Below are 67,500 nucleotides of genomic sequence, written 5' to 3'. Positions count from 1 at the left end.
TTTCTTTTTTCTTTTTTCTTTTTTTTTAACCTTAAGCATAAATCTGTGTTTGCTAATTTTCCGTTTTGTTTTTTTCTGCTGAGTATACCGGCTGGTCAATTTGAGCAGCTCTTTAAATGCTGATGCTCTTGTTTAAAAAAAATAAATAAATAAAAAAAATAAAATAAAAAATAAAAATAAAAAAGAGAGAAAAGATGCAGCAGTTTTAGCATTAAAAAAAAATCCAAAAAAAAAAAAAAAAATCAGTAAACGCATACATGATTTTTTGGGGGTGCCGACACCAGTAAGTATATACAAATGAATATACGAGGTGCACATCAGACGCCGGGGGGTCTACAATGGAGGCACTTTTAAATCAAAGGGACAGCATCCCCCAGATAGCTTTTCTCTTCTTTTTCTTTGTGTCATCCGTGCTAGATAGGTGTCTCAGTCTGTACTGCCTTTGTAATTGTAAACGATGTAGGACATCACAATTCTGAACGAGAATCAAAGACAACAACAGCAACAACAACAAAATGTTGATGTTACCCAACATCGCTGCTAGCTGATCAAATGTTGAACCGAAATGAAAAAAGGAAAAAAAAAGAAAAATTGATTTGTTTGTTCAAAATGTCATTTGAGAATGTACCAGTTCGACATGATTTGTATAACATGAAAGAAATGGGCGTTTCAAATCTTTTTTTTTTTTTCCTTCTTTTTCTGATCATCATACTTAAACTTACTCTGTCTTTATATTCAACAGGTGACGCAATTCGCTGACCTGATAAATCAGACTGCTGGTGACTTTGAGGTTGTTGTTTTTTTTGTTTGTTTGTTTTGTTTTGTTTTGCTGTTTTATTTTACCTTATTTTATTATTTTAGTTTATTTTAATTTTATTTATTCATTTATTCTCATTTATTTATTTATTTTAATTTTTTTTTCTCAAGGCCTGACAAAGCGCGTTGGGTTACGCTGCTGTTCAGGCGTCTGCTTGGCAGATGTGGTGTAGCGTATATGGATTTGTCCGGGGGGGGGGGGGGGGGGGCAGGTGTCATTAGCAACTATAATTCAAATCACATGCAGCTAAAGAATAAAAAAAATATATAAAAAGCACAAAAAAATCACATTCTGCTGAAAATAAAACAAAGGCAATAAATCATACGAGCACGAAAACCAACAATAAATCACATGCAGCTAATAAAAAGAAAGATGATAAATTACATGCAGCTGGAAAAAAAGACAATAAATCATATGCAACTAACAAATAAAAAAAAGGAAGAAAGAATAGAAAGAAAGACTAAATCAAAAAAGGCTAAAAACAAACAAACAAAAACAAAACAAAAACAAAAAACAAAAAAACAAAAAACAAAAAAAAAGCCCAAAAAAAAGAACGGGCGCAATAGCCGAATGGTTAAAGCGTTGGACTTTCAATCTGAGGGTCCCGGTTTTGAATCTCGGTGGCACCGGGTGGGTCAAGGGTGGAGATTTTTCCGATCTCCCAGGTCAACATATGTGCAGACCTGTCAGTGCCTGAACCCCCTTCGTGTGTCCATACGCACGCAGAAGATCATATACGCACGTTAAAGATCCTGTAATCCATGTCAGCGTTCGGTGGGTTAGGAAAACAAGAACATATACCCAGCATGCATACCCCCGAAAACGGAGAAAACGAAAGTTACACATGGCGGGGTAAACTAACAAACGGCCATACACGTAAAATGTTAAATGTTACATGTTTGTCTGATAGTGTATGTGTGCATGCCTGAAATCTGATTGAATGACACAGGAAACAAATCAGTGATGAGCGCCCAATGGCAGCCGTCAGTCGGCTCTACCCAGGTAGGCAGCCTGTTGTGCAAATGACCCCATGTTTGTAAAGCACTTAGAGCTTGGTCTCCGACCGAGGATAGGTGCTATACAAGTATCCATATCAATCAGTCAATCAATGTGGTTAAGAGTTAGTGCAGGAATAAAAACACCAACAAAAAGACAAAAACAAAAAATACTATCTATCCAAAACTCTTCCTCATTTTACTTTATGTTGTACTCAGATGAAATGGAAGTGCTGAAAACTGAAGTACGAAATTATCTACCATAATATAAACAACATTTATAGAATAGTTTTTCCCTTACATTTAAGGAAAAAACAATATCCATAAGAAAATCAACATGAACAATACACTGAAATAATACCACAGTTAGATACAACAAAGATTTCATTTACAAGCCGATCTACTGCCCTAAAATGAAATGAAATCGTTGTTAATTGATTTCTTTCCTCTACAAATGTGTGCTTGAATACAGCACACTTTTATTCTTAGAATTCATATACCTCGGTGCATTATTTCACAAAGAAAAATTAATATCATTTTTTTTTATACCATCAGTTCCTGTCGGATAGATGAATCACAGACAATAATTATACAGATTACAGACATCATCTATGGATCATTGTATCGACATAGGCGTCTGTTCTTTTTTCTTTCTTTTTTTTTTGTCGTTTTTTTCTCAGTGTTTTTCAGGATGGGTTATGGTTTAGGGTGCATGCTGCACTTGTCATGACCACTGAGGCGCAAAGAACTTTCAACTAAGCCAGTCAGAGACTGAATGAACCCACAAAGAAATGCCTGTGATGGGGTCGACACCCACCCATGACCACCTCCTATGTCAGTCCAGTCTGTGTGCTTTGTCACAGAGGCAGACTGATGTTTTAAGTACCACGCCAGCTACTTCACATCCAGGCCCCGCCGGTTAATCCTGGATCTTGAGCTGTGCCTTGAGATCCCGGACATCTGAATTCTGATGTGTCGTCGTCACGTTCAGAACATTCGGGTCATGAAAAAAAAACTAGGCTTCAAACATCTTCAATTTGCAAAATTTTGATACAAACCGCGACTGGACAAAGAGTAGCTAATACTGGTGTGCCAAACATCACAGATGAATGGAGTCTCCCGTCGGACCGACGGACAAGTAGTCAGGCAGGCTTATCTATCGGTGTGTGTCCTCATGTGGGAGAAGAGGCCGATTGTGGATGCGCACTGAGCACTTCCCACAGGTGTTGCAAGGGAAAACGTCTCCAGATGTTAAGCCCTGCTTCCTTTGCTCACGCTTCTCCTTAATGGCCAGCGTTCTCTTGTTTTCAAACGTCTTTATGCCACTAGTGCACAGCATCCTCCAGCGAGAGCGGTCAAGGGCATCAGTTTCCCAGGAAGCGATTTCTATGTCACAGGCTTTGAGGTTTGTCTTCAAGATGTCCTTGAAGCGCTTGCAGGGTCTTCCAAGTTCGCGGTGGCCTTCCTTCAGCTGGCCATACAGGAGCATTTTCGGGATCACAGATAGGTACATTCTAAAAGCACAGACTTTACAAAAGGTTTAATCACCACTTTATGGTACAATAATAATGCTGGTGCGTTATCGTAATTTTTTGTAATGTTATTGTAAAAGCAACAACAAAAACCAACAAAAAACATGAGAGAGGGTTTAAATCATGCTGGCCACATATATATGATCGGCCACTGCATGGTCGCCCTCTCCAAAACTCTTGTCCTCATTTTACCTGAAACTGTCACCGGATGAAAAGGAAGAGCTGCGGGCAAACTACAGAAAGAAGTTAACTATCCAAATCAAACAACACTGGCAAATTTTTTTTTTTTTCTCTCTCTCATTTATGAAATTATCTGTCCCAGAACTCCTTTCCCCATTTTACTTCGAGATGAAAAGGGAAGTGCTGACAAAGTGAAGTATGAAATGGTGTGTCCAATAATAAAATTCATTTGCGGATGGCTGTTTTAGCCACACATGCGTCACAAACAGATTAAGAATTGCATTTGAAAAAAAAAAATTAAAAATCAACATTTCAGCCAAATCTTTACAGTTAATCATTGGTTTATAAAATGACAGCTGCAGCTTTTTCATTATCAACTATATATCTCACCTCTGAATTACTTCATTACTGCATGAGCACTTTCAAGCAATTGATTAACAAGCAATTGATTATGTAGCCAAACTCATAAGTGCACACACAGCACTATGAAGGGAGAAAAAAAAAAGACTAAACAGCAAACTAACATTCAATAGCAAAAAAAAATAAAAATAAAAATAAAATAAAATTTATCAGAGAAGGAACTAACATTCTGAACAGCATATTACTCAACAAGATATGAATAAAAAAAAAAATATTCGTAATACAAGTATCCAGATATTGATACCAAAACTTTTTTGGTGCTTTTTAATCTTTGCTCTGTAATTCCATGTTGTTAATCTTTGCTCCCTAATTCCACACTGATATCAAAATTATTTTGGTTGTTGTTAATCTTTGCTCCCTAATTCCACACTGATATCAAAACTGTTTTGGTTGTTGTTAATCTTTGCTCTCTAATTCCACATTGATACCAATACTGATTTGGTTGTTGTTAATCTTTGCTCTCTAATTCCACATTGATACCAAAATTGTTTCGGTTGTTGTTAATCTTTGCTCTCTAATTCCACATTGATACCAAAATTGTTTTGGTTGTTGTTAATCTTTGCTCTCTAATTCTACATTGATATCAACACTGTTTTGGTTGTTGTTAATCTTTGCTCTAATTCCACATTGATACCAAAATTGTTTTGGTTGTTGTTAATCTTTGCTCTCTAATTCTACATTGATATCAACACTGTTTTGGTTGTTGTTAATCTTTGCTCTCTGATTCCACATTGATACCAAAATTGTTTTGGTTGTTGTTAATCTTTGCTCTCTAATTCCACACTGATATCAAAACTGTTTTGGTTGTTGTTAATCTTTGCTCTCTAATTCCACATTGATACCAATACTGATTTGGTTGTTGTTAATCTTTGCTCTCTAATTCTACATTGATACCAAAATTGTTTCGGTTGTTGTTAATCTTTGCTCTCTAATTCCACATTGATACCAAAATTGTTTTGGTTGTTGTTAATCTTTGCTCTCTAATTCTACATTGATATCAACACTGTTTTGGTTGTTGTTAATCTTTGCTCTCTGATTCCACATTGATACCAAAATTGTTTGGTTGTTGTTAATCTTTGCTCTCTAATTCCACATTGATACCAAAATTGTTTTGGTTGTTGTTAATCTTTGCTCTCTAATTCCACATTGATACCAAAATTGTTTCAGTTGTTGTTAATCTTTGCTCTCTAATTCCACATTGATACCAAAATTGTTTTGGTTGTTGTTAATCTTTGCTCTCTAATTCTACATTGATATCAACACTGTTTTGGTTGTTGTTAATCTTTGCTCTCTGATTCCACATTGATACCAAAATTGTTTTGGTTGTTGTTAATCTTTGCTCTCTAATTCCACATTGATACCAATACTGATTTGGTTGTTGTTAATCTTTGCTCTCTAATTCCACATTGATACCAAAATTGTTTCGGTTGTTGTTAATCTTTGCTCTCTAATTCCACATTGATACCAAAATTGTTTTGGTTGTTGTTAATCTTTGCTCTCTAATTCTACATTGATATCAACACTGTTTTGGTTGTTGTTAATCTTTGCTCTCTGATTCCACATTGATACCAAAATTGTTTTGGTTGTTGTTAATCTTTGCTCTCTAATTCCACATTGATACCAATACTGATTTGGTTGTTGTTAATCTTTGCTCTCTAATTCCACATTGATACCAAAATTGTTTCGGTTGTTGTTAATCTTTGCTCTCTAATTCCACATTGATATCAAAACTGTTTTGGTTGTTGTTAATCTTTGCTCTCTAATTCCACATTGATACCAAAATTGTTTCGGTTGTTGTTAATCTTTGCTCTCTAATTCCACATTGATACCAAAATTGTTTCGGTTGTTGTTAATCTTTGCTCTCTAATTCTATATTGATATCAAACTTGTTTTGGTTGTTGTTAATCTTTGCTCTCTAATTCTACACTGATACCAAAATTGTTTTGGTTGTTAATCTTTGCTCTCTAATTCTACACTGATACCAAAATTGTTTTGGTTGTTGTTAATCTTTGCTCTGTATACTTCAGTTCCACTTTTTTTACCCCCTTCAAATTTTAAAAACTGGGGTATTTTGTTGAGTTCTGCATCTGCCTCAGACATCTTTGTGAACATAACATTAAAAGAAAGTATTTGTTTCAGTTTCAAGGAGGTATCAAAAAGCACACACTGATCAGCATATGCTGCACTGCATCTGCCTTATCATTATTATTCTTTCTTCTTTTTTTTTTCTTTTTTTTTTCTTTACAAAGGGTAGAGCAAACACCTGACTGACATCATAGACCACATGCACTGGTTTGGTCTTCAGAGCCTACAAAATGCTGCTGGTAAAATAAATGAATAAATAAATAGGTAAATAAATAAACAACTAAATCAAACATAAAACAGGCCAAATAAATGAATAAGTCAAAGAAAAGGTTAGAATAAAAACATAATCATACATAAAAACACACACACACACATACACACACACACGCACGCACGCACACACACATACACACACAGAGACACACACACACGCACACACACACACATAGAGAACACACAAACACACAGACCACACACACACACGCACAAAACACAACACACGCACACACACATACGCACACAGACACATAGAGAACACACAAACACACAGACCACACACACACACACAACACACACACACACGTGCTCACACACACACACACACACACACACACACACACACACACACACACACACACACACACACACACACACACACACACACACACACACAATACACTCTCATCCAGAAACCAACATCCAGTCGCTACCGACGACGTACGTTTACGTTCTCATATATTATTATTATTATCATACATTTTCCATAAACGTCAACACAATATTCACACCATCATTCATTTCTGTCTCTCTTTATAAGCAGCAGAACCACACCCATCCCTCCACTCGACACCCCCTCGCCCCCTACCTCCCCTCCACACACACACACCCCCCTCCCCTCCCGTCCTCGCAAACCACACCACCACCAACACCACCCACCACCACCACCATCTGTGCACCAGACAACCTGTATTAGTTGCCGTTACGCAATCAGCCTTGAGACTTGATAATAATAATGATAATAATATTAAGCCCTGTGGGTTGGCTATCACAAACACACTTTGTCATTCTTACCTGTGATAACAGACATCGACACGTAATAAAATATGACTCTCGGTCTCCCCCCCCCCCCCCCCGTCCCACACACATACACCCTCCCCCATCTCAGTCAACACGTAATGAAATATGACTTTCGGTCCCCCCCCCCTCCCACACACATACACCCTCCCCCATCTCAGTCTGTCTGTCTCTGTTTGTCTCTGTCTCTGTCTCTCTCTATATATATATCCCTCTCTCTCTTTCTGTCTCTCTGTCCTGCTATCCAATGTGCAACATAATTTCATATCAACACATGTTCTTTGCTTACTATTCCACAAAAACAGCAATGTGCTCCTTACACAAGAGAACCACACACACAAAAATGACCAATACAGACCAGGTTCCAAGACTGAACACACACACATGTGTGTGTGTGTGTGTGTGTGTGTGTGTGTACATACATACTTGTGTTTGTGTGTGAAATCATACACATATACATACATACATGTGTGTGTGCGCGTGTATCTGTGCGTGCGTGCGTGCTTGTGTGTGTGATATAACGACAGGTGACAGCCTGTGCTCCATAATGATGTTTGCTGGTTCTCCACCGTGGTGATCCTCCCAGCCCTGTGGTGTGTAGAATATCACTGTTCACCATCTCTCTTCTTTTCTGTCTGTCCGTCTCTCTGGGGGATTTTTTCTGTCAGCCCCCCCCCCCCCCCCTCTCTGTGGTTCTCTCAGACAGACAGACAGAGAGAAACAGACAGATATATATATATAGAGAGAGAGAGAGAAACAGAGAAAATTGTATTTATCCACACAGCTCTCTCTCTCTCTCTCTGTGGCTCTCTCAGACAGACAGAGACAGGGATATATATATGTAAATATATATATATATATATATATATATATATATACACATACATACAAAAAGACACAGAGAGAGAAACAGAAAGAGAGAGAGATAATTGTATTTATCCACACAGCTCTCTCTCTCGTTTGTAACACGCACACTTGCGCGCGCACACACACACAAAGTATTTCACAGAGAGTAACTATTCTGCAGATGATTTTTGGGGACGTTATTTCTAACGAGGTTCTTTTAGTAGAACTTTCAAAGGTATTAGTTCCGATAGCGCTATTTCTACATTCCTTTAATGTACTTCATGATCATGTTAACCGTTCTAGTTATTATCATTATTTGATTGTTACCGTTAACTCACTCAGTACGGCCAGTCCTCTCTTCTCCTCTACACAGACCCGTCGGATGTCCAGTGGGTGTCTGAATGACCCAACCCTTAGCTTCCGTCGTCAGAATTGTGGTATTCTTTGTCAACATTCACCTCTTCAGTATAAGAGCCTTCCGCTTGTAATATTTTGATGGTGGTAATTGGGGTGAAACGCTGTTAACGTCGTCTCTTTCGCCGTTTGTATGGAGAGAGTTAAAGCTAATTTCATGTTCGTTGTGCATTTCTTAGTAGTTTTCTACATTTTCTGTATTATCCTGACTTCTTTCTACTCTCCTCACCACACCACACTTAAAAAAAAAAAAATCGTCTAATATCACTAATAGTGAAAAGACGCTAAACTAAAGAACACACACACACACGCACACACACACACGGAACATATACCCACACTTATTTCGAATCAAACATTTTATTTGCGGAAGGGTACACAAATGTCCAGAAAAAAAAAACAAAAAAAAAAAAAAAAAAAACACCAAGACTTACATAGTTCGTTTTCTGTTCATGTCCTCTGAAATTGTTTGAAAACAAAATAAAGAACATGATTAATTATACCTCTGTCGGACCTCGCTTGTGTTAACATTTTTTACCTATTGCATGGACGGTCTGGGTGGTGGTGTAATTCAACCCCGAAACGTCAGTGTCATACATGTTTAATTACCGACATGCATTGTACTCTCCCCCCCCGCCACCACCACCCTTCATATTAACCTATGCAGCACATGTTATATTCATATCAGCTGCTGCAGCAAACTTAATTCCTAGAAAACACAATTTCTGATGACGCACGTACATGTTTGGCAGAGCAGGCAAGCTCATATTATTACTGGAAAACTGTTTCATCTTGTTGAAAAGATATGGAAGATGCGGTTCTTAACGGATTTTTCTTTCTTTTCTTTTTCTTTTCTTTTTTTTTTTTTTTTTTTTTTTTTTAACCTTAAGCATAAATCTGTCTTTGCTAATTTTACCTGCTCACACAACTCTGATCAACCACATAAACTGCAGAAAGCGTTTTATTTAATTATCTATTTCATCTATCTACTGGTAATGGTGGGGGGAGGGGGGAGAGGGAGGGATGGCCGGAGGGGGGGGGGACAGGTGAGGGGGCCGGGGGCGTCGTTATTGTCCTTGTCCGTTTTGTTTTTTTCTTCTGAGTATACCGGCTGGTCAATTTGAGCAGTTCTTTAAATGCTGATACTCTTGTTTAAAAAATAATAAAAATAAAATAAAAAATAAAAATAAAAAAGAGAGAAAAGATGCAGCAGTTTTAGCATTAAAAAAAAAAATCCAAAAAAAAATCAGTAAACGCATACATTTTTTTGGGGTGCCGACACCAGTAAGTATATACAAATGAATATACGAGGTGCACATCAGACGCCGGGGGTCTACAATGGAGGCACTTTTAAATCAAAGGGACAGCATCCCCCAGATAGCTTTTCTCTTCTTTTTCTTTGTGTCATCCGTGCTAGATAGGTGTCTCAGTCTGTACTGCCTTTGTAATTGTAAACGATTTAGGACATCACAATTCCGAACGAGAATCAAAGACAACAACAACAACAACAAAATGTTGATGTTACCCAACATCGCTGCTAGCTGATCAAATGTTGAACCGAAATGAAAAAAGAAAAAAAAAGAAAAATTGATTTGTTTGTTCAAAATGTCATTTGAGAATGTACCAGTTCGACATGATTTGTATAACATGAAAGAAATGGGCATTTCAAATCTTTTTTTTTTTCCTTCTTTTTCTGATCATCATACTTAAACTTACTCTGTCTTTATATTCAACAGGTGACGCAATTCGCTGACCTGATAAATCAGACTGCTGGTGACTTTGAGGTTGTTGTTTTTTTTGTTTGTTTGTTTGTTTTGTTTTGTTTTGCTGTTTTATTTTACCTTATTTTATTATTTTAGTTTATTTTTATTTTATTTATTCATTTATTCTCATTTATTTATTTATTTTAATTTTTTTTCTCAAGGCCTGACAAAGCGCGTTGGGTTACGCTGCTGTTCAGGCGTCTGCTTGGCAGATGTGGTGTAGCGTATATGGATTTGTCCGGGGGGAGGGGGGGGGGGGCAGGTGTCATTAGCAACTATAATTCAAATCACATGCAGCTAAAGAATTAAAAAAATATATAAAAAGCACAAAAAAATCACATTCTGCTGAAAATAAAACAAAGGCAATAAATCATACGAGCACGAAAACCAACAATAAATCACATGCAGCTAATAAAAAGAAAGATGATAAATTACATGCAGCTGGAAAAAAAGACAATAAATCATATGCAACTAACAAATAAAAAAAAGGAAGAAAGAAATAGAAAGAAAGACTAAATCAAAAAGGGCTAAAAACAAACAAACAAAACAAAACAAAAACAAAAAAACAAAAAACAAAAAAAAAGCCCCCCAAAAAAAAGAACGGGCGCAATAGCCGAATGGTTAAAGCGTTGGACTTTCAATCTGAGGGTCCCGGTTTTGAATCTCGGTGGCGCCGGGTGGGTCAAGGGTGGAGATTTTTCCGATCTCCCAGGTCAACATATGTGCAGACCTGTCAGTGCCTGAACCCCCTTCGTGTGTCCATACGCACGCAGAAGATCATATACGCACGTTAAAGATCCTGTAATCCATGTCAGCGTTCGGTGGGTTAGGAAAACAAGAACATATACCCAGCATGCATACCCCCGAAAACGGAGAAAACGAAAGTTACACATGGCGGGGTAAACTAACAAACGGCCATACACGTAAAATGTTAAATGTTACATGTTTGTCTGATAGTGTATGTGTGCATGCCTGAAATCTGATTGAATGACACAGGAAACAAATCAGTGATGAGCGCCCAATGGCAGCCGTCAGTCGGCTCTACCCAGGTAGGCAGCCTGTTGTGCAAATGACCCCATGTTTGTAAAGCACTTAGAGCTTGGTCTCCGACCGAGGATAGGTGCTATACAAGTATCCATATCAATCAGTCAATCAATGTGGTTAAGAGTTAGTGCAGGAATAAAAACACCAACAAAAAGACAAAAACAAAAAAATACTATCTATCCAAAACTCTTCCTCATTTTACTTTATGTTGTACTCAGATGAAATGGAAGTGCTGAAAACTGAAGTACGAAATTATCTACCATATATAAACAACATTTATAGAATAGTTTTCCCCTTACATTTAAGAAAAAACAACAAAAAAAAAACAATATCCATAAGAAAATCAACATGAACAATACACTGAAATAATACCACAGTTAGATACAACAAAGATTTCATTTACAAGCCGATCTACTGCCCTAAAGTGAAATGAAATCGTTGTTAATTGATTTCCTTCCTCTACAAATGTGTGCTTGAATACAGCACACTTTTATTCTTAGAATTCATATACCTCGGTGCATTATTTCACAAAGAAAAATTAATATCATTTTTTTTATTTTTTACCATCAGTTCCTGTCGGATAGATGAATCACAGACAATATAGAGATTACAGACATTATCATCTATGGATCATTGTATCGACATGGGCGTCTGTTCTTTTTTTCTTCTTTCTTTCTTTTTTCTTTTTTGTCGTTTCTCAGTGTTTTTCAGGATGGGTTATGGTTTAAGGTGCATGCTGCACTTGTCATGACCACTGAGGCGCAAAGAACTTTCAACTAAGCCAGTCAGAGACTGAATGAACCCACAAAGAAATGCCTGTGATGGGGTCGACACCCACCCATGACCACCTCCTATGTCAGTCCAGTCTGTGTGCTTTGTCACAGAGGCAGACTGATGTTTTAAGTACCACGCCAGCTACTTCACATCCAGGCCCCGCCGGTTAATCCTGGATCTTGAGCTGTGCCTTGAGATCCCGGACATCTGAATTCTGATGTGTCGTCGTCACGTTCAGAACATTCGGGTCATGAAAAAAAAACTAGGCTTCAAACATCTTCAATTTGCAAAATTTTGATACAAACCGCGACTGGACAAAGAGTAGCTAATACTGGTGTGCCAAACATCACAGATGAATGGAGTCTCCCGTCGGACCGACGGACAAGTAGTCAGGCAGGCTTATCTATCGGTGTGTGTCCTCATGTGGGAGAAGAGGCCGATTGTGGATGCGCACTGAGCACTTCCCACAGGTGTTGCAAGGGAAAACGTCTCCAGATGTTAAGCCCTGCTTCCTTTGCTCACGCTTCTCCTTAATGGCCAGCGTTCTCTTGTTTTCAAACGTCTTTATGCCACTAGTGCACAGCATCCTCCAGCGAGAGCGGTCAAGGGCATCAGTTTCCCAGGAAGCGATTTCTATGTCACAGGCTTTGAGGTTTGTCTTCAAGATGTCCTTGAAGCGCTTGCAGGGTCTTCCAAGTTCGCGGTGGCCTTCCTTCAGCTGGCCATACAGGAGCATTTTCGGGATCACAGATAGGTACATTCTAAAAGCACAGACTTTACAAAAGGTTTAATCACCACTTTATGGTACAATAATAATGCTGGTGCGTTATCGTAATTTTTTGTAATGTTATTGTAAAAGCAACAACAAAAACCAACAAAAAACATGAGAGAGGGTTTAAATCATGCTGGCCACATATATATGATCGGCCACTGCATGGTCGCCCTCTCCAAAACTCTTGTCCTCATTTTACCTGAAACTGTCACCGGATGAAAAGGAAGAGCTGCGGGCAAACTACAGAAAGAAGTTAACTATCCAAATCAAACAACACTGGCAAATTTTTTTTTTTTTTCTCTCTCTCATTTATGAAATTATCTGTCCCAGAACTCCTTTCCCCATTTTACTTCGAGATGAAAAGGGAAGTGCTGACAAAGTGAAGTACGAAATGGTGTGTCCAATAATAAAATTCATTTGCGGATGGCTGTTTTAGCCACACATGCGTCACAAACAGATTAAGAATTGCATTTGAAAAAAAAAATTAAAAATCAACATTTCAGCCAAATCTTTACAGTTAATCATTGGTTTATAAAATGACAGCTGCAGCTTTTTCATTATCAACTATATATCTCACCTCTGAATTACTTCATTACTGCATGAGCACTTTCAAGCAATTGATTAACAAGCAATTGATTATGTAGCCAAACTCATAAGTGCACACACAGCACTATGAAGGGAGAAAAAAAAAAAGACTAAACAGCAAACTAACATTCAATAGCAAAAAAAAAAAAAAATAAAATAAAATAAAATTTATCAGAGAAGGAACTAACATTCTGAACAGCATATTACTCAACAAGATATGAATAAAAAAAAAAATATTCGTAATACAAGTATCCAGATATTGATACCAAAACTTTTTTGGTGCTTTTTAATCTTTGCTCTGTAATTCCATGTTGTTAATCTTTGCTCCCTAATTCCACACTGATATCAAAATTATTTTGGTTGTTGTTAATCTTTGCTCCCTAATTCCACACTGATATCAAAACTGTTTTGGTTGTTGTTAATCTTTGCTCTCTAATTCCACATTGATACCAATACTGATTTGGTTGTTGTTAATCTTTGCTCTCTAATTCCACATTGATACCAAAATTGTTTCGGTTGTTGTTAATCTTTGCTCTCTAATTCCACATTGATACCAAAATTGTTTTGGTTGTTGTTAATCTTTGCTCTCTAATTCTACATTGATATCAACACTGTTTTGGTTGTTGTTAATCTTTGCTCTAATTCCACATTGATACCAAAATTGTTTTGGTTGTTGTTAATCTTTGCTCTCTAATTCTACATTGATATCAACACTGTTTTGGTTGTTGTTAATCTTTGCTCTCTGATTCCACATTGATACCAAAATTGTTTTGGTTGTTGTTAATCTTTGCTCTCTAATTCCACACTGATATCAAAACTGTTTTGGTTGTTGTTAATCTTTGCTCTCTAATTCCACATTGATACCAATACTGATTTGGTTGTTGTTAATCTTTGCTCTCTAATTCTACATTGATACCAAAATTGTTTCGGTTGTTGTTAATCTTTGCTCTCTAATTCCACATTGATACCAAAATTGTTTTGGTTGTTGTTAATCTTTGCTCTCTAATTCTACATTGATATCAACACTGTTTTGGTTGTTGTTAATCTTTGCTCTCTGATTCCACATTGATACCAAAATTGTTTTGGTTGTTGTTAATCTTTGCTCTCTAATTCCACATTGATACCAAAATTGTTTTGGTTGTTGTTAATCTTTGCTCTCTAATTCCACATTGATACCAAAATTGTTTCAGTTGTTGTTAATCTTTGCTCTCTAATTCCACATTGATACCAAAATTGTTTTGGTTGTTGTTAATCTTTGCTCTCTAATTCTACATTGATATCAACACTGTTTTGGTTGTTGTTAATCTTTGCTCTCTGATTCCACATTGATACCAAAATTGTTTTGGTTGTTGTTAATCTTTGCTCTCTAATTCCACATTGATACCAATACTGATTTGGTTGTTGTTAATCTTTGCTCTCTAATTCCACATTGATACCAAAATTGTTTCGGTTGTTGTTAATCTTTGCTCTCTAATTCCACATTGATACCAAAATTGTTTTGGTTGTTGTTAATCTTTGCTCTCTAATTCTACATTGATATCAACACTGTTTTGGTTGTTGTTAATCTTTGCTCTCTGATTCCACATTGATACCAAAATTGTTTTGGTTGTTGTTAATCTTTGCTCTCTAATTCCACATTGATACCAATACTGATTTGGTTGTTGTTAATCTTTGCTCTCTAATTCCACATTGATACCAAAATTGTTTCGGTTGTTGTTAATCTTTGCTCTCTAATTCCACATTGATATCAAAACTGTTTCGGTTGTTGTTAATCTTTGCTCTCTAATTCCACATTGATACCAAAATTGTTTCGGTTGTTGTTAATCTTTGCTCTCTAATTCCACATTGATACCAAAATTGTTTCGGTTGTTGTTAATCTTTGCTCTCTAATTCTATATTGATATCAAACTTGTTTTGGTTGTTGTTAATCTTTGCTCTCTAATTCTACACTGATACCAAAATTGTTTTGGTTGTTAATCTTTGCTCTCTAATTCTACACTGATACCAAAATTGTTTTGGTTGTTGTTAATCTTTGCTCTGTATACTTCAGTTCCACTTTTTTTACCCCCTTCAAATTTTAAAAACTGGGGTATTTTGTTGAGTTCTGCATCTGCCTCAGACATCTTTGTGAACATAACATTAAAAGAAAGTATTTGTTTCAGTTTCAAGGAGGTATCAAAAAGCACACACTGATCAGCATATGCTGCACTGCATCTGCCTTATCATTATTATTCTTTCTTCTTTTTTTTTTCTTTTTTTTTTCTTTACAAAGGGTAGAGCAAACACCTGACTGACATCATAGACCACATGCACTGGTTTGGTCTTCAGAGCCTACAAAATGCTGCTGGTAAAATAAATGAATAAATAAATAGGTAAATAAATAAACAACTAAATCAAACATAAAACAGGCCAAATAAATGAATAAGTCAAAGAAAAGGTTAGAATAAAAACATAATCATACATAAAAAGGTACATAAAGAAACAAAACAAAACAAAAAAAACAAACAAAAAAACAAAAAAAAAAAAAACACGGAAAAATAAATATAAAATGGGCCACATTCCTCAAACATGCACAAACCCACACCAACAAGTGGAGATACATAAAACTTATGCATCATGTTGTGATCTCACAGATGCTCAGGCCCCACCCGCATACATATATATCATATATATGTAAACACACACACGCTCAAACACACACACTCACACACACACACACACATCTTCATTTACAATTACATACACAGTTATGTAATGTGCACCTCATGCACATGTCAAGTATCAGACATAACCGTAATGTTTGAAACATTTCCAGATTAGCTGATAAAATACATTTTCCCAATTTTTTTTTTCTCTCTCTAAAACGTTGCTTTAGAATCTGACAGTAGAGCTTTGAAATGAATCAATGCTTCAGTCACCCATGTTGTACTTCAACTTCACAAAGAACAACAATGATGAATACAAGCAAAACACTGGCCTGTAAATCACCATCCAATAAAGGAGGAATTTTTTTTTGTTTAATGTCCCGTCACACATATCGGTGATTGAAGACATTTTGTTCAAGTATCTATGAATACATCTGAGCATTATCGGTTAGAAGCAGTGGGAGATGTGGATGAATGGAGGGTTGGGAGAAACTGGGCAAATGAGGGTAAAAATGTGGGTGAAATTTGGAAGAAAATTTAAAAAAAAACAACAACAACAAAACAACTCTAAATACAGTTACAGGAAATTACTTAAAGTACTTCGTAAAAGAGAAGTCGTTAAACTGACAAGCGAAACAACTGATAATGAATGCAAAAAGTCAAAAACATCAACATTCTCAGTCACTTGTGAAGACACACTTTCGTGTACAAAAGGCTTCATCAAACTACAGTGAAAAATTATATGCTCAATTGTCAGGTTACTAAAGCATATGCTTTTGATATTAGAACAATACTTGGTCCGTAATGAATTTGATAATAGTCTGAGAGCTAAACTCAGAATTGGTCTGTAAATCACCATCCAATAAACAAAATAAAAATAAAAAACAATAATTACAGGCATTTGACGTAAGCATTATAAGACCATTACTGACATCATGTAGCATCATTAGATGATATCAATGTACAATGGAATATGTCTAATGCTAACGTCCATATTCTAAATTTATTTCTGTTTAATAATTACGATGTAATAATTAATTGCAATGTTTTTAAAAGCGAATATGTGAAATGCTTTTATTTGAGAACATATGTTTATTACTCTTGTTTAATCAAGTTATCCGCGTGTGTGGGGTGGGGGTGGGTGTGCGGGTGTGTGCTGATTATCTGGTTGTGGTTTTCCGCAATTCATCTTTATTCTTATCTTATCTGTCTATTATAATCAATGTACTGTATAGTAGGCTATGTTTATAATTATATTCAAATAATGTTTCTTAATTCTTTCTGTTTTTACATTAAGAATACTAGTTATTACCTGCAGTGTGTGGATATATGTATGAAACGATGTATGTGATATTTTTTACATTTGTATCTTCGTAATATTTGTTGGGGCTGTTGTTGGCTTTTACAGTTATGGTCCTCATGTTGTTTACTTGTCTATGTTGTGATAATGCACCTGACCAAATTTCTCCAGTTGGAGATAATAAAGTTATTCTTATCTTATCTTACCTTATACAACTTAATTTTGCTGACAAATATTCGCCAGTGTGTGTTGTGCAAGGATGCTGCAGGGTCTGTGGTACAAATTGTAAACACTTACTTGTGTGCCAGCAACAAACAAAAGCAAAACTGAAATGCAAGACGTTCTGCTGTGTTGTTTTTTTTGTGTGTGTGTTGAACATGACAAAAATCAGAGCTGAAAATAATCAAGTCTGAAAGCATAACTAAAGCAAAGCGAAAATATAATCATATATCATTTTAACTGGTACTTCAAATTCACAGCAAACGAAGAGAGTGGGTAAATATTCAACAAAAGATTCTATGCATAAAAATAAAATAGTAAATGAAAGATTCTGCTTACGACTGATTTTCATATCCATGCCCACTGTGTACTTCCTTGGCATTCCATGACGAAACAACAACAACAACATATACATATATAAATATATTTATATAAATACTCTGCAAATAAAAATATATATACATATATATATTCATACAAAAGTACTCCACAATATATTCATGCCTAGCCAACAGTTAAAAAAAAGAAAAGAAAAAAAAGTCAGGGTAGCGTTTCTCGAGAATTATGTAATAGTAATTATGTAGGGAGAAAAACAAAGGGAAACAACCACATAAACCCAGCAACTATGGCAATACTTTACACTAGAAAAAGGAAAAAAGAACAACAACAACAACAACAACAAAAAAAAAGATTAGTTTCTTCAAAATAAACTAAGCGATCCAATACCATATGCAGACATAATATGAAAACGGGAAACAAACAATTCTACTTATAAATGATTTTATATCAATGTACACTGTATACTTCCTTGGCATTCCATAAAAAAGAAAAAAGAAAAAAAAGAAAAGAAAAAAAAAAGAATAAATAAAAGTCACATGAGCAGTACAATGAAATATATACATTGAAATGATGAAACAGTAAAATATTGATTAGAATCAATGAACTACACGAATCAGCACACTCCTGATCATAAAATATCAATTATATATATAAAAAAAAATATATATATATATATATATATATATATATATAGTACCATGAAATATATTCATGCCTAACCAGCAGTAACAAAAAAAAAAAAGTCATGATAGAAATTCTCAAAAAATTATATAATAATAATAATGTACAAAGAAAAACACAAGGAACTGTGTGGCAACACTTGATAAAGTAGATGGGGAAAAAAGAAGACTAGTTTCTTTAAAATAAACGGAGCAATCCAACCAATCATATTCAGACGCAATAAGAAACTAGGAAATGAGTCTACATACAACTGATTTTATATCCATATAAACTGTGTAATTTCTTGGCATTCCATGACAAAAACACACACACACAAAAAAAAACACCCCAAACAGAACAATGAAATATATACCGGAAAATATTGTTTAAATAACGTACATGAATCAGCACACTCCTACAGATAACATCAATTATATAAATACAAAAAACAAAAACAAAAAAAACCACACAATTATATAAAGAATTATTCAATTTTTTTTTAAAGCACAGTGCAATATATTCATGCCTAGCTAACAGTTTTTGTTTTTTTTAAAAGTTATGACAGCATTTCTCAAGAATCATACAATAATAATAACATAGGAAGAAAAACATAAGGCAACAACCACAGAAAGCAGGCAATTATGGAAACACTTTATGATAAAAAGGAGACCAGTATCTTCAAAATAAATCCAATCTTATTCAGACATAATATGAAAATAGAATTTAAAAGATACTACTTTTGACTGATTTCATATGCATGTACACTGTGTACTCCCATGGCTTTCCATGACAAAAAACAACTACTACAACAACAAAAAACATGCACATTCACATGAACAGAACAATGAAATATATACCAGTAAAATTCTGATTAAATGTATATAACATACATTATATCAACATATATATATATATATATATATATATGTGTGTGTGTGTGTGTGTGTGTGTGTGTGTGTGTGTGTGAGTACTCTGCAACATATTTATGCCTAGCCGACATTTCAAAAAAAGGTCAGGACAGCATTTCTCAAGAATCATATAACAATAATAATAATACTAACGTAGAAAGAAAAAAAACATTTGGAAACAACCACAGAAATCAAGCAACTATGGCAATATTTTATGAGAAAAATTAAAAAAGAGAAGACCACTTTCCTCGAAATACTCTGAACAACCCAATCGTATTCAGACAGACACAGAAGGGAAGATGAATAAAAACAAGAGGAAGCCAAAATTAATTACAAAATAAACACAAACACAGTAGAACAAAAAGGAAATATCATCAAAACCCTAACACTGTGGCAATATTATATCCAAAATAATCAATACTTGAAAACAAGGGCAGTTTTATTGCATCTAAACATAAGAAGAGGGAAAACAGGAAAAAAAAAGAAAAAAAAAAAAAAAAAGCAATCAGCAAATTTAAACTGATTAATTTGAAATCAAAGGCAAGATTCAACATCAAATTCCTGTCAACACCAAAAAGCAGTAAGCAAAACAAGATCCAGACACAAACGTCTAGACACAAAATCGATTTTCAAGAAATAAAACAAAACTATATCCAATCATATACATGCATAAAAATTAAATACCATTCCTTTCAAGGGAAAAACAAATCAAAAACAAAATAAAAAAACCCCACTGTTTGCTATGATTTAACCTGTCTCCATTTAGCAATGCTTCAAGAATAGTTTAGGAAATTGTTTACAGATCAAAATCAACTATTTACAGAAAATATACAGGAATGGCTTTCACATCTGTGTATTGTAAAAGAAAAAGAAAATTTTCACTAACATTTTCATTTCAATACAACATACATAAAAATGGTCTATATTTAAGAGGTTTATAAAGTACAAGGCCAGTTTTTAAGTTCAGTCTATAAAATTGCTAAGTATGCATTTGCTACCCATATATAGGTGTTAAAAATTGCGGGAAGTACCTCTTCATTCATTCCACAAATTAAAAAAAATTAAAGAATATAATATAAACTGGGGTGACTAATTATGGTCTTCAAGTTGTTTTTCTTTACACAATGATCATGAATATCTACACTACACACACTGAAACACAAAAATATATAATTATCTCACTAGTCAAAGCACACACTTCAAGAACCCAGTTTTTGTTTGATGAACTGAATGACATCAGTATGTATCAAATGTGCATAAACCATCACACATGAAAAGGAATGACTTATGTTGCAGTGCAGAAAATAAAAATGGATATACTTTTAATCTGCTGTAAACATATACAACGAATCCCATGTTCAACAAAATGCCAAGACCCAAACCATAACAACTTAAGGATGCTAGACAATAGGTCATTAAACTCAACTCAACGTAATATGGCTGAATACAAACTGAAATCCTATAGCGAATCACAAGTTGCTCAAGTTTACATGTATATACTTCAGGCTTGAGAGGAAACACAAAATCTCATACATGACTGAATATAAACTGTAGTGAATCATTAGTAGCTGAAGTTTACATGTGTATATTTGAGACACGAGAGAAAACACAAAATCTCATGATTTACAAAAAAAAATTGAAAAAAGAAAAAAGAAAAAAAGGGATGCACAAATAAAACGTTCATGACAAGAACAATTTACCCTACTGCTAAGCCTGTCACACTCGATTACCATTCTATGTTATCATGTTCAGTACTGTTGTTTAACAACAGGGAAACCTGTGTCTCCGGATACTTAACACATATATATTTGTGTTTATTGAAGAACGCTGACACATCTGTCATTTCTGTGGTTGTAGCTGTAGGTATGTCACCCAGACGCTTAATTTGGGCAAACAGTTTACATTCATGATCACTGATAAGGACATCAGCTTTTACCTTTTTTACCACACAAATGGAATTATACATAAAGCACTCAATTAAAATTTGAACATGCAAGAACTTTTCTCCACTTGAACTGATATGAAACAGACAAAAGCCATATGCAAATTGTATTGGATTATTGCTATGTATTATGTACAATGTGAACAGTTCATAATGATAAATCTTTTTGTTGACCTTAGAACATGTCTTCATTGTACTTAAAAATGTTTCCTACTCTAAATATCTAGCCTAATAATATGTACAGCATCAGTATAAATAATATATTGTGAAAAATGACACACAAGTTCCTTCTCATCTCAACACATACATCTTTGGACTTTCTGTTCTGAATTGATTGTTTCCCTTTCTGTACACCACATATTTTTTTTCTTCTCTAAATACATAACATTTACTGTCTATCATTTTTTACATTAAGATGTAATGTATCATCTCAATATATATATCTATATATCTATATATATAACACCACCTACATGTAAAAAAAAACAACAACAAAAAACCTTGATCAGTTCAATCTTACATATTTTACAAATGAAAACAATTAATGAAAGTCATCTCATAAATAGTATGAACTTGTACCAATACACACAGGAAACCATTTGTATGTCTGACTATAATCATGAAAATCCCAAGCAGTCTTAAAGAGAATGAAACTTTAAAGAGGAAGGTTATTTGTTTCCCATAAAACATGACAGTAAACAGAAATGATAATAAAAACACATATCACTAAAAAAAACAACAACTGAACTATAAAACTATACAGACATCTGTACGCTTTTCAATGTATTCAATGATCGTTTCAATCATTGGACCAATAATGAATAACTGCATAATCTCTAAATGTATGTACCCAGTGAGAATCTCACAATACACATTTTCCAACACAATCATGATTCATATACAGATATTTCAATGCCGAAACGTGATGAAACTGGAGTAATAAAAGTAAGTGCAACATCCATAATTTTGTATGTACAGTCATTCTATCAAAATATACACAATGTCTGTAATTTGTGCCAACAGTAATTTCTTCCAAGTAAAGGCAACATTAGTAATTTTGAATCTATAGTAATTCCTTCCAAAGAAAGTGCAACATCCTTATGTTTGTATCTACAGAAATTCATTCCAGGTGAAGTCAACATCTGTAATTTTGTACCTACAGAAAATGCTTCCAAATAAACACAACATCTGTAAGTTTGTGTCTAAAGTAATTCTTCCAAACTTGTGAAGATTTTATATCAAAGAGATGACTATACACTATTCATACTCTGAGGGACACGCAATATTTCTGTCTGACAAACTTTGGCAGAGGATGTCTTCATACTGACACATATTAGAAAAACATCTAGCTCATAACTGTACATCTTGGAAACTTACAGATTAAGACATGCATGTATAGAAATATATAATATGCGTTACAATCTGTCTCTGATGCATCACAATCTGTCTCTGATTATGTACATTTATGGTCGGTGAATGGAATGCACACTACTACTGGATACACTGATTGTGTCAAATTCCATTTTCTGTCAATGTAGTGTATATGGACCCTTCCAGAGATGATTCGTCAGCACAGAGGTACCGTAAAGTTCGGTCTATAAACCGCGACTTTTTCTCCCAGCTTCAGCCTCTGTGGCTAATACGATGATGCGGCTTATTCGAGGATTTTAACGATCCCGGGAGTGTCACGTTCTTGTCTATTCTAAGCTTCCCTTCAAGTTCAACTCACCAAAATCAAGATTTCTGTCCATGAGTTTTTGGATGAGTTTCAGGTTAGTGTGCTAACTCAAATTAAGCTCTTCCAGCTAAAGACACACCTGTGCCACACACAAACACTCACACATACTTATGCATGTGTGCATACGCACTCTTGCAAACACAGGTATGTACACAAGCACACACACACACACACACACACACACACACAGAGTCACATTCGCCCCCTTCCCCATTATATCTTCCTCCCCCCCCCCCCCCCCTTCAACACATTTCACCCAAATGTCACTCGGATTGGAAAGACATAAAATTGACTTCTTCTACAACTACGACTACTACCAACACACATATACATCATACTTAATGTCACACAATGATGCTAAAATAACCAATATTTCTTTGTGAACATAAATAAAACGGAGCTTATGATACAGGATTCTGTTTCTTAACAGTGAAAAACAAAGCAAAAAAAAAAAAAAAAAAAAAAAAAAAAACACACACCACAAAACAGAACTTATCCCATCGCAATACACCATCTGTCCTGGTCTTTCATTATCAAAGAAATACTTTCACAACATGTCTTGTTCAAACATTATCATGAATGCATTTTAAAACATAAAGCATGTTACATTCTGCAAAACAGTGCACATTATAAAACAGTTGTGAAAAAAAAACTTGTTCAAATGAAGAAAACTTTTTTTTGTTCCCAAACAGCAAACAAACAAAAATTGTCTCTTTCTTTGCAAAGACAATGAGAAAAAGATCCATGTCTTTTCCAAACAAGAAAGATGGCAAAAATGTATTTCACACAAATGTTGAGAGAGACTTTGAAGAGTATGGTTTGTTTTCACACAATATGACAAAACTCTCTTTTCCAAACATGAAACTACAAAACTACTGTGTTCAAGAAAACACTTTAAGTATTGGGTAAAATGGCTTTCCTTCAAAAACAAACATGTACATTGAATATGATAATGCATATTTAACATGAACAATCCCCTCCTTAGCCAAACACTGTCCCATACCATATATACTGATATAACATCAAGATAGGACAAATATAAGTTTTTACACAAACTATTTTAATCAGTTTTATACAAGCAGAATGCAGAATGTTATAAATTAAACATAAAATGAAAAAGATCAGTACAATGTATCAAATATGAAATGCATGAAAAACACTCATAACATACCAGTATATTAAACACAACGACCCACATTACTAAAAAAAAAAAAAAATCTACAGCACATTTTCCTCAACATTTTCATTAGCACAAAGTGAAATCAACATCACACAATATCACAATAATTACAGCCTTTGAATCATCAATGTATTTGATGCAGAAATACATTCAAGCTGAATTTCAGAATATTCTTTTCTTTACAGATCAAGCTCTGATGCCAGTGTCAAAATATCTGTAAGCACCTCACAAAATCTAAAAAAAATCTGAATAAGCAATTAGTGATGCTAACATAAAAAAGGCATCTTTCTATCTTTGTTTAAAGATAAAAATGTAAATAATCTACACACAAATACAGAGAGAAAGAGAGAGACAGAGAGAATGTGTGTGTGGGGGGGGGTGGGGGGGGGGGGAGGGTGAGGGGGGGTGTGGGGGAGGGGAGGAGGTGTCTGTGAGCAATCAGCATGAGAACACCTGTGCATGAAAAAGAAAATAAATATGAACTCCTCAAGATCGGCAAAAATATACATCCAATACAATCATATATCCACCAAAGGAATCAGATTACACTTCCCTTTCAAGTTGTCACGGTGACCCCCCCCCAAAAAAAAGCATTCGGAAAATACACTGACGAAGTCTGAGACATATACTACAAATAATCATTTTATCAACAGAGTAAATCAACAAAACAAGTAATGTGATTCTATGCATCAAAACGAAGGTAGACAAATTAACAAACATGCTTACTAACCTAGAACTCAGACTTACATCTACCAGACACAAACATGATCATTCATGAAATTAGCGTTACAGGTTATCCTTCTTAGTGGGTTATACCCAAACTCAAACCAAGACATTTGATAAGAAATTATCTGAATGTCTATTTCCAAAAGTAAACAGAAATAGACTGAATGTCCATGTCCAAACATAAACATCTCAAAGCAAAGAAAAAAAACAACAACAACAACTGAATGTCTATTCCTTCAAGAAAACCTTTGAAAGCAAAACAGAAATGGACTGAATGTCCATGTCCAAGTGTAAACATCTCAAAGCAAAAAAAACACAAAAAAACAACTGAATGTCTATTCCTTCAAGAAAACCTTTGAAAACAAAACAGAAATGGACTGAATGTCCATGTCCAAGCATAAACATCTCAAAGCAAAAAAAACAACAACAACAACAACTGAATGTCTATTCCTTCAAGAAAACCTTTGAAAACAAAACAGAAATGGACCGAATGTCCATGTCCAAGCGTAAACATCTCAAAGCAAAAAACAAAACAAAAACACAACAACAACAACTACTGAATGTCTATTCCCATCAGTAAACCTTTAAAAGCAAAACAGAAATGAATGGACTGCTTGTATCGAAAAGTGAACATTTGAAAGCGAAAAACGAATGAGTGTCCATGTCATATAGTAAACCATTAAAAGCAACAACAACACCAACAAAAAACACACATGGAATAAAACAATCAGTCACAAATAAAATTAAAAAAAAAAATAAAATAAAACAACAACAAAAAACACACATATATTCATGGTACAAACTGGAGAAGAAAAAAAAATCAGTAATGTACTACAATAAGAATTTTTTAAAAGCTGAACCAAAGTACAACTGCACTTTCACATGTGAACTGTGGCGTCAAAGTTATTCAGTGGCTTCCTTCTGATGGCTGTGGCTGAGGAAAGGCAGCAAGGTCTTTCGCTCTCTCCTCTCCTTGTTCTTTTCTGTAGGGAAGGATCAGCCACACAAGTGTGAGCCTGCATCCAGCACCATAAGGCAAGGGTCTTGCCTGGAACCTGCAAGGGGAAACGTCAACAGGGAAAAAGGAAAAGAGATCGTGAGCCTGCATCCAGCACCACAAGGCAAGGGTCTTGCCTGGAACCCGCAAGGGGAAACGTCAACAGGGGAAAAGGAAAAGAGATCGTGAGCCTGCATCCAGCACCACACAAGGCAAGGGTCTTGCCTGGAACCCGCAAGGGGAAACGTCAACAGGGAAAAAGGAAAAGAGATCGTCAAATTAACACACGATACTGCAGCCTGGAGGCAGACACAAAGAGAACAGCGGTCACCTGGGGACAACGGCTGGAGCGACTGCACGACACAGGACTGGGATGGCTGGAGGGTGGCTGTCGGTGGCCTATGTCCCAGGCAGGGGAAAAAAGCGTGGATGTTGTGGTGAGGTGAGGTGAGGTGAGGTGAGGTGAGGTGCTTTCTTCTGGTCTTTTCTCACCTGAGGGACCCGGCTTGTCTACGGGAAGCCTTGTGGGCTCACTGAGGCAGAAACAAAATGAAGAGAAATACACATAATTAACCACAGAACAAAACAGAAATGAATTAAACTATCAAATGGCTTCAATTCTTAAAATACAAGACGAAGCTTTCGTGGCTCCCGTTCATGGAGCAGAGAAGGAAAGAGAAAAAAGAAGGAAGGAGGAAAGAAAGAGGAGCAGGAGGAGGAGGTGGCCCGAATCCATGAATTTCGCTTCCATAGCTGAAGCAATATCCAGTCCAAAAATGTTGTTTTTAAATGAATACAACCACTAGAATTTTAATTTACCTCCTGCCAGGTTACAATCAGAAGCCAGTGAAGAAAAAAAAGACCATGCAAACCTGCACCATATGGAGTGATGGCCTAGAGGTAACGCGTCCGCATAGGAAGCGAGAGAGTCTGAGCGCGCTGGTTCGAATCACGGCTCAGCTGCCGATATTTTCTCCCCCTCCACAAGACCTTGAGTGGTGGTCTGGGTGCTAGTCATTCGGATGAGACGATAAACTGAGGTCCCGTGTGCAGCATGCACTTAGCACACGTAAAAGAACCCATGGCAACAAATGGGTTGTTCCTGGCAAAATTCTAAAGGAAAATCCACTTCGATAGGAAAAACATATAAAACTACACGCAGGCAAAAAATACAAAAAAATGGGTGGCGCTGTAGTATAGCGACATGCTCTCCCTGGGGAGAGCAGCCCAAATTTCACACAGAGAAATCTGTTGTGATAAAAAGAAATACAAATACAAATACAAAATATAAATACAAATATGTGAATGGATTATCAGAAAGACATACCAAACTTCGATCATAAAAAGTCTGTCTACTCTTCCATCTAAAGACCAAACTGCAGATGACAGAATTAATAATCATTTACCACACGTCTGTTGTGAAAAATGTGACAGCCGCTAAACTGGTCAAACTGCTCACTATGCTGGGAATCGGAATTCTCATTCTTCTGCATCTTCTAACATTCATCCATATACAGGTGTGAATGGGTTGGGTTTTTTTTTTTATATGGATGTCCATTTTTACCTCACCATTTTCCGTATTCCGTTTTTGGGAGTTTGCATGTTTTGTATGTTCTTGTTTCCATAACCCACAAAACATTGACTTGAATTACAGAATCCTTAGCATGTGCATTTGATCTTCTGCCTAAATATCAGTATACACTTATACAGTATACAGAGGAGGCACAGGAGTGATGGCCTAGAGGTAATGTGCCCGCCTAGGAAGCGAGAGAATCTGAGTGCACTGGTTCGAATCACGGCTCAGCCGCCGATATTTTCTCTCCCCCCCCCTCCCCACTAGACCCTGAGTGGTGGTCTGGACGCTAGTCATTCGGATGAGACAATAAACCGAGGTCCCGTGTGCAGCATGCACTCAGCGCATGTAAAAGAACCCACGGCAATAAAAGGGTTGTTCCTGGCAAAATTCTGTAGAAAAATCCACTTCGATAGGAAAAACAAATAAAACTGCACGCAGGAAAAAATACAACCAAAAAAAGGGGTGGCGCTGTAGTGTAGCGACATGCTCTCCCTGGGGAGAGCAGCCCGAATTTCACACAGAAATCTGTTGTGATAAAAAAAGAAATACAAATATACAAATACAAATATACTCTCAGGTCACCACAACTGTTGATCTGGATCATGACAAATGTCTCCACCCTTGACCCACCAGGTGCTGCAACCACAATTTGAACCCAGGGATGGCCGCAATAGCCGAGTGGTTAAAGCGTTGGACTTTCAATCTGAGGGTCCCGGGTTCGAATCACGGTGATGGCGCCTGGTGGGTAAAGGGTGGAGATTTTTCCGATCTCCCAGGTCAACATATGTGCAGACCTGCTAGCGCCTGAACCCCCTTCGTGTGTATACGCAAGCAGAAGATCAAATACGCACGTTAAAGATCCTGTAATCCAAGTCAGCGTTCGGTGGGTTACGGAAACAAGAACATACCCAGCATGCATTCCCCCAAAAGCGGAGTATGGCTGCCTACATGGCGGGGTAAAAACGGTCATACACGTAAAAGCCCACTCGCGCATATACGAGTGAGCGTGGGAGTTGCAGCCCAAGAACACAGAAGAAGAAGAAGAAGAAGAACCCAGGACCTCGAGATCAACAGCAGTCCTTTAATTACTCAGCTGTTGTGCCTGTCAAGGGAATCTATATAAATGGGGGAAAAAAAAAAAAAATCTCAACACCAAAAAGTATCAGTATCAGTATCAGTAGCTCAAGGAGGTGTCACTGCATTCGGACAAATCCATATACGCTACACCACATCTGCCAAGCAGATGCCTGACCAGCAGCGTAACCCAACGCACTTAGTCAGGCCTTGAGAAGAAAATTTTTTTTTAAAAATAATAAAAAAATTTTAAAAAAAATTTTTTTTTTAAATTTAAAAAAAACAAAAACAAAAAAACAAAACAAAGCAAAACAAACAAAAATAAATAAATAAATAAATAAATGAATAAAATCAAAAGAAATAAGTAAATAAATAAATAAATAAATAATAGATAAATACATTTTTAAAAAAAGAACTACTACTACTGATAATAATACTTATAAGGCGCAAAAACTTGATGCAGTCAACTGTAAGCGTACAAAAAACAAAAAAACAAAACAAAACAAAAAAAAAAAACAGATTCTCTTAAAGCCAGGAGTACTCTGTAACAAAAAGATACCCCCCCCCACCCCCCACCCAACCTCACACACACACACACACACACCCTTTGTGTCCCTCTCTGTGTCTCTACGCACAACCAAGCTCAGTTATGCCATCATCATTTAGCATTGTGTAGTGTAGACACTATCTGTGGTGTGGACTGGATTACACAAGGCACACTACAGCTTTTCTATCATCCTCGGAAATATGTATACATAACTTTTTTCTTTTTCTTTTATTTTCTTTTGTTTTGTCTTCACTTGCATCTCACTCTCTCTCCCTTTCTCCCCCCTACCCCCCCCCCTTTCTCCCCCTACCCCTCCCTCTCTCTCTCTCTCTCCCTTTCTCCCCCTACCCCTCTCTCTCTCTCTCTGTCACACACACAACAAAAAACAAAAACAAAAAAGAACAACAAATAACACACACACAATCACACGCACACACACACACACACAAAACAACACAACCCCCCCACCCCTACCCCACAAAACACACACACACACACACACACACACACCATACAACACAACACACACAACACAACACACAAGTACATACCCCCCCCCCCCCCCCCAACCACCCCCTCCCACCACCCTCCCCTGCCTCCTCCACCCCACCCTCAAAACACGCACACACATGTACATGCCAAAAATAACCACAACCACACCCACCTGCACACGCATCAATGTCTGCACGCGATCCAGGACCTGTGTGGCAACGTCACAGGCAAACTCGGCATCAGACCGCTTGTACACATCGTCAGGAACACGGGGGTACACCATCACGTCTGGGTAGCACATGCGCGCGTAAGGTCCGACACGATCCTCCAGCTCTCGCACCAGTTCCAGGAGTTTGGGGTCACGACCTTTCGCTGCGCTCTTGGCCAGGTCAGGCAGGTCACGGGAATCGACCTCAAAGCTGTCTGCATCTCGCAGGAACAGGACCGCCTTCAGGGCCTTCTCCACTGCCTGCCCGCACACACACCGACACATTGGCATGTAAACTGCAGTACAAATCACTGTATAAACTTCAATACTATACAATATACTATACAACATTGCAATATCAATTACAATACAATACAAAACACAAGATACTATACAATACAAAATACAGAAATACAGAATGCAGTGCATCACAATACATATTGATAATAATAATAATAATAATAATAATGGTACATAATTGTGCATAGACGTAATTGTGCATAGACAAATCCAAGCGCTTTCACACCAGTCATTCACACGCATGCAGAACTCTAAAACTGTAGAAACTGAAGACAAGGAAGAGGCAGGGAAGGGAGGCTATTTTGGGAAGAGGTGGGTTTTAAGGCCAGACTTGAAAGAGCTGAGTGTGGAGACTTGACAAAGCGAAAGAGGAAGTTCATTCCAATTGCAAGGTCCAGAGACAGAGAAAGAACGGTGGCCAACGGTCAAGAGCTTGAATCTGGGTATGCGTAAACAGAGTGGATCTGAAGCTGATCGTAGTAAGTGAGATGGAGTGTAGAGGTGAAGGCAGCCACAGAGATAGGAAGGGGCTGATTTGTGAATACATTTGTAACATAGAGTGCTGATCTTGTACTTTATTCTGTGTGAGACAGGGAGCCAGTGGAGATGTTGCAAAAGAGGAGTGATGTGATCAGATCTTTTCTTTCTGAGGACGAGTCGGGCAGCAGAATTTTGTATGCGCTGAAGGGACTGAATGGATGAAGCAGGCAAACCAGACAATAGAGAGTTACAGTAGTCAAGGCGAGAGAGAATGAGAGAAACGAAAAGTCTAGATGTTGCGTCAATGGACAGATATTTCCGGATGGAACTGATGCACCACAATTGACAGTAGCAGGATTGACAGGTCTGACTGATAAATTTTGCATGGATAATGTGTTGTCAAGGACAACGCCGAGGTTCCTGACTGAACTGGAAAGAGGGATGGATGTACTGCCAAGTTTGATTGTGTCAGATGTGATAGAAGAGAGTTTTTGTTTAGTTCCTATGATCATTGCTTCAGTTTTGTCCGCGTTCAATTGTAACTTATTTAGAGTCATCCAATTTATTACAATAAAATGAGACAAATTACCATACAAACAATGATACAATACATATCACAATACAAATTTTGATACAATATAGATTACTAAACAATACAGATAAGAACACAATATAATGCAAAAGACATACTACAACACACAACATAAAAATCAAAATACAATACAAGTGACAATATACAAAAAACTACCATGCACCACAATGGAAAATAATAATACAATAAAATAAAAATTGCAACACAATGCAACACAACACAATACACAATGCAATATAAATTACAATGCAACACAAAATAAAACCCAACCCAACCCAACACAACATCACCGTGATTCGAACCCGGGACCCTCAGATTGACAGTCCAACGCTTTAACCACTCGGCTATTGCGCCCGTCACCCATGGCAACAAAAGTGCTGTCCTCTGGCAAAATTCTGTAAATGAAATCCACTCTGATAGATACACAAATATATCATATGCATGTACTCAGGCAGGGCCTGACAAGCGTATTGGCTTACGTTGCAGTCAGGCATCTGTCTGCCTGGCACATGGGGTATAACATATATGGATTTGTCAAAATGCAGTGACACTTCCTTGAGAAACTGAAACTGAAACTGCAGGTGGGAATTGGGTTCAGCAGTGTGAAGGCAATGCCACAAAACTAAAGCAGAAGATGGAGAGGAAAACAAACAAATAAACAACAACAACAAAAATAAATAAACAAATAAATATACAAGCAATAAAAAGAAACAATAACAACATTTTTTTTTTTTAATTAAAAAAAAATTATGCACCCAAGCAGTAAGAGCTATGGATTTGTTGTTGTTGTTGTTTGTTTCTTTCCCCAACTCTCTCACCTGATGACACTGGCAGCAGATCCAGTTGTGTCCCCTGTCGTGGGATCCTACAGTAGCTTTGGCAGCGCTGACATCAGCTTGAGCTTGCCGGAACCAGCGACTGCTCTCCCCTGGCTGAGGGTTTCGTTCCCTGGTGGCACGTCTCCCAGAGCCCCTGGAGCCTGAAGACCCCCCACCACGCCTGCTCCGACTGCGCTCTGAATCAAAGTGGTGACGATGTCGGGTGCCTCTTGCACGCATGTTTGTGAAGAAATGGGAGCTGAAGAACGAGGAGGATGTGAAAAAGTCATCATCTGCAGCGTCCCCACCACCCTCACCATCGTCTGCCGGAAGTGTCTTTCCTTCCTCCAGTAGTTTCACGTAGTGCAGAAGAGTCTGTGTGACGCGAGTGCAAAACTCTTCGTTTCCAGGGTTCTTGTCCGGATGCCACTGCAGCAGCAGTCTCTTGACTACGCGTTTTCTGTCCTTCTCATCTGGCAGCTGCCAGGCTTCGGTGAGAAGAGATCGGATCTCTGCAAGAACGGTTCTCATCTCAGGGAGACTCTCAGCAGGTTCTGTGTCAGAGTTTTGGTGGGGAACCACGGCTTGATCGGTCCCATCTCTGCTTCTGCGCACGAACTTGTATAGTCTGAGAACGCTCACTTCTTTCTGCCCATGCCCAGGACCCAAATCTACAAGGTAACGCCTGTTTAGTCGACCAGCATTTTCAGCATTTTGACAGTGAACCTCTTTCACTATTATGCCATAGATGAAGACAGGGTCTGTGTCACCGTTTTGTGCATTGTCATCAATCAATCCATCATGCACCTCAAAACCGACATGTTCTCCTTTGTAAAAATCAAAGGAACTGTTGTTCAAGTGATGGTGAAAGTGGAGTGGGATGAAGTCTCCCGCTGAAGGAAAGATATCATCATCAAGTTCACTGGCGAGTGTGCACTGAGGAATGCGGTTTTCATCCAGAATTCTCTTTGCCCCCTTTGGGTGTTGCAGGATTAAATGTAGCAAGCGGCTGTCCGGTTCAACCCGCAACACAAACTTTACTGCAATGGCAAGGCTGTGAACACAGCTCTCTTCATGTCTTGACCAGTTTCGGGCTGCTTTTGCAGCCATGAGAACAACAGCCTCCCTGTGTTCTCCTCCTATCTTCTCTGTGAAGGACACCTTGCTTTTCTCCGTGCCTGGCACAGGACTGTCAAACAAAGTGATGACTGTCTTTAGTTCATCAACCTCTTTGATGGAGACATTTTTCAGAGTTTGCACAACATGTCTTGCTGTTTCCTCAGTGAACTTCTGGTTGGAGCATTTGTGTGCGTGATATACCAGTCGTATTATTGCCTGCCTGAATCCAGGATGGGAAAGTCTTGAAGCAAGTGGGTTCGTCTGGTCTGCTTCCTCTGCAGAATGAAGAATCTCTCGTGGAATGACCTCATGTGTAATCTCTGACATCAGCATGATTCTGTGTTCCCTGGGTAATCTCTTAACATCTTCTTGTGGAAAGGTGATTTTAATCTTGAGTGTTTCAAACCCAAGCATAAAGTACATTCCATTAGGGGGGGTCTGGAATCTTTCACCAAAATAGTCATCTTTAAAAATGAGCTCTGTGGACTTCTGGAGATTCTTGTCCTCTGTAGGAAGGTACAGGGCATCAACAGCAATCTTCTTTTGTTCTTCTGTGCCTTCTTTGAGGCATCTGAACAACCCTTCCACTGCCTTTGCAACTATCTTCATCTCTTCCACATTCAGCTGTTCATTGCCGGAATGGGTTTTCAGCCATAAAAGCACACAAGCATAGTGGTTTGCAGTTACATTCTCCACTGCACCAAGCTTTTTGAACAGATCAAAGTATCTTCCAAAGTGATGTGGTGCTTTTTCGATGTGACCCTTGATCGTTTCATGTGGGCGGAGATCCACAACAACATTTGCAGGTCGAAGCATCTGACTGTTGTCAATGTCACAGATGATCTTTAACTCTGTCAGGGAAGAGAGTTCATGCTCCTTCACATGATCGTCCAGGTATCTGTAGAGTTCTTCCATCACAATGATCAGCAGTCGGTTGTTGCTTCCAAGTGAAGTGAAAATGTCACGGCCCTCTTCTCCTCCAAGTCTGCTGCAAAGGTTTCTGGCATGCTGGATAACCTTTCCTTTTGGTGCTTTGACCTGCAAACCCAGCTGAGACACAACCTTGCTCAGGGTTTTAGAACTAAAACCATGTGATTGTGGGTCACAATACGGATCCATCAGGCAGCTGCTGCTCCACAGGATGTTCAGGTAACGTTCAAAGCTGCTTTCAGCAAACGAGATGAGTCGCTCTTTACAGAATGCGGGTGCGATTTGTTGCAGCTGCCGCCCTCTATCTGTGGACATCCACTCTAAAGGCAAGACAAACTGAATGGAACAGACGTTCAGCAGCAGCCCACTTTCTGCTACATTCCTGCGACCAAACAGATGTTTGACCAAAGTCACGGATTTTTCCTTCACCTGGTTTGTTACTCCAGCCATCATGTCTTGCTCTACCGTTCTTGCAAAAGACAGGAACATCCTGTCTGTTATGTCACACACCATGCCAGAGGCAGCCATGAGTCCAGACCATTTCATGGAATTGTATGGCTCTGGTGGAAACTTCTCAGGACACATGACCTTAAACACTGGCTCATCTGGAGAGTAGAAGCTGTTAGCTTTGTGGAGAACTCCATCCACCTCGATGAAAGCAGTGTCCTTCAGTTGGTGCAACAGTTGCTTCTGTTCATCACCCATGATGTCGGTGGTGTAACAGCCTCTGAAGAAATTTTCTCTGAGAAAGTCCATATGACTGGCAATTGCAGGCCGGTGAAGGTTGTGAATGGAAGGAAGCAGGTATTGAGCATAGAAGTTTGCATCAGTCACAGTTTCAAATCCTAGGTATTTAGTCAGTCTGGATGGAACAAAATCTGCAGACAGAAGTATCAGTGGGAATTTTCTTTGCTGGCTCCACTGAGAAAGTCCTTCTGGAGGAACAGACGAATTCAAGCAAATGACTGGCACTGACTGTTTCACTGGAACCAGCTTTTCATTGATAGCTGGAAAGACAGGAAGACTTCTCAATTCATTCACAAGTTCTGTTTCACTGGCACTGGACTCTTTCAAGACTTCCAGATTGTTGCTGAAATATGCCAGAATGGCACAGCCATGGACATGTGATTCAGAAAGACTGTCTGCACAAGAAGCAAGTGCACGCAGAAGAGCTCTTGGGTGGCTGATGGAGGCAACAAGTTTACATGCAATGTTACTTGGACTGAGTTGATCCAGAAATGGCAAAGGCAGTCCTTTCAAGATCTCCCACAGAGATCTGTTTGAGGAATCAGGTGATTGAGAAAGGTGAACCACTTTGTGGAGGTCCAGAAGAGGATACAGCATTTGAATTCCTTGGCTCTGCTGCTCCTCTGATTCCTTCTTCTTCATTTTCTTAACTGGGATCAGACACCATTTATGCATGGCTTGAAGCACCTCTTGAGCTTTTTGACGAATCTCTTTCTCATCAGTCTCCCTCTTTTTATTCATGTGATCAAGAGTATCTTCCACTTTGATGTGCTGCTTCTTCTCTGTTGACTGCTCATTGGCTTTTGCATCGTTGCCTGTGTTCGTGGAGTTCGCTGTCTTTTTTGGCTTCAACTGTGTTTCAAAAAAAGCCCACAGTTCCCTGAGCCATGACTTGTCATGTGGCAGAGATGGAAACTGTGCTTTATCAAACACACATGGTTTTCCTGCTCCCAGGCCTGGGTCTTTCAGAGTGTGGTGAAGCCTGCTTGCAAACATTGGGATGTCTAACTCCTGAAGCACAGACTTTGTTTGCTCAGTAACCTTGAAGAACTGCCTGATGTTTTCATGCAAGAATTCATCTGCAGAACCAGACAGTAGATGACCAAACTTTGAGATGATTGGCTTTGGCACTGTCTCAGAACTGCTGAACCAGTGCAAGCTTTCAGACTGCCTGAAAGAAAGTGGTAAGCCATGCAGGCTGTCCAAAAAGCCTTGGTCTTTGCTGACAAACTTCATGAGCTTTTCACATTCTGAGCCGTGTTCAGGGGTGTGTCAGTGATCTTCTTTGGCAAGTCACTGACACTGCATCCGTCACGGCGACCTTGACCTGATGACCTAAGAAACGTGAGGACACTGCTGGGTGTCACTTGCTGTATCTCTTCCACGCCACTCTGTCGGAAATCCTCATACACACGAAAAGGAGCCTCCAGGATCTTCATGTTCAAGTGCTTCAGAACCACTTCCAGTTCAGTTGACAGTTTTCTCACTTCTGCTTCCACACTAGCTTTGTCATCAGACCTTGTGGACCTACCCTGAGATAAGATCACTTGCTGGGAAGGCTTCTTTGTTTCCTGTACTTGGTGTGTGAAGTGCTCAGTCAGGTTGTTGAAGTATCCTGGAAATCCACCTTTTCGAACAGCTGGCATCCATTCCAGTTCAGGCTGTCCTGGACAGCTCACAGGAAACAGAGGTAGTTCATCCTTGGCCAGTTCTTTGTAAACTTGCTGTGCGAGATTTTTCCATATTTTAGACTCAGGTTCACTTGCATGTGGAAACAGGTTGTGAAACTGTTGAAGCCTGCAATTCTTCAGTGCACTTTCCAGGTCCCTTCCATCTGCTGGAAAGAAAATGTTTTTCACATGCCGCAGCGCTGTCAGATATGCTGGAACAACAACACTCATGGCAATGATTTCATTCCACTCTGATCTTACATCGCCTTTGTTGTTTCCACTGTCCCACAAATTTCTGCGTGTTTCATGATCTAGGGCAAAATGTCCATTGACATGCATGGGCAGATTGGTGAAAACAGGTAGTGGCAAGGTGCAAAAGGCTTGATGCTTTCTGGTCACAGGTTTCACTGAGGTGCTGTTTTCTGCATCTCCTAGTCTGACGGCCACACCCCCACGAGGCAGCAGTCTGAAATTTCTCTTTCTGCACTCCTCCAACAGAGCAGGTGACAACAGATTTTTTTTTCCAAACCCAAGCCTTTGTACTGTCAGCCATTTCTCACTTTTGCCTGACGAGTCTGACATGTCAAATTGTACGGCAGCCTCACACACATTGATGTCTTCAATACTTTGATGCTGTCGGTTCAACCTCTGTGTTGCTTGCACAAGAGAAGTCTTGAAGTGAGCCACCTCCTGTCTGCTCATCTCCTGCTCTGTTTTGCTGACATCAAACTGCAGTTCCAGTGAGCCATCCTCCTTCACAGAGTAAATTCCAAGCTTCTGCAGATTGTTCAGAAACAAGAGACATGTTGTTATTTCATTTTTGAAAGAATCCAGTAATTCGTTTATCTCCTCTTTGGTAACTGGATCTTTCTTGATCTTTGAGGTTTTTGCCATTTCCTTTGTGCGAAGAGGAAACCTGAACAAAGTTCCTGACTGGGACATGTCAATTGCAGAGCTGAGATAGCCTGACATGAAGTCAGGGGTACTGCTGACTCATCCTCTTTATGTCTGTGAACTTGGTACCTGGCCTGTTCTGCTTCGTTTTGGGCACGTACCGGCAGTTTGGGTCAAAAACACATATGACATCCGTTTCATCATTTTCCTTGGTCCAGAAGGATGGAACATCAGTGATGTGAAAGACTGAATTAAACCCAACGCCAAACTGTCCAATCTTCAGTGCATCTTCTCCTTTGCTACCAACACCCAGTTTTTGTATCCCCTGAATGTCTTCTGTGCTAAAGGACCTGTTGTTGTAGAAACAGAATGCTGGGCCCTGAAGTACTTCCCATTTCTCAGGAAGTGTGCCTGTTCCAAGAGTTCGAAAATCCATGATAAGTTTGGCTTCTGTAGCCCCAGCGTCATCCGCATTTTGTATGAGTTCCTTCCACAGAGATGCATCAAATGTGTAACCTTCTAGGAGGCGCGCAATGCGGCTTGTCAGTTCTTCATGCTGTCCAAAAGACTCCGTTGGAATGGGTTCAGTGAGCAGGTCGTAGTCCTGTCCTCTCTTGGATTTCACACCCAGCACCTGTGCAATGTCAGGGGCAATCATGCCATTCACAAACCTCATACGATCAGACCCGCCCAGCCACTCACAGTCATCCACACACATGTCACTGGCTGGCTGCATGATACCATTGCTGTCTGGGAGATACACACGAGTCATGTCCAGTGGCTCAGATTCTGTGGACTTCACAATTTCTTTCACAATTTCTCCAACCAGCTGCGCAAGACGAGACACAAGGCTGATGACGTCATCTGTCAAAACTATGTTTGCATGCATCTCACTCAAGTTTTCCAGCACTGAAAGGACGTCGTCTGCTTCAAACTGTGCCTTCACCCCAATGGTCTCAAAGAAGGCTCTGTTTGATAGAAGGCTTCTTTCCAGCTGAAACAGGTGAGGTGAGCAATCATACTGACAGCGGAAGGCCACACGAAATGGCTGTACAAAATCAGTTCCTGTCCAGACCACTTCCTTGTCAAACAACCAAGTGTGGACACTGTCTTTCACATCTTCTTCACCATATTTCAAGCAATTCATCAAATAACTGTAAATCGCAAAGGTGACAGATTGGGCGTGCTCTCGTTTGATGCTGCTGCTGTTCAATTTCCAGTGCTCTGCAACAGTCAAGAGCTGTCGGATGGCAAAATCTTGAAATTGTTTGTCATTCCAATCCTTGTCCATAGTAAGGCCAAGACCTTTGAGCACGTCTTTCATTTTGCCCGTCAGATATCCTCCTGGTCCTTTGATGGCACTGGAGTCGAGCAGCTTCACACTGCAGGACACCAGGTCTCTGAAGCAGTCAGAAAACAGATCTTTTGGTGAAGCAAGAAGGCGACTGCCAGGTGGTGTATCCCCTGCCCAAGGGAAGAGCCAGTCATCTGGTTTAGGGAGCACAGGCAAGAATGGTGTCCTCGATAGTGACTCAGCCACAGAGGGGGGACACTTTCCAAGCCTAGTTCCTGAACTAAGACTGCTTGAAACTGACAGATATTCAATCAGATATGAAGCTCGGGCAAGTGATTCAGTCTCTGTGTTCACGTCTGCATTCAGGACACTCACAGATTCTGCTCTCTCCAGCACCATTTCCCATGGCAACTCACTTGTGATCATCCCTAAGGCAGACAACCGTAGTAATATCATGTGATCGCAGAAATCAACATTGCTCGACTTCTGTCTGTCTTGTTGTTTCTCTCCCTTTGCTGCACTCTGTGGAAAACGTCCTTCAGGTGGGAGGAACAGTCGTGACACCTCACCATGGGGATGGACCAGTTCACTGGGTGTTCTCAGCTGACAACTGAAGTCACAGGGGATGCTTGGGTTGTCCTTGATGAGCTGGTTGATATGCTTATCATTCTTCATCAGAGCGTGATGAAGCAGAATGTCTCTGCACTCAGGTTGCCACCAGCTGTCGTGCAAATGGGGAAAGAAGAAGTCTCTGTAGAAAGCAAGTTCAGTGATGACTTTCTTTTTAAATGATCCTCGAGGTCCCTTTTCCTCCATCAGGTTGCAAATGAAAGATGGGACATCGACAAGATACCCAGGTCCTTCCCAAAACGTTTGCAGGCATTCCCAGGCCATTTCGCCACATTCTGAATCTCTGAAGTCAGGCTGCAGAAAACGGGATTCTGCAAAGGACACCCACCAAATCTGATCTGGGACAGGGAACACTCTGTTGCCATCAGACTGAAGGTGGTGGTAGAAGCTGTCCACGAGGCACCCCATGCTGCCTGTGGGCCACAGCTCAAAGTACTGGCCATGGTCAGAGTCTCTGGCTGCCTCTTCCTTCACTAATTCCAACAGCAACAAATAGGCACGCACCACAGCATCGCCAAAAAGAGCAGGATTCCAAGACGACTCTCCTGTCTCAAGGTCATCTTCTGTCTGAACCAGCAAACCCCTGCGGTCAGAAGTCAAGGCAAATGTGCCATTGATGTGGACAGGCAGAGAGAAGCGGACCATCTCCTCAGGCAGAGGCAGGAAGCAAAACAGGTGTCCCCTGCTGTAGAATCCACTTGGGCTGTCTTCCACGGGAATAAGCCGATCTTCACTCAATGATATTGCCGCTGCTGCCAGTGGCACCAGACCTTGTTGCTCATACTGCTGCACCATCCGGGCAGACTTGTCCACTCCTGATGCCCACGCCAGCTGCCAGTGGGTGACACTCTTACTTTCTTTAACGCCACACACACTTTTTGCTTCTTCTGTGATGACCAGCTCAATTTCAATTCTCTCTTGTATTTTTATGTCTTTGTTCCTGTCTGACCAGTGGTCTTTCATGAACTGGAGGACAGTTCTGTCATCCATGCGAAGTTCTGGAGGGTGAACAATTGTTGGTGTGCCACTCTTCCGGACTTTCATCATGCACATTTTGTGCATGGGATCTGGCTTGTGACTGGGAAGATAGTACACTTCAATCTCTTTCACGTTCTGTGTGAACATCAGGAGACTGCCTGCTTTCTCAAGTAACATTCTGAGAAATTCACGACGCTTTGTCTCAGAGTAACTGTCTTTCTTCAGTTTGCTGTTGACTGCCTGGTCTGCTGTTCTCAGGGGGAAACGGAACAGTGTTCCTGTATAGTATGCATCTCTGCTGTGCTTCAAAGTGCATCCAAACACATCTTGGAATGGCTGAAATTGCTCTGGCATTCTTCCCAGTAAAGCTTTGTTGGCTGCCTTTCTGAAGTCAAGCATAAGTCCTCCTTTCCCTTTCGCGATGTATTTGCTTTGGGGATCGAACATGGCAAGTCTGTGCCCGCTGATGAAAGAAGGAACATCAGTTAAATTATAAACTGCATTGAAACCCAGACCAAACCTACCAACTTTGGTGGAATCATCTTTCTTTGTTCCAGATCCAAGCTTGACAATGTTTTCAAAATCAGCATCAGAAAACTGAGCATCGTTGAAGGCCCAGATGGCAGGGCCCTGTAAGTCAGCCATTTTCTCATCAATCAGATTTGATCTGGAATATGTGTTCTCTCGCTCGTCGAGAAGGAAACAGACATGAGTGGCACCAGCATCATCTGCATTTTGAATGAGTTCTTTGGGCACTGAAAAGCCATCAGTGTATGCTTCTTTCAACAGGTTGCTGAGACGATCTGTGAGGTCTTCATGCTGGCCATAGTTATAGTCCAGCTCTTCTACCTCTGTCAGAGCACGATCCTTCATCAGCAGAGCACCAAGATTTTCTGCTGTGCTGCTTGAAATGTCAGGATGAACATAATATATCTCAAATCCGACATCATCATGGACCCTATCTTGAACAGCATTCAACAGTCCTGGACGGATGGTGCAGTCTTTAGCAGTCATGAACCTCAGCACCTCTGGATGGCCTGGGTTGACAACTGGCAGCAGTGTGTTGCCCTCATGAGCGGAGTCACTTCTCTTCAGCACATCCAGTATCTGCTTGACTAGCTGAAAGTCTGAATGGAACTCTGGGTGTGCAGACACACGACCTGCATGCTTAGACTGAATTTCTGACAGGACATCATGCAGCATCGATTCATTCTGACACCGTGAACTTCCACATGCTGACAACAGGTCTCTGACATTCTCCATGTCCATTGGTGAAGCAATTTCCACAGGTAAAGCAAATCTGTAAGGCTTCAAGTCGATGTCCTCTGGTCTACGCTGTATCCAGAATCTGTCAGGCTTGTCAAACATCTCCCCAGTTTCCACCAGCACACAATGCTCTTCTTTCAGGCTTGTGACAGACCATGAAAAGTATTCGTGGTCAGCAAAGAACTGAAAAACTTCTTTCAAGACCAGTTTGTACTGAGATGCTTCTTCCTGTCGGAAATATGCCAAGACATTTCTCAGGTGTTGCAAGACATCCTCTGGTTGGGGTTCTGTGATCACCTGTAGTTGATCAACAACTCCTTCCGATAACCCTGGAATAAGTGCTGGCATGACTGAGCCTGTGACATACAGAAGTGTTGGACTGCTCATTTCAGCTGGCTTGACCAATTCTGGACTTGACCTGAGAGGCAGAGACTTTGGGTAATCTTTGGGCCTTTCTGTTTCCTGGACACAAGGAATGCATGGAATGGTAGCAATGGCTTGTAATGCAATCCTGCTCACAGTCTGCCCATGGCTCTTCATGTAAGTAAACAACCCTTGAGCAATCTTTTTTGCCGTTTCTTGGTGATTTGCAGAATACATCTCAGAGACTCTGTTTGCAGTGTTTATAAGGTCGACTGTTTTTACTTCCTTTTCTCTTCTCAGTCCCAGCTTTCTGAGTCTTTTCAGTACATCAGCCTGAGCAAACTCTCCTCTTGGGAATAACATGCCATGCTGAGAATAAAACAGTTCTGTCAGCAGAGGAACTGTTGGGTCATAAAGATCTCCTGCTGTCTTGAGCTCATCAGACTCAGTTCTGATGAATTCTATTCCTTTTGCAATTGCCAGGAGGGAAGTTTCTTTCATCAGTTTTTTGTTCTTGAGAAAGTACATCATGAACTGGACAGTGACATCCTGGGAATACTGCTGGGAAGAAAGGTTTTCCATGATGCTCTGAACAAGCTGCACGAGTGTCATTTCCTTGGCACCAAGACAGACAGCAGCTTGCCTCTCTGAAGTGTTACAAAGAAGAAAAGCTGTAGACATTGGCACTGGGGGCAGATCTTCAGGACCAATATCCGGTACTTGGTCAATGCTGGCAGGCATTTGGGTCAACACGTTTGTGAATAACTCCAAGTGCCGAAACAGTACGGGCAGACTCCCTTCAGACTCTCTATTTCTGCTGACAAAATGAATGAATGCTGCTTTTTCCTCAAGGGAGGCGGTGGCATTGAAAACGCTGATGGCCGTTTTCCTGAGATCTTTGTCAGCATCAACTTTCCTGATCACTGCGAGAACGCCTTGGGTTGAAGGGAAACTGATGAAGGTTCCCAGCACACCCCTGTGTCGGGCGACATAGTCAGGAAGCTTGTCCACCACTGTGACGCCCAGCTTGGTCAAGGCCGACACCAAGAGTGGAGACAAGGGAGAAAAGCTGACCACCTGCCTGCAGATGTAGACACCCACCAGAGGGCGCAGTTTCCAGGTGTCATCATTCCCGGAGCTAAGCAATGGATCCACTTTTGTCGGCAACAACGGAATGTCACCAAAAGCTGACAAGTCATCATATGTTGCCAGGTACTGCCAAACAAGTTGCACCCAGGCATCGCTGCTGCTCACAACAGGTTCTCTTCCGAATCTCACCTGCAGACTTTTATATAAGAGTGCTGGAATCCGTGGGTCCTTTCTGTGCAGTCGATCCAGGGTGTAAAGTCCTGTGCAAAAATGAAACATAATGAAGTAAACAAGAGAGGCAAGGCCTTCAAGACTCACTTGTGATAAATTAAGTCCCCTAGCATTAATTACAGAGTAATTTCCCTTTTTTACTATCTGCACCAAAACGTTTGCAAAATAAATATAAATTCCATGCTTAGCAAAAGAAGTTCCTGTTTGAACAAAAAATGATAATAATGACTGCTCTTGTTGTTGTGTCAGAATAAGAGGTCAAAGTGCCAAGCTTAGAGAATACAAAAAATATAAATATAACAGTAAATGCAGTTTGCATATAATTAGGCTTCTTTTTTTATTTTTTTGTGCCCATCCCAGAGGTGCAATATTGTTTTAAACAAGATGACTGGAATGAACTGAATTTTTCCCATTTTTATGCCAAATTTGGTGTCAACTGACAAAGTATTTGCAGAGAAAATGTCAATGTTAAAGTTTACCACGGACACACAGACACACAGACACACGGACACACACACACACACACACACACACACAGACAACTGAACACCGGGTTAAAACATAGACTCACTTTGTTTACACAAGTGAGTCAAAGACACATGAAATCAAACAGGAAAATAGCAGGGAAAAGCTAAACCTTCAGGAATCATGTGTGATGCCTGTTATGTCCAGCCCAGGAATTACAGAAAAGCAGGAAGAGCAATGCCAGGCATCACATCGTGACAAGACGTGTTGTGTTATATAGCGCTGTGCAGTGCTGCGCAGTGCTGTGCTGTATCTATTATTACTTTGACACATCAGACTTCTCTGTGTGAAATTCAAGCTGACCTCTCTTGGTAGAGTGTGCAGACACACAGTGCACCACCACCTTTTTTTTTTCTTTTCTTTTCTTTTCTGTCTGCAAATTTACTTGTTTTTAGTATCAATGCGGAGTGATGGCCTAGAGGTAACGCGTCCGCCTTGGAAGCGAGAGAATCTGAGCATGCTGGTTCGAATCATGGCTCAGCCGCCAATATTTTCTCCCCCTCCACTAGACCTTGAGTGGTGGTCTGGACGCTAGTCATTCAGATGAGACAGTAAACTGAGGTCCCATGTGCAGCATGCAATTAGTGCACATAAAAGAAGCCACGGCAACAAAAGGGTTGTTCCTGGCAAAATTCTGTAGAAAAATCCACTCTGACAGGAAAAACAAATAAAACTGCATGCAGGGGGGAAAAAAAGGGTGGCGGTTTAGTGTAGCGACACACTCTCCCTAGGGAGAGCAGCCTGAATTTCACACAGAGAATTCTGTTGTGATAAAAAGAAATACAAATACAAATACAAAGTTGCAGTTGTTAGTATTAATATTTGCAACAGTATCATTATTATAACAATTCCTATACAAATATCATAAATGATATTATTAATGAAACAATTTATCATATTCATCATTATTATTATTATCACTGATATTGTTGTTATCATAACTAAGTGTGTGTGTGAAATGATAATAAAAAAAAATAAAAAAATAATAATGTAACGTTATCAATACATATAAAATAAGCTGATGGAAACCATTCTAACAGGGATATGTGTATGTTTTGCTGTTCCTATACCTTTTGGTGGTGCCTTATTGGATTTAGTAGACATCACACACACACGTCTTGAAGGTTTTGCCTCTGTACTTAACAAATACTTAACAAAAACAACAACAACAACAACAAAAACATGTACATGAAGAAGTTGGAGGCTTCTCAATTATGGTGATGATGATAATGATGATCATGATGATGATAATAAATTAACTGTCATGCAGATAATAAAGAAAAAAAATCACATTTGATGTGTTTTCAAACAAAAGACATGGAAATATTTCAGACAATTACCGATGTGTAACGTGTCATGCCTTGTACAAATAAAAGACTAAATATAATATTCACAACCATTAAAAGAGGTGTGGTTTTTTTTTTTAAAAACGGGGCTACAGTTTCTAAACTCTTGCTTTTGAAGAGTAACAGAGGGAAAGTGCAGTTTAAACCAAGAACACTGAAATAACTTGACAATACTGGTATACTCACTTTAAACTCCAACCAGAACGTTAATCAGGCCAGTTTAAACCACTGTTCTGACAAATAGAAAGAGCATGTTTATCCAAATCCTAACACATGATAATATTCAAGAGTTGGTTTGGATTTTTTCCTAAAGGTCTGAAACAAGCAACATCAACCCCCCCCCCCCCCCCCCCCCCCCCCCCAAAAAAAAAAAAAAAAAAATTCCTTGAAATGTTCACCTGAATCTGCCAAGCGATTCAAGTCGTCCGCGACATGCTCAGGGACATTGGAATCACAGAACTCCGCCTCCAGCCCCGGAAAGAGCTGCAACAGGTCTTCAGGGCACCGGTGGATGAAGGATATGTGCCCGCCCTTCTTGCCCTTCTTGCTCGGTCGCCGTCTGAATGTGTCGAAACCCTCACCATCTGCCAAGGGCAGGAGGGGCAGGTCGAACAGGAGCTGCTTGTCCTGCTGGCACAGGAAGTGCAACAAACTGAGTTTCTCTGAGCGGCACAGGTGTGGCAAGCTGTGGCCCATCAGCTGGCTGACCCGAAACGCGTTGATAACCTCCACGCCCTTCAGCAAGCCGAACTCTGTGAGGCAGCGGTGCACGTGTTCGGGCAGGACCACCAGCTTCTGTTCGCAGAGGGCGTACACTTGGACGACGGCCGCCTCCACCTCTTGGGAAAAGAGCCGGCTGAAGCGCTGAAGGACGGCTTGCCGGATCAGCACCCAGGAGCCGTTCTGGACGTGGCTGAAGAACAGCGGCTCCTGCTCCAGGTGTTTGTACAGTGGCTGCAAGAGAGGCCTCCATCTGTCATGGACCATCTCCCCGTCCGGCCAGGCAGCATAGAACGGGCCAGGGTCACTGTTGTTCAGTTCCTTCAGTCTGAAAAACAAAGAAAAAAAAATGAAGAAAAACAACAAAAACAACAAAAAGATTATCAAGAGAGGACTTTGTACAAGATTTTCTTTTCCTGTTGTTCTGTGCGGTTTATTGTGACAAGTTCCAAATAAAAACACTGACTTAAACTAAGAGGTACATTGTGTGATGTGAACACACCAGTGGACTGCGCCCCATCTCCCCTATCAGTTAACAGAACATCCCTTTGGTAGTCCAGCTAAACTGCGCCCAACAGCAACCTCCCACAACACGACAATTTTCATCAGCATACTGATGTTGGTCGTTAAGTGGAGGAAGAAGAAGAAGAAGAAGAAGACAGAGACTTCAAAGACATGTTAGAACTTGTGAGACTGTTCATACCCAGACTTCTGACAAAAGTTTTCATTCAACCTTGTAAGAAAAAGATTTCTCTGTTTTCAGTTTTGTTCCTTCCACTGACATTCCTAAGCTCTCAACAATTAAGAAATCAAATAATAATAATCACCACCATCATCATCATTATCAAAAAAGAAAAATACATATAATGACTGGAACAAAAAAAAAGATGAGAAAAAAACAAGAAGAAGAATTCATACTTCCTCTCTACCTGGCAAACCACATACTAATGCACAGTGAAAGGAATCTGAAGAGATGGTAATCCATAGACTGGAAGGGGAGGAAATTCCATATGACAGGAAGGGAGGGAATTCCACAGACTGGAAGGGAGGGAATTCCATATGACAGGAAGGGAGGGAATTCCACAGACTGGAAGGGAGGGAATTCCATATGACAGGAAGGGAGGGAATTCCACAGACTGGAAGGGAGGGAATTCCATATGACAGGAAGGGAGGGAATTCCACAGACCGGGAGGGAGGGAATTCCAAAGACTGGAACAACGCACCCAACAAATGCAGCATCAAAAAGCAATGTTCTGAAATGACAGGTGCATAACATTAAAAGGCAGTTTCAGTTTTAGTTTCAGTTTCAAGCAGGTGTTGAAGCATGTGGACTGAACCATATATGCTACACCACATCTACCATTTATAAGAATCATCTCACTCAACCCTGGGGAGTCGACAACCATGGCAGGTTCCCCTGCCATACTGTTGCAGAAAAAAAACACCCAAACAAAACATACTAAAATCAACCGGTTTATCTTCCAGATTGACACGTGTGGACACAGCCAGAAATACTGTTGTTTTTGGTTCTTTTTGTTCATAGTTTGTTGCATATGCACGAAAGTGTACACCATTTTCATGGAACGAATTTCAATGACAGGGCATTTCTCAGACTCAGGGCTGAGATTTTTATTTCTTTCTTTTAACTCTCTCCATACGAACGGCGAAAGAGACGACGTTAACAGCGTTTCTCCCCAATTACCACCATCAAAATATAACAAGCGGAAGGCTCTTACACTGAAGAGGTGAATGCTGACAAATAATACCACAATTCTGACGACGGAAGCTAAAGGTTGGATCATTGAGACACCCACTGGACATCCGAGGGGTCTGTGTAGAGGAGAAGAGAGGACTGGCCGTACTGAGTGAGTTAAAGAAGCAGATGCCTAGACTTCACAGAAACACAAGGCACTGGTATAGCCATGAAGATTGAAACATAATGATGAGTACACACGGCAACCAACACGAGGGATGTTTACCTGCCAATGGCCATGCTGTAAACTCTGGGCAGCAGCTCTGTCACCAGCAGACAGTTCCAGAGGGAGGGGGAGTCCAGCTGTGCATGGTTGTCCAGCTGGTCGGCCGTCGGCCATTTCAGGTGACGGCGATTCTGCTCCAGGGCAAAGTACCCGTGGACATGGACGGGCAAACCAGTGGGCGACCTCGTGTCTAGGGGCAATGGCAAGAAACAGAATATCTGACTCTGGAATTTGCTCTGATCAGACAGTGGTATGGCCACGCCTACATAGGGGCGGTAACTCAGCTGAGGGTCAGAGCAGAGCTTCAGAAGTTTTTTGCTTATCTGTTGCCGTCCGCTGTGGTAACTGGCCACCAGCCAGCGCTGGGTGTCAGTCGATGATGTCAGGTGATCCTGCGTTTCCATGATGACTTCAGTCAAACAGGCCACCCCACTTTCTGGCAAGCCACCCTTTGCTGATCTTATTTCTTCGATGAACCTCGCTCTCTGTGACTGAACCTGTCCAACACTGGGTGAGGCCACTCCGACGGAGAACAGTTCTTCAGGACCAGTGGTGGCGTCGGTGTCCCTGGTCAGGATGGAGACGCTGAGGATGTGGTTGAGGAAGAGGAGAAGCGAGGGCGCTTCAGCTTTGAAAGACTCCAGCAGCTGCTCCACGTTCCGCTCGACGTACACTGTGCGGCTCAGTTCGCTGGGGCTCTGCCTCAGCGGGAACCAGAACAAAGTGCCGGGGAAACGACCGCCGCCTGCCTGGAAGGTGTCGCGACTGACCCCAAACACACCACCCAGGCTTGTCATGATCGACTCCAGTTCTGTCCCCTTCCGCCCGGACACTCGATGGCGCTTGCAGTAGTTCTGCTCTCCCTTGAAGGGGTCCATGTACATGATGTGTTCTCCACTCAGGATCACCAGATGGTCTGCAACAAGACATCTTTTTGTTGCTATTTTTTTTTTTTTTTTTTTTTTTGGGGGGGGGGGGGTTGTTTTGTTTTTGGTCTGCTGTGATTAATGTTTGTATGGTTTGCTCTAGGTTGACATCTGAGCATTTTTACGTCTTTTATATATATATACATGTTGGATGACTGTGATTATGTATTGTGTATGGTTTATGTGTTCTTCACCACCAATGAATTTCTCTCAGGATCACCAGATGGTCTGCAACAAGACAGCTTCTTTTTGTTGCTGGTTTTTTGGGTGGTTGTTTTTTGTTGTTTTTTTTGGGGGGGGGGGGGGCATGGGGGGGGGGGTGTCTGCTGTGATTATTGTTTGTATGGTTTGCTCTAGGCTGACATCTCAGCATTTTTACATCTTCTATATATATACATGTTGGATGACTGTGATTATATACACTTCAACACAACAACCAAACCACAGCAGCTGCAACAACAATGATAATAGTTTCAGTTTCAAAGAAGCGCCAAAGCATACAGACTAATCTGTATCTACTTTATATAAAAAAAACAACAACAAACAAACAACAAGGAAGAGCAGATGCTTGGCTAAATATTCCCCTAATGTCAAGCGCATTTTAGTAATTTGTTCATTTGTTTTAGCGATCTTACTTCTTCTTTTTTTTCCTGAGTTTTATTCTATTTCATTATCTATCTGCTTACCTTTTTATGTTATTCGTTCATTCATTTATCTATTTATGTGTTTATTTGTTTATTCATCTATCAATTGATTAATCTATTGACGTATCCATTTATTTGTTTATGCACTTTTTCCCCCTCAAGGCCTAAGCACGTTGGGTTGGTCAGGCACCTGCTTAGCAGATGTGGTGTGGCATATATGGATTTGTCCGAATGCAGTGACACCTCCTTGAGTAACTGAACTGAAGTGAACAGTTAACAATACCATTTTTGACCACGAGCTAATGAAGCCTTACTTCCATGAAAGTGTGTCATCTGCAGTCACCTGGGAATGTGATGATTTTAACTTTTTACATTCATCATCAGTTCTTTCTCTTGATAGAATAATGACTTCCCTCATACAAAATTCATGAAATAATGTCCAACAACCATCTACCGAAAAATCTAGCCATCAGCCCCATCCACATGTAATATGCAGCTTCTGTTCAAACGTGTGTGTGTGTGCATGCGCGTGCGTGAGTGTGTGTGTGTGTGTGTGTGTGTGTGCAGTGTGTGCATGTGTGATTATGCACAAGTTTTTATACTGATATGCGCTTGTATGTATCCTAACTTCTACTGCATCTGTGTTTGTGTATGATTTTTTTTTTTTTATTTTTATTTTTTATGTTCGTATCTTGTTACGTACTATCCCCCCCCCCCACTCCTTCCAAATATTCCTTGTGACCCCGGTACACTTGGTAATAAAGACATATTCTATTCTATCCTATCAAATGTAATTCAATTTATTTCAAATATTCATCCCTGCTTCCTCCATCCATCTGTCTGGTTTTCCCAAACTCACCATACAACTCACCCTTAACTCCAACCTTTTTATTTGTCTTTTTTTTTTTTTTTTTTTTTAATGATGACGCTCAAATGTGAAAATTAATATTTCAAGTAAATGTATGTGTGCTGTGCTGTGCTGTGCTGTGCTGTGCTGTGCTGTGCTGGGTTGGTTGCCTTGGGTTGTATTGTTTGTTTTTTTTTTGTTTTTTTCACAGCAGCTTTCTCTGTGTAAAAATCACTATGTATATCATTCTACATATCAGTGTCAAGTGGAAGACAGATCTGATGCAGGTATAGATGCACACTATGAATACTGTTCTTCTATGTGGAAGACAGGTTTGAACTTCAGATACACACATATGTGCTTGAATGTATCCTAATTTCCACTGCATCTGTGTTTGTGTATGATTTTTTTTATTTTTTATTTATGTTCGTATCTTGTTACGTACTACCCCCCCCCCCCAACCAACCCCCACCCTCCCCCCAATATTCCTTGTGACCCCGGTACACTTGGTAACAAAGACATATTCTATTCTATTCTATCCTATCAAATGTAATTCAATTTATTTCAAATATTCATCCCTGCTTCCACCATCCATCTGTCTGGTTTTCCCAAACTCACCATACAACTCACTCTTAACTCCAAAATTTTTATTTGTCTTTTTTTTCCTGGTTTTTTTTTTTTTTTTTTTTTTTTTTTAAATGATGACGCTCAAATGTGAAAATTAATATTTCAAGTAAATGTATGTGTGCTGTGCTGTGCTGTGCTGTGCTGTGCTGTGCTGTGTTGGGTTGGTTGCCTTGGGTTGTATTGTTTTTTGTGGGGTTTTTTTCACAGCAGCTTTCTCTGTGTAAAAATCACTATGTGTATCATTCTACATATCAGTGTCAAGTGGAAGACAGATCTGATGCAGGTACAGATGCACACTATGAATACTGTTCTTCTATGTGGAAGACAGGTTTGAACTTCAGATACACACTTTGTATGTTGTCATGCAGGTAGATGCACTCTATAAATGCTGTTCTATGTACCTGTCAAGTGGAGGACAAATCTGATGCAGGTAGATTCAACACTATGAATTCTGTTCTATGTACCTGTTGAGTGGAGGACAGATTTGAACTCCAGATACACACTATGTATGTTGTCATGCAGGTAGATGCACTCTACGAATTCTGTTCTATGTACCTGTTGAGTGGATGACAGATTTGAACTCCAGATACACACTATGTATGTTGTCATGCAGGTAGATTCACACAATGAATACTGTTCTACGTATCTGTCAATAAGTGGAGGACAGATTTGAACTCCAGAATTCTATTTTTGTACCTGTCAAATGGAGGGCAGATTTGATGCAGGTAGATTCACACTGTGAATTCTTTTCTATGTATCTGTCAATAAGTGGAGGACAGGTTTGAACTCCAGATACACACTATGTATGTTGTCATGCAGGTAGATGCACACAATGAATACTGTTCTATGTATCTGTCAATAAGTGGAGGACAGGTTTGAACTCCAGATACACACTATGTATGTTGTCATGCAGGTAGATGCACACAATGAATACTGTTGTATGTACCTGTCAATAAGTGGAGGACAGATTTGAACTCCAGAATTCTATTTTTGTACCTGTCAAGTGGAGGACAAATCTGATGCAGGTAGATTCAACACTATGAATTCTGTTCTATGTACCTGTTGAGTGGAGGACAGATTTGAACTCCAGATACACACTATGTATGTTGTCATGCAGGTAGATGCACACAATGAATACTGTTCTATGTATCTGTCAATAAGTGGAGGACAGGTTTGAACTTCAGACACACACCATGTATGTTATCATGCAGGTAGATTCTTACTATGAATTCTATTTTTGTACCTGTCAAATGCAGGGCAAATTTGATGCAGGTAGATTCACACTGTGAATTCTTTTCTATGTATCTGTCAATAAGTGGAGGACAGGTTTGAACTCCAGATACACACTATGTATGTTGTCATGCAGGTAGATTCACACTGTGAATTCTGTTCTATGTATCTGTCAATAAGTGGAGGACAGGTTTGAACTCCAGATACACACTATGTATGTTGTCATGCAGGTAGATGCACACAATGAATACTGTTGTATGTACCTGTCAATAAGTGGAGGACAGATTTGAACTCCAGAATTCTATTTTTGTACCTGTCAAATGGAGGGCAAATTTGATGCAGGTAGATTCAACACTATGAATTCTGTTCTATGTACCTGTTGAGTGGAGGACAGATTTGAACTCCAGATACACACTATGTATGTTGTCATGCAGGTCACACTATGAATTCTGTTCCATGTATCAGTTGAGTGAAGGACTAATTTGATGCAGGTAGATTCACACTGTGAATTCTGTTCTATGTATCTGTCAATAAGTGGAGGACAGGTTTGAACTCCAGACACACACCATGTATGTTGTCATGCAGGTAGATGCACACAATGAATTTGGTTCTATGTATCTGCTGAGTGGAGGACTAATTTGATGCAGGTAGATTCAACACTGTGAATTCTGTTCTATGTACCTGTTAAGTGGAGGACAGATTTGAACTCCAGATACACACTATGTATGTTGTCATGCAGGTAGATGCACACAATAAATACTGTTCTATGTACCTGTTGAGTGGAGGACAGATTTGAACTCCAGATACACACTATGTATGTTGTCATGCAGGTAGATGCACTCTACGAATTCTATTTTTGTACCTGTCAAATGGAGGGCAGATTTGATGCAGGTAGATTCACACTGTGAATTCTGTTCTATGTATCTGTCAATAAGTGGAGGACAGGTTTGAACTCCAGATACACACTATGTATGTTGTCATGCAGGTAGATTCACACTATGAATTCTGTTCTATGTGTCTGTTGAGTGGAGGACTAATTTGATGCAGGTAGATTCACACTGTGAATTCTGTTCTATGTATCTGCTGAGTGGAGGACAGATTTGAACTCCAGATACACACTATGTATGTTGTCATGCAGGTAGATTCACACTATGAATTCTGTTCTATGTACCTGTTGAGTGGAGGACAGATTTGAACTCCAGATACACACTATGTATGTTGTCATGCAGGTAGATGCACACAATAAATACTGTTCTATGTATTTGTCAATAAGTGGAGGACAGGTTTGAACTCCAGACACACACCATGTATGTTATCATGCAGGTAGATTCTTACTATGAATTCTATTTTTGTACCTGTCAAATGCAGGGCAAATTTGATGCAGGTAGATTCACACTGTGAATTCTGTTCTATGTATCTGTCAGTAAGTGGAGGACAGGTTTGAACTCCAGATACACACTATGTATGTTGTCATGCAGGTAGATTCACACTATGAATTCTGTTCTATGTATCTGTTGAGTGGAGGACTAATTTGATGCAGGTAGATTCACACTATGAATTCTGTTCTATGTATCTGTCAATAAGTAGAGGATAGGTTTGAACTCCAGATACACACTATGTATGTTGTCATGCAGGTCACACTATGAATTCTGTTCTATGTATCTGTTGAGTGGAGGACAGATTTGAACTTCAGATACACACTATGTATGTTGTCATGCAGGTAGATTCACACTGTGAATTCTGTTCTATCTACCTGTTGAGTGGAGGACAAATTTGAACTCCAGATACACACTATGTATGTTGTCATGCAAGTAGATGCACTCTACGAATTCTATTTTTGTACCTGTCAAATGGAGGGCAAATTTGATGCAGGTAGATTCACACTATGAATTCTGTTTTATGTATCTGTTGAGTGGATGACTAATTTGATGCAGGTAGATTCACACCATGAATTCTGTTCTATGTATCTGTCAATAAGTAGAGGATAGGTTTGAACTCCAGATACACACTATGTATGTATCTGTCAGTAAGTGGAGGACAGGTTTGAACTCCAGATACTCACTATGTATGTTGTCATGCAGGTAGATGCACTCTACGAATTCTATTTTTGTACCTATCAAATGGAGGGCAAATCTGATGCAGGTAGATTTACACTGTGAATTCTGTTCTATGTACCTGTCAACAAGTGGAGGACAGGTTTGAACTCCAGATACACACTATGTATGTTGTCATGCAGGTCACACTATGAATTCTGTTCTATGTATCTGTTGAGTGGAGGACAGATTTGAACTTCAGATACACACTATGTATATCAATCAATCAATCAATCAAAACTATGTTAGTTGCCCTGTGTACGTACCTGTCAAGTGGAAGACAGATTTGAACCCCAGCCCAAAGCGGCCCACTTTGAGCGGGTCCTCCTCTTTGATGCTGGTGTGCAGCATGCGGATACCTTCCCAGTCCCTGGCAGAGAACTCGGCATTGTTGTACACACATAGCGCTGGTCCCTGCACACACACACACACACACACACACACACACACACATTGTCTGTACAAGAGGGGTACCACTTACTAGAAAAAGCATCACGGAGCAAAATCAGGGAAGTATACCAGCAAAATGGCAAAGTTTATATAAAAGTATAAATAATATTCAACAACCAGAATCTATCTATCAATCAATCAAATACATTCAGTAACTTATCAGATTAAAGCAGATTCAGATGTCATCAAACAGGATAAAGCTGAACGCTTTTATAACAAAGTTCAGCAGAGATGTTAAATGCATATGTGGAAAATCTATTTCTAGCAAACACATACTCTTTGAATGTCAGAGTCTGAAACCGTTTTTACCAAACTTCTCGGAAAATTCTTGTGAATGTATTTTTGACAATTTCAAGATGTTATCTGCTATTGCAGAAGGTTTGCTGCATAGTCCAACTGGACATTTGTTATAGTTGTTATAGGTGTTTGATGTTTGCGTTTCCTTCTATATTGTGCCTATGTCTCCCCTTTTAATGTTTTATTTTTTTCCAGTGCTCTGTATCTTTCCCCACCATACACATACACGTGCACACATACATACACACACCATTCTTCACCCTCTGCCCAATATTGTTTCCACCACCACGCCTCGCCCTCCACCCCCCCCCCCCCACTTTTTAAAAATTTTCGTCTAATATCACTTAGTGCAAGATGTTACGTTAAACTTAAGACTACTACTACTACTACTACACACATACACACACAACAATCAAACAAACACACACACACACACACACAAAAGCACACGCACACAAAAGCACACACACAAATGCACGTACATGCACACGCACAACAAAACTGAGAATAAGAATAATAATAATACATTATCAATACAGTGCTCATGGACCCCGCTAAGCACTTTACAATAACAGACACGAAGCACACAAGCATGCACACACATTACACACACACATGCATAAATGTCAATCAAGAAAGAACAAATGTCTCATTTTGTTGGATATACCTTTACATCTAAGAATCTTTCCTAATAAATGGGGGTGGGGAGTGGGGGGGGGGGGGGGGGGGGGGGCGGGAAGGAGAATAAAAAAAAAGAAAAAAAAAGAGAGAGATACAGCTAAATAAATGTACTTAATGGACTTCATAAAAAGGTACGAAATATGGAGATGGGAAGTACAATAGTGAGCTGTTCACTGTCTTTATCTGATACATTTTTACTGGAAAACAATAATTGAGCAATGACAGTGGGTAGGAACAAAAGTCTGTCTACATGTCAAGAAATGTCACAAAGTGGTAAACTGGACTTCAGAATGTCGTTTGATTTTATTCTCACCACATACAGCTAACTGTCTCACAAGTATACAGATTTTAATTAAATGCAATTAAAACATTTTTAGTGAGTATGTCACATGCTACTGTGGGAGGAGGGAGAGGGAGGGGGGGGGGGAGTTTGGGGAATTCCTAATACACATATACTTTTTGGAATGTGAGGCCTGACATCCTTTTTTTTTTTTTTTTTTTTTTTTTTTTTTTTACCCAATTATCCAGAAAGATCCCTTGAAGGTGTTGTTATTGACAATTTCTTGTTTTTGTTAAAAAAATTTTTTTTGAAAGTTTGCTTCACAGTCCAGTTGGATAGTTGCTTATGTATACAGCTTCCATTGCATTAAATTCTTATCCATCTATACACAGATTTTTTTTTTTTTTTTTTTTTTTTTTTAATATCTAAAATCACACTCCATGAATAGACGTTAAATTGAAGAACACACATAAGTGTGAGCGAATGTTGTTTTTTTTGTTTGTTTTTTTTAAGCAGATGCCTGTCCAGCATTATAACCCAAAACACAAGTCAGACCTCAAGCACATGCTTTAACATTTTTGCGCACCAATCAGAGCACACGTTGCCAGGGGTTCTTTTTCAGTGCGCCAAGTGCATGCTGCACACAGGACGTTGGTTTATCATCTGATCCGACTGACTCTGACGCTCAGTTTTAATTTTCCAGTCAAAGTTGGGAAGAAGGGGCGAGACAGGGATTTGATCCCTGAACCTCATGGACACTAGTTATCGGCAGATGGGTGCCTTAACCATTATGTTACCTTCCTCCTTAAAAACTGTAATGCAAACACTGACTCCACTTCTCTCATGCCCCCCCTCTCAATCCCATGACTGCTATTAACACTGAACAGCGCCTGATAGAATTCCAAGAAGCACTGGCTCATCATTTATCTTTGTTCTCTTTTTTTTTTCCCCCATAAACAAAAGAAGAAGATGATTTTTTTTTCATAATTTACTTATAATAAATTCTCTTGCTTATGATTATGAATGTTTCTAAACTCAAGATTTCTCAGCCATAGAACAATACTAAGATTACACTGACTGATACACTTCAAGAAAAATGCACACAAGAAATTAGAGAGAGAGAGAGAGAGAGAGAGAGAGAGAGAGAGAGAGAGAGAGAGAAGTAAGGCACAAATTAACATCATTTACACCAATGTGCACAGAATATTACACATGCACGCACGCACACACACACACACACACACACACACACACACAAGCAAACAAACAAACCAAAAAAGACACAAACAAGCACACACACACACACACACACACACACACTCACACAAGCAAACAAACAAACCAACCAAAAAACACACAAACAAGCACACATACACGCACACACACATGCACACACACACACACACCATTTAACTGGTATATCTACACACATCTATGTTTATATACACATTGTACATTATCCAAATCCCTTTTTTCCAACTGCCTGCCTGGCTGTCTGCCTGGCCGATCGGAAAACAGATACTCTTACATGCAGAAAAAAAAAGCCAACAAAACAAAAACAACCATATGGGTGGTCACTGCCCGGGGAGATCAGCCCAAATTTCACACAGAAAAAATCTGTTGTGACTAAAAAAAGTTGTCCAACCAGCCGCCATGGTGAAGTGGTCAGTGTCGCGGACTGATGGCTGGGAGGACGTGGGTTCGAATCCCAGCGGAAGAGGGTTTTTTCCGGCCCGTGGCCGGCTTCTACCCAGAGTTGAGTGTGCTGTGGGTTTAAATGGGGAGACTGGGACCACACAATTGAGTGTCATCCACTTCAAGGATGTGTCTTTGGGTGTGTTGCTCTAATTACCTGACCAACACTGCAAGTGTCTGTATTTCTTGAGCCTGGTTAACGCCGGGATATCATAATGACAGGAAACGTAGAGTACAGCCTTGTCACACAGTCCCAAACCAAAATGGACCTCCGTAGCAACATCGTCATCGTCATCATCATCCTCCTCCTCCTTCATCATCATCAATATAAACAAAACAGTCTTAAAGTCTGTGGCCTTTCATGCCCTGCTCTCATGGTGACCTAAGTTTCGATACCCCTCCACTTCTGTGCTTGGGGCGAGTCCTGTCAAAGTCTTCAGTGTCGGCAGATTCATGGGGGGCTGTTGTTTGAGGGACGTGGTGGCGGTCTCCACTCTGGGAGGGACGCTCACTCAGTCTGGCTCCGCAACTAAGCTATTATTGTTGTTAGTAGGGGGCTTAGCAGGTGGTGTCCTAAGTACCTTGAATCAGAACATGCACCACTGAACACCACCAAAGTGACTCAGCAGCAGTCTCCTCTGGTGTGTGGCCTCCTGGCGACCTAACATCGATGGTTCCCTGTGGACTGCCGACGATGGAACTGTGACAGACAAACCTGGGTGTGGTCGTGTATGGGAGAATCTAAATGAGCGGCGTGGGAGTAATGCCACTGAAATGGTGCAGATGATGGGGCAGCAAAAAAAAAAAAAGTTGTCCAATACAATATGATACATATGAACGTGCTGGCAATGTGGACAGATGTCTAAAATACAAGATATGGACAGACATCCAAAATCACTTTATATGGACAGACGTTAAACTGAAGAACACAGATGATATATAACACACACCTGAAAGAATTTGAGATGTGGATGTCTCTTCAGAGTTTTGGGAGGCAGGTCTTGGTTGAAGCTCCGTCTCTCGATCAACACTTTCACCTCTGTCGCACCAGCATCTTCTGCGTTCTGTATCAGCTCCTGAAGACACAGCAAGAAAACAGCTTCGGTTTCAAGAAGGTGTCAGAAGCAAACAAACTGATCCATCTATACTACACATCTACTTTCACCCCCCCCCCCTCCTCCCCACATACCCTCCCCCCCCCCAACCCCCCTCTCCCCCACCTAAATAAAAAAGGGAGGCTGGGGGGGGAGTGAGCATACGCCTGATCTACACACAGACGCAACACACTGATACGGATACTTATGAAAAGTTTTCTTAGCAGATATAAAGTCTGAATTAAAAAAAAATTTGATGATAATGATACAGTGAGTCAATGGTGTAATTACAATCCCTGTACAACCCCGACTTGCAAAATTTATAGATGAATGTTTCAAAGAATATGTCATACTTTAATTAGAACACCTTCCATTTAGTTTAGTTGTGGGTGTTGTGTTTTGGTTTTTGTTGTTGTTCGTTCGTCTTCAGTTTAACGTCTTTCCACTTGAAGTGATATTAGACTTTTGTTGTTGTTGTTCTTGTTTTTGTGTTCATAAATCATTCACACAGTTTTCATGACAAATAAATATGATTCTGATTCTGATACTGAATTAGTATCCAGACAAACACTGAAAAAAATAAAAAACAAAAAGAACCCCAACATTTTCAGCTAAATCGACAATTGAGTAAATGAATTAAATAAATAAATCAGATTAGAATACAATATCAGCAAGTGATACATAATCACATATAGAGAGATAGACTGACAGATAGATAACTACTAAACAGCCTTTCCATTATTTGAAAGTAACTTTGCAAAGATCAGAAAATGAAATGTGAAATGGAAACCCTTGAAAGACTGGAACTGAGAGCCTTTTGAACTTTCTCTCTCTGGGAGAAAGCCAATTGTATGCCTGATATCACTAAATTCCCCCCCCCCCCCCCGCCCCCCCCCCCCCTCCGTGGATTTCAGGTTTATCATATTGTCTAGTTTGCCTGCTTCATCCATTCAGTCCCTTCAGCGCATACAAAACTGAGCACATCAATCATCTTTTGCAACATCTCCACTGGCTCCCCATCTCACACAGAATAAAGTACAAGATCAGCACTCTATGTTATAAATGTATTCACAAATCTGCTCCTTCCTATCTCTGTGGTTGCCTTCACCTCTACACTCTATCTCGCTCACTAAGATCGGCTTTGGATCCACTCTGTTTTGGCATACCCAGATTCAAACACTCGACTGTTGGCCGCCGTTCTTTCTCTGTTTTGGGACCGGACCTTGTATTTGGAATGAACTTCCTCTTCCGCTTCGTCAGGTCTCCGCACTCAGCTCTTTCAAGTCTGGCCTTAAAACCCACCTCTTCCCAAGATAGCCTCCCTCTCCTGCCTCTTCCTTGTCTTCAGTTTCTCCAGTTTTAGAGTTATGCATGTGTGAGAATAATTGGTGTGAAAGCGCTTTGATTTCTCTCTGCACAAGATTCAGTGCTATACAAATATTATGTGACCAAGCGCGCTATGCTTGCTCCAACACTGCTCACACATGAGCTACAGCAGGCGACGGTTTTCGCAACTAACCCGCTGTCCCTACTCCACTTACATCATTGTGTTCTCGCCAGACAGACTACTCAAGGCTTGCCCAGTGTCGCATCACAGTACAGCATTGGCTGAGCGGAAACTTGTGTTTCTGTTCCACTCTAATTAGTTAATAACTCTTTTGTCAGATCAGTAAACTACAAGTATTATATACTGGCAGAATCATTGCAATTCCATCTTTAAATCTATTCCATTTATGTTTGCCTACGTTAAACTGATTTAACGCAGTTTGTAATTTTCAGCGACAAGCTCGTTAAAACCGATCCTGTTCACCCTGACACCACCTTCGAGGCAGCTAAGAAGGAGGCCCAGCGATGGCTGAGGGAGGACAGCCACACCTACAACATCTGCCCCGGTGTAGACAACACCACTGTTGTCTGCCTTGTTACCTGCCTAAGTCCCTTCAAATATTTGTCACTGTATGTGTATGGCAGCTTGTGTTAGCACAGTAAACAGGAAGAGAAAACACCTTTTTTTTCATGTAGGAAGAAAAACAAAATCAAAGCCTTCAACATTTTAAGCTTTAACTGAACTATTGGTGAACTCCAGCATTAACTTGCAAGCCTGCAGGTAAGATATAACTGAAAACAAATCAAAACAAACATCACACACACACACACACACACACACACACACACACAGCATTCTGTTGTGTTACCTTTTACCTTTTTGTCGCATGAAATTTCAGTGTGAAATTAAGGTTGTTCTCTCTGTGGTGACATGTAAACTCATTCAATACCTGAAGAAAATAACATTTATAATAAATGGTAAAAAAACAACAACAAAAAACCAACCACTTTCAGAATATATTTCTTTAAAATCTGAATGCTGTGGTTAATTAAGCACAGGTAATTTGTTCTTCCAATCAATAATCTTTTACTTTTTTTTTCTCACAGAAAACTCATATGGCATGATGTGTTGTTCCACAGCTGCTTGAAAAGTCTAAATGAATAGGAGGAGTTTGTATTATACTCCATGTTTGGTGATACATATACTGTACCATGTCAAACTGATGCAAACTAGGCCTATCGGTTTGCTCTGCTTGGCCAAATTTTGCGCGGCTAACAGTGAAAAGACGCCCCTCTTTGCCTGGTCCGCTCTTAGCCAATCAAACGCCTCTAAAAGCTATAAGCGCTGAATCATTCCGAGGCCAAGGCTCTCCACGCCATCTTGTCAGGTTTTCGCTCTGTCTCGTCTTGCGCTTTTTTTTGTCTATTAAGCGTGTTCATTTGGCCTTATTTTGTTGTATGCGGCTTGTCTGTATATTTTTCTTACATTCTGTGTACTCGTTTCGACTCGGCCCCAAACAGATTAATGAACGGCGAAAGAGACGACGTTAACAGCGTTTCACCCCAGTTACCATCATCAAAATATTGCAAGCGGAAGGCTCTTATACTGGAGGTGAATGTTGACAAAGAATACCACAATTCTGACGACGGAAGCTAAAGGTTGGGTCATTCAGACACCCACTGGACATCCGAGGGGTCTGTGTAGAAGAGAAGAGAGGACTAGCCGTACTGAGTGAGTTAATACCCAAACCGGACAGTGTTTGAAAATGGTAGAGAATGTTCACACAGTCATGTTTCAGGAGTTCTTTCCCCTGAGCTATGTGGCTGGGAAGGATCAACAAATCATTTTCCTAAAAGAATTTCTTTTCTCCAAAATCAGCTCAGTTCCTAAATGACATGATTTATTAGTCTGTGTGTGTGTGTGTGTGTTTGTGTGTGTGTGTGTGTGTGTGTGTGTGTGTGTGTGTGTGTGTGTGTGTGTGTGTGTGAGTTTTTGAATGTGTGTGTGTGTGTGGTAAACGCCATGGCGGCAACCGATATACCTTCAGTATCTGCGCATCGTCAGGATACTGGTCCAACACATTGCGCAGCTCCCTGATGAGGTTGGGTCGTATCATCGACAGGTCCTCCCCCTCAGAGTCCTCACTGTCCGAAGCTGAAAAAGTGCACAAAACAATGTAGTTGTAATGACTATAGCTACTACGGTAGCTAGAATATAATCTTTTCACGTGCCTATGTAGATCCAGAACTAACTGCCCACCGAGGCACCGGATGCATTCTGACCTTTAAGGGGAGAAAAACCTCCTTCTATTCACCACGGCCTTGCCGCCACTCGGCAAAATCTGGGCAACCCACTTTCATGCTAGCAACATCTCTCTGACTCGGATTCTGTAACAGACATCTTCTTTAAATCATCCCTGATTGAAATGCCAAAGTCTCAGCTTAAAAAAAAAAAGAAAAAAGAAAAAAAAAAAAAAAAAAAAAGAGAATATAACAAAAAAGAAACGGAATGGTACGGTGTCTGTGTTTTTACAGTGTGAATAACAAAAGCACGACAGTCTAGTCACAGTTGCATCAGTGAAAGTGTATGTTTCATCATGTCCTGGCTAGCCGAAGCTGGAGGAGGAGGAGGAAGGAAGAGTACTGTTGTTGTTGTTGTTGGTGGTGGTGGTGGTGGTGTTGTGTGTTCTTGTTGTTTTCCTTTCACCATGAAACACAGCATAATTCATACTCTTTCCTCAACAATCACTGCAAAACACATATCAATAGATACTATTAGCTCACTATACAAAAAACAAAAGAAAACAAATGAAAAAAAAACAACACATAAAAAAACCAACAACAAACAATACATACTCATTACAAAAGATAAACATGAACCCCCCCCCCCCCAAAAAAAAAAAACAAACAAAAAAAAACCCCAATCATTTAAAACATACAGATTCCTAAACAGTACAAAAAATATTTGGATAAATATATTTCAGGGTATTTTTGACAAGAAGCAACACAAATTTCGTAACATGGAGCGATATTGGGAGATGTTCCGTCACACACGCTGCTCACAGTAGACACGTATCTTGTTGTAAAGTATTTACTTCAATTTTTCGTTCAAATGCTATCATCTAATGAAAAAAAAAATGTAAAAAGATAAAAAGGTAGGAGAGAGTGGTAGGGAATTAACTCTTTTCCACATCCTATCCCATGTACTGGTGTCTGTAGACATCTAGTTAAAGTATCATAATTTTCACATTTGAATGTCATCAGTAAGAAAATTTTTTTTTTTTTTTAAATGAAAAGGTGGGTGCATAAAGTGGGCAGGGGTGGGTGGGGTGGAGTTGAATGATGAGGTGGGAAACAGGGTAGATGGAATGTGGAATCAGAGATGAATATTTGAAATAAACAGAAGTACAGTTGAAGAAAAACTATACTTCATTGGCTTCATGAAAGTGAAGTTGTTAATCTGACAAGAGAAAACACCCACTAATGAATGTAAGCAGTATATAAAACATCAACATTATTCGCAGCAACTGTCATGATATCTGCTTCAGTAAAAGTGTGTATGGTGAAAGCTGAAAATGGGCACAACAGCCGTCATGGTATCTGCATAATTTGTAAAAGTGTCTACTTAACATCCTGGCTGTTCAAATCTGAAATATTGTGCAACACCAGTCATGTCATTTTGCATCAGTAAAAGTGAGTAATTTGGATCATGATGGGTTAAATAAACAAAACGGTCATACACGTAAAATGTTAAATGTTACATGTTTGTCTGAGTGTGTATGTGTGCGTGCCAGAAATCTGACTGAATGACACAGGAAACAAATGATGAGCGCCTAATGCCAGTCGTCAGTTGGTTCTACCTGTTGTGTTTCTTTCATTGTATCAATATATACACATAAGAAACTAAATGTGGATTAACAAGGTCTATTTATTGAAGAGAACGTTAAGTTGCCATCTTCCTGTCTAGTCCCCAACCAATCATATTTTAGATAAACAATGATAACATGCATAAGGGAAGTAATTCAAATGTCACACTACCCAGGTAAGCAGCCTGTTGCGTAAATGATTTCATGTTTGTAACATGAAAACTTGGTCTCTGACCGAGGATAGGCGCTACATAAGTACCCATATCAATCAGTCAATCAATTAATCAGTAAAGTGTGTATCTTAATAAATTTTGTGCACATTCTACTGAATGTGTTTCACTGCATTTTCAACATATCCTGATCAAAGAATGCCGACAGTCAGCATTAGATTCTGATATTGCAGGCAGGGCATTTACTTTGATAAACAACCTTACGCTCGATTGTGTGGCAACTGATTCACTTCCACTGCAAGATCAAGTTTGATAACTCATGTGGCAATCAAATAACTTGTCTCCCTTGGACCGTTCCCAAGAAACGTATAGAAAAAAAAAAGAAGAGAAGTTGGCCTTGAGATGTGAAATCTGTCTATGCCTAAAAACTGGCATTTATTCACCGCGCGCGCACACACACACACACACACAATCATATACATATTCTCCTTCCCATGACAACTCATTCAATACACACCACAACCTCTTTAGACTTTTTCTTATAATATACTTTTCCTCTGATACATAACATGAACTTTTTTTTTCTTTTTTTTTAACACTAATATATTCACATGCATTCCCTTTCCTTTATACACTACTTTACTCCTTTCCGTCTAAAAACACTTATAGTGAATAGACGTTAACTCTCTCCATACGAACGGCAAAAGAGACGACGTTAACAGCGTTTCACCCCAATTACCATCATCAAAACACTGCAAGCGGAAGGCTCTTATACTGAACTGGTGAATGTTGACAAAGAATACCACAATTCTGACGACGGAAGCTAAAGGTTGGGTCATTCAGACACCCACTGGATATCCGAGGGGTCTGTGTAGAGGAGAAGAGAGGACTGGCCGTACTGAGTGAGTTAAACTGAAGAAAACTGAAGAAAACAATCACACCCACACACACGGCGCACGCACACACTTGCTCGCTCTCCCAGCCAACCTCAGTTCCCTCTTCTGTGGCTGGCCTGTTGTAACTGCACAGGCAAAATAAGTTTGCAAATAATTAGTAAACATGCAAACAAGGCTGGCCTGTTGTAACTGCACAGGCAAAATAAGTTTGCAAATAATAAGTAAACATGCAAACAAGGCTGGCCTGTTGTAACTGCACAGGCAAAATAAGTTTGCAAATAATTAGTAAACATGCAAACAAGGCTGGCCTGTTGTAACTGCACAGGCAAAATAAGTTTGCAAATAATAAGTAAACATGCAAACAAGGCTGGCCTGTTGTAACTGCACAGGCAAAATAAGTTTGCAAATAATAAGTAAACATGCAAACAAGGCTGGCCTGTTGTAACTGCACAGGCAAAATAAGTTTGCAAATAATTAGTAAACATGCAAACAAGGCTGGCCTGTTGTAACTGCACAGGCAAAATAAGTTTGCAAATAATAAGTAAACATGCAAACAAGGCTGGCCTGTTGTAACTGCACAGGCAAAATAAGTTTGCAAATAATAAGTAAACATGCAAACAAGGCTGGCCTGTTGTAACTGCACAGGCAAAATAAGTTTGCAAATAATAAGCAAACATGTAAACAAGGCTGGCCTGTTGTAACTGCACAGGCAAAATAAGTTTGCAAATAATAAGCAAACATGTAAACAAGGCTGGCCTGTTGTAACTGCACAGGCAAAATAAGTTTGCAAATAATTAGTAAACATGCAAACAAGGCTGGCCTGTTGTAACTGCACAGGCAAAATAAGTTTGCAAATAATAAGTAAACATGTAAACAAGGCTGGCCTGTTGTAACTGCACAGGCAAAATAAGTTTGCAAATAATAAGTAAACATGCAAACAAGGCTGGCCTGTTGTAACTGCACAGGCAAAATAAGTCTGCAAATAATAAGTAAACAAGCAAACAAGGCTGGTCTGTTGTAACTGCACAGGCAAAATAAGTTTGCAAATAATAAGTAAACAAGCAAACAAGGCTGGTCTGTTGTAACTGCACAGGCAAAATAAGTTTGCAAATAATAAGTAAACAAGCAAAAAGGCTGGCCTGTTGTAACTGCACAGGCAAAATAAGTTTGCAAATAATAAGTAAACAAGCAAACAAAGAAACTTGTCTTGGAGCACAGCAAATGCATTTCCAAGTGTAGGATATATATATATACAGATCAACTAGCACTTACCCATTGTGGCGGCTTCGGGCAGAAGGCAATGTTGTAACCAGTCACTCGTCTCAGCTTACACCTCACATATATTCAAACTGTGGGTTTTCTGCCCAAAATCAAATACCACGCCTATGTAAAAATTACCATACAATTACCACAACAACAAAAAATTATTAAAAAAAAAAAAAAAAAAAAAAAAAAAAAAATATATATATATATATATATATATATATATTATATATATATATATATATATATATAGCCTATATATATACATACAAATTACTACTCTACTTGGCTAGATTTCTTTACACGCTGGTTCAGTTTAATCAATGTTAGTGCACATAGCGTTATTTTTAAAATGAAATGCTTTCATGTTCAGATAATTCTTCAAGACGTATCATTATTTCACTTTCCTTCCAAGTTCATTATGTATTGTGTAACCCTGCCACATGCATTGTTGCCATGTGTTGTTTGTTTGCCTTTTGTGCCGCATTTTGTTGTGGTCTTTTTCCATGGGGTCTTTTCTGAATAAATCTGGATTCTTTTTCAGCATTTGTAACTGAGTATCAGTTACAGTTTTTTAAGGTGTCAAAGCATGGGACTGATCCAAAGACCGGCACTACATCACATCTGCCGTTTAAAAAAATAATTATATATATATATATATATATATATATGTGTGTGTGTGTGTGTGTGTGTTTCTTTTTATCACACGACATACACACTGCACCGATTAATATGACCCAGCAAGTGTCAACTCATGACAGCCGGGACACACACCCCACACATCTGACCGCACATGTATTTGGAGTGAACAAGGCACGAACACCCGGTGTCTGTTTAATCTTTATTCCTCCCGGTTTATTTTGTGTGGACAATTTCGAAATAAAGGGCCGACAGGACCTCTATTTCAACTCGATCAGTTTCAGAGTTTGTTATTAGTGTCAAGTCAATATTTCTTATTTTCTATGATGAGAATATCATAGATCACAGAGACCTTTTTGTTTTGGATTCTGGCACACTTCATATATGGCACTAGCTTCTTTATAATCTCCCTCACACAAACAGAGAAATTCTCTGTTAATGAAAATCTGACTGCCTTTTAATTTCTGCCTTGTTCTCAGAACTCTGTCCTTATCTTTGAAGTATGTACAGCAAGCTACTATGGGAGAGTTAGGCTTTGAACTGAGACGATGGACACGCTTGAACTGAACATCATCGGATAATTCTAGTTTATCTGTAATCATCTGTACAAGCTCCTCACAGTCCTGTCAAGACTCTTTATCATGATGTGAGAT

General features: G+C 39.6%; 2 protein-coding genes across 2 annotated transcripts; both read right to left on the bottom strand.

Annotated features, from left to right (window-relative positions):
- Positions 1-25,523: 25,523 nt before the first annotated feature.
- LOC143274797 (sacsin-like) lies at positions 25,524-36,074 on the bottom strand. The gene is made up of 3 exons (XM_076578724.1): positions 32,043-36,074; positions 29,817-30,113; positions 25,524-26,488 (listed from the first exon to the last, which is right to left on the bottom strand). Exons 1-3 carry the CDS (start codon positions 36,072-36,074, stop codon positions 26,486-26,488), a joined length of 4,332 nt encoding a protein of 1,443 aa, XP_076434839.1. The 3' UTR covers positions 25,524-26,485.
- A 1,409-nt stretch (positions 36,075-37,483) lies between these two features.
- LOC143274796 (sacsin-like) lies at positions 37,484-66,304 on the bottom strand. The gene is made up of 7 exons (XM_076578723.1): positions 66,218-66,304; positions 62,056-62,168; positions 58,544-58,669; positions 54,457-54,604; positions 47,824-48,739; positions 45,523-46,172; positions 37,484-43,282 (listed from the first exon to the last, which is right to left on the bottom strand). The coding sequence occupies exons 1-7, from the start codon at positions 66,219-66,221 to the stop codon at positions 37,485-37,487; spliced, it is 7,755 nt and encodes a 2,584-aa protein (XP_076434838.1). The 5' UTR covers positions 66,222-66,304; the 3' UTR covers position 37,484.
- Between the last annotated feature and the right edge of the window lie 1,196 nt (positions 66,305-67,500).

Source organism: Babylonia areolata, chromosome 29, assembly GCF_041734735.1.
Source record: "Babylonia areolata isolate BAREFJ2019XMU chromosome 29, ASM4173473v1, whole genome shotgun sequence".
Classification (NCBI taxonomy): domain Eukaryota; kingdom Metazoa; phylum Mollusca; class Gastropoda; order Neogastropoda; family Buccinidae; genus Babylonia; species Babylonia areolata.
This window is presented reverse-complemented; position numbering and strand designations above follow the sequence as displayed.

Excerpts from the sequence above, each read along its gene's own strand:
- LOC143274797 (XM_076578724.1), bottom strand. The coding sequence starts at position 36,074 with ATGAAGTTTGTCAGCAAAGACCAAGGCTTTTTGGACAGCCTGCATGGC. Across the intron at positions 30,114-32,042 it reads TCTGCTGCCAGTGTCATCAG|GCAGTGGAGAAGGCCCTGAA; the intron begins GTGAGAGAGTTG and ends GTGTGCGGGCAG.
- LOC143274796 (XM_076578723.1), bottom strand. Across the intron at positions 54,605-58,543 it reads CACATCTCAAATTCTTTCAG|GGACCAGCGCTATGTGTGTA; the intron begins GTGTGTGTTATA and ends GTGTGTGTGCAG. Across the intron at positions 46,173-47,823 it reads TACAGCATGGCCATTGGCAG|ACTGAAGGAACTGAACAACA; the intron begins GTAAACATCCCT and ends TTTGTTTTTCAG.